This window comes from Prunus persica, chromosome G2 (assembly GCF_000346465.2).
Source record: "Prunus persica cultivar Lovell chromosome G2, Prunus_persica_NCBIv2, whole genome shotgun sequence".
Classification (NCBI taxonomy): Eukaryota; Viridiplantae; Streptophyta; class Magnoliopsida; order Rosales; family Rosaceae; genus Prunus; species Prunus persica.
Genome location: NC_034010.1, coordinates 16,171,070 through 16,235,916, shown reverse-complemented (window position 1 = coordinate 16,235,916; position 64,847 = coordinate 16,171,070). Strand labels below are relative to the sequence as shown.

The following is a 64,847-nucleotide window of genomic DNA, read 5'->3' as shown; positions in this document are numbered from 1 at the left end:
TCAGAGAAGTTCGTCTATGTGGGCCAGTATATTTTAGGTGGATGTATCCGTTTGAAAGATATATGAAAGTGCTGAAGGGGTATGTTCAGAATCGTACTCGTCCCGAAGGTTGCATTGCTGAGCGGTATATAGCTGAAGAAGCGGTAGAGTTTTGTACTCAGCATTTATCTGATGTTAGTACAGTTGGAGTGCCTTCAAGCCAAAAGATGGGAGTTTCAAAGCCATTATCAGGTTGCACAGTGAGCGTAGTTGATCAGGACCTGTTGAATCAAGCACATCTATATGTCTTGGAGAATACGGAGGAAGTCCTACCTTATATCGAGTACGTATGAGTTTTATTCTTTAAGTTTCCATTTAAAATTATTTCTTATGTTTATCTTATATATTTGGGACCGTAATGCTTGAATTTTTCGTGTCATGTAGGCAACATATGATCCACATCAAGACTGCTTATCCAAAATTTAGAAAGAGAACAAAGTGGCTGCAGGATAAGCACAATAGCACTTTCATTCAATGGCTACGCTTCAAGGTATATGTTGTTGAATAACGTATTTCTCTTTTAATTTTCTTCTTATTTATATGTTAGGATGAATTAAGATATGATTAATTTGCAGGTTCAAAGTGAAGTTGAGGAAGACAATCATGGCGTATCAGAAAATTTAAGGTGGCTAGCAGCTGGTCCAAACATGTCAGTGCCATTATATAGGAGCTATCTTATTAAAGGTATTAAATTCAATATCAAGGCACAAGATGATGTGCGGACAACTCAAAATAGTGGAGTTTATTTACTTGCACATACCATGCAAGTTGCTAGTGCCAAGGATAAAAACCCAATTCTCTCAAATATGGGTTTCTATGGTGTCATTCAAGAAATTTGGGACCTTGACTACCAAAAGTTTACAATCCCAGTCTTTAGGTGTGATTGGATAGATAGTTCTGGTCTTGTAGTCGACGAACTTGGATTTACCCTTGTAGATTTGAGTAAAATTGGACATAGGAATGACCAATTTGTTTTGGCTTCTCAAGTCAAACAAATATTTTTTGTTGACGACCCGATGCATCGTGGTTGGTCGGTAGTGTTATCAATGCCTAGTAGAGAATATAATGATGTTATTGGTGATGAAGTATTAGGTGATGTGATAATTGAGTGTGAGCCATTTACTAGAGGGATGCCAAATGTTGACACATTTGATGAACTGGTAGGTGAGTTAGGCGGTCAAAATATTCGAGATGGGTGTGAAGATATATGGATTGAATGATGCTTATGTAATTGGCAGTGTATGACATTAATTTTGTAATATATTGTAATATGATTTCTTCACTTTCTACGTTCAAATAAAACACGACGTTATTGTGAATCAGTTATTCAGCATATTTACCGACGTCTTAAAGCAACGTAACAATGAAGAACCACGACGCTATTGTGAAGCAATTATTCAGGATATCACGTCGGTGAAGGATAAAGAACCGCCATGTAATTCAAAATAACACGACTCCAATCCCATAATACCGACGTCTAAAAAACGAGATATGTAATCTGAACGTTAAAAAATACGACGTCATCATACATTTTCCACGTCGCAAGTTCTTTTATAAACGAAGAGGAACGAAATTAATTCCGACGGAAATTCATTATAACCGCCGTCTAATAACAATTAAACGACGTTATTTGTAATACGGCTCCCATCATAATCTACGCCGTCTATATGTTCTGTAATACGGCTCTCATTTATTTGGAACCGACGTTGTTTAGACGTTCAACGTCGTCTATATTATTAAGTGCGTCGTGAGTAATGAATACATATAAATACAACGTCGACTATATAAATGTATACGTCGTAAATAATGACACTGACAACTATTTCCACGTCATCTTTTTTAGATAAAATCGAAGTGGAAAATTTATTTCACGACGGTTTTTTGTAAATAAGAGACGTTGTAGAACTTTAGCAGACTAAACACGTCTGTTTTTATTGTTTTCCGACGTTGTTGTATTTAACAACGTCTAATATTTATGGTCGTTGTTTGTTTCTGAAAATAGGACGTATAAATTTTTTAATACGACTCTCATATATTTGTAACTGACGTTGTTTAGTTTTTCAACGTCTACTATAGAAACACATACGTCGTAAATAATGACACTGACAACTATTTCCACGTCATCTTTTATCGAAAAATCGAAGTGGAAAATTAATTGTACGACGGTTGTGTTTATATGTGCGACGTAGTAGGTATCAATAACGTCGTCTTCTAATGTATTTAAAGACGTCATATTTTTTATTGTCGTGAAAATTATATTTAACGTCGGCGTATTTTTATTGTCGTCGTTGTATGTCTATCTTGCGGCCTTGTTCTCTTAATATGTGTCATATTTTCCCTTTTTAACGACGGTCTTTTTAGAGAATTGGTCGTCTATTATCATCCTCGATTGCTTTTTTTAGATCTTTTTGCAGTACAAAGACGTCGTTTTGTATTTTTTGATGACGTTGTATTGTTTAACAACGACGGTTATTTAGCGTCGTGGTTTATGAGGGAAAAGATGACGGTGGATTCCACGACCATTGAAAAACCAAATACACGACGGTGATTTACCGTCGTCTTTTTGCTTTTTTGTAGTAGTGCACTCCAAGCCTCTGCTACTCCAGAGACCCCCTTGTAAGTGGCAACAAATCAAATGAACATACTTTTGCATTTGAGTCCATGGCTACATCAGGTACAACTGGTTATGCATTGAATGTTTCTTCCACCTCACCCACCAGTAATGTCCGGATTATTGATTCAGGCGCCTCTGATCATATGACATGTGATTCGAATAAAATCACATCTTTGTCTCCATCTTCATAGTCGGTATTATCCAATGCAGATGGTAGTTCCTCTACTGTTGTCGGGGAGGGTTCTTTATCCCTTACAGATTCGTTACACCTAGATTTAGTACTTGTTGTGCCGTCATTGGATTTTAATTTGCTATCTGTTGCGCAAATTACTCATGCTCTTTTTTGTACTGTAACGTTTTGGCCAAATTGTTGTATTTTTCAGGACATCCTCACAAGGAAGATAATTGTTTATGGTACTAGAAAGGGCAAGCTGTATTTTCTGGATTTGGCATCAAGTGGTGAGACTCGGATTTCTCAAGCCTTCAAGACTAGTGGAGATTCAACTGAGAAAAATCAGAATTTTATTTGGTTGTGGCATAAACAGTTAGGTCATGCCTCCTTTGGATATCTTAAAAAGTTGTTTCCTTCATGGTTTAGTGAACTTTCAGATTTTAATTTTAAGTGTGATGTTTGTGAACTAGCAAAAAGCCATCGAGTTTCCTTCCTTTTGAGTATGAATAAAAGTACGGTGCCTTTTACAATTGTTCATTCTGATGTTTGGGGTCCTGCTCCAATTTCTACTTCTTCTGGTGCTCGTTGGTTTGTTACCTTTATTGATGATTGCACACGTATGACTTGGATTTCTCTCTTACAAACCAAGGGGGAGGTGTGTACCACATTTCAACAGTTTTATAAGATGGTAGACACTCAGTTTCATGCAAAAATTAAGATCCTTCGTTCTGATAATGGGGGTGAATTTGTGAATTATGATCTTTGTCAGTTTTTAGAAGCTCATGGAATTGAACATCAACGAACATGTCCATATACTCCTCAACAAAATGGGGTAGCAGAGCGCAAAAATCGTCATTTGTTAGAAGTGGTTCGAGCTTCATTGTTTGATGCTCAAATGCCTCGTTCTTTTTAGGGAGAAGCAGTGTGTTCTACTGCGTATCTTATTAATCGGGTTCCCTCTAGTGTCTTGAACTTCCAAACACCATTACAAGCCCTTCGTCAGTTTTGTGCCCTTCATTCCACTCCCAATTTGGAGCCACGAGTTTTTGGATGTGTAACTTTCGTTCATCTTTATACACATCAGCGCAACAAGTTGGAGCCTCGAGCACTCAAGTGCGTGTTTATTGGCTATGCCCAACATCAAAAAGGGTATCGCTGCTATCATCCCCCTACTCAGAAGCTCTACATCACTATGGATGTGGTTTTTCGAGAAGAAGAAATGTATTTTTCTAAGGGAGTTCAGGCACAGGCGAGTCCAGATACTGTTGATAATCAGTTCGACCTGGAAAGATTCGTTACTTTGGAGTCGTTATGTAAGCCGACAGTTCAGGATGCACTAACCAACTCGTCAGATACCACTCCAGAAACTACGCACCACAGTCTTGATGACTGGTCACGGTTGGTCTCCTCACCGACAACTCAGTCACCCGGTCAGGGGGAGAAGAATGATGTATTGATGCCCGTTTCTGAAGTTTCTGTACCATTTAACCAATTATCTTTTGAGGTGTCTTCTGAACCTACAACCCAGGTAATATCCCAGAACATTGATGTTGAAGATTTATATTTAACTGATTTGTTTTCAGATGATCCATCTAATGAGATATATCTACAACCATACCAATTACCTGTTCGTAAGAATCGTGGTATCCCAAAGATTCAAATGAAGCGGATCCCAAAGCTAAAGTGAAGTACCCGATTAGCAACCATGTTTCCACTCATAAATTGTCCGCACCACATGCCATGTTGATCAAACAACTAAATTCTTTGTCTGCACCAAGCAGTGTAGAAGAGGCTTTGATGGATCCAAACTGGAAACAAGCAATGAATGATGAGATGCAAGCTCTTCAAAAGAATTCCACATGGAAACTTGTTCCTCTCCCAAGTGGCAAACGAACTGTGGGTTGTAGATGGATTTATACCATTAAGTTGAAGGCAGATGGATCGATCGAACGGTACAAAGCTCGATTAGTGGCAAAAGGGTATACTTAGAGATATGGAGTGGATTATCAGGAGACGTTTGCTCCAGTAGCAAAAATCAATACTGTACAAATCCTGATATCACTTGCTGCAAACTTGGATTGGCCATTACACCAATTCGATGTCAAAAATGCTTTTTTACATGGTGATTTAGAAGAAGAAGTTTATATAGATCCTCCGCCTGGATGTAACTTGAGTTCCAAATCGAAACACTATGTGTGCAAATTAAAGAAGTCTTTGTATGGTTTGAAACAGTCACCTCGAGCATGGTTTGGGCGGTTGACAAAGTCTATGAGGGCATTTGGATATAAACAAAGTAATTTTGATCATACTTTGTTCTTGAAGCATAAGGAAAATAAAATTAAAGCTTTGATAGTAAATGTTGATGATATGATCGCAACAGGTGATAATCCTGATGAAAGAAAAGCATTGCAAGAGCACTTATCTAAGGAGTTTGACATGAAAGATCTTGGTACACAAGTATTTTCTTGGGATAGAAGTATCTAGATCACAGCAAGGTATCTTCTTGTCTCAACGAAAATATGTTATGGATTTATTAACTGAAACAGGGATGTTGGGGTGTAAACCAGTTAATACGCCTATGGAGGAAAATCACAAGCTTAGTGAGTGTACTGATCATAAACCAACTAACAAGGAGCAATACCAGCGCCTAGTTGGGAGGTTAATTTATTTGTCACATACGAGACCGGACATTGCATATGCTGTGAGTGTTGTAAGCCAGTTTATGCACTCTCCAAGTGAAGTTCATAGAGATGCAGTGAATCGCATCTTGAGATATTTGAAATCAACTCCTGGTAAAAGGTTAATGTATTCAAAGCAAGGACATCTGGATGTAATTTGGTATACAGATGCAGATTGGGTTGGGTCCCAAACAGACAGACGATCCACTCAGGTTACTTTACTTTTGTAGGAGGTAACCTTGTTACTTGGCGTAGTAAGAAACAAAATGTTGTTGCAAGATCAAGTGCGGAGGCAGAATATAGAGGTATGACACATGGTGTTTGTGAGTTGTTATGGATTAAGCATGTTCTAACGGAGTTAGGTTTAAAGCCTAAAAAACCCATGAAATTATATTGCGATAATATTGCAGCCATTAATATTGCTCATAATCCAGTTCAACATGATCGAACTAAACATGTTGAAGTGGATAGGCATTTCATCAAAGAAAGATTAGAAGACAAGACGCTTCAGTTCCCGTTTGCAGAGTCAGAAGATCAGTTGGCAGATATCTTGACGAAAGCAGCTTCAAGCCGAGTATTTTAGGACACGCTGAGCTAGTTGGACCTTGGTGACATTTATACTCCAAATTGAGGGGGAGTGTTGGCGTGTGCGTGAGTTCAGGAAAGTGATTTCCTAATTAGGACTTTGTTTCCTAGTTTATTTTATTTCCTTGTTAAACCTGTAAAACCCTATGTAAACATATAAATAGCTCATTATGGAGATGAATAGAAAGTATCAGTTTTACTAAAACATATATTTCTACTTATGAAGGACCCGCCCTGAATTTCCCAAAACCCGAGGCGAATCCTGTGGAATTCCCGACATCACCCTGATGTCGGGCCCACTTACTAAAGACCGAGACTTTCTGCTGAAATTTCGGCAGAGTCTCCCCTATAAATTGGACATTTTCCAAAATTTCAACCTGCATAAAAACGCATTTAATATCCACAACTGGCAGCATGCACAATATAATTTTATGCAATTCACATAAATGGCCTTCGGCCTTCCAATAATTCTCAACTACCAAGCATGCTAACAAATTAATTCATGCCTTAAGCAAGGGAAACGATAAATTCAAAATATAAATTATGACTATTAAATTTCAACATACGAGGTTTTAGCCTCCTAACACAATCACATTTTCACCTCAATTTCAGGATCAACAACAAGGTCTGAATCAATCTCCATATAATGATATGACTAACATTTAGTCTGCAGCTGCACCTAATAACCTTAGGCTGCCTACGTACCCTCACTGAGGGATCAAGCCACACGTAGTTCTTCCATGAAACCTAATTCCACATATAGGCCATACTGTATTTCATTTCTCTGTATTTCACATTATCTCCCCATACGCCGGTATAACCAACGCCACGTATGGGGCCTGTCAACACGCCGGATAACCTACGCCACGTACGACCATATCATACAATCACAATATCTCTCCATATGCCGGTACAACCAACGCCACCTATGGCGTCTGTCTCAACGCCGGATAACCTACGCCACGCGAGGCCTGCACATCATATCACATATCTTCCCATACGCCGGTACAACCAACGCCACGTATGGGGTCTGTCGACACGCCGGATAACCTACGCCACGCGCGACCTCAACATAATATCACATAATCTCCCCATACGCCGGTACAACCAACGCCACGTATGGGGTCTGTCTCAATGCCAGATAACCTACGCCACGCGAGACCTGAACATCACATCACAATATCTCCCCATACACCGGTATTAATGCCACGTATGGGGTCTGTCGACATGCCGAATGACCTACGCCACGTGCGACCTCAACATATTATCACGTAATCTCCCCATACGCTGATACTACCAATACCATTTATGGGGACTATCCGCACGCCGGATAACCTAAGCCAGTGGGACCTAACTTTCACATGGTGGTACTTGTAGTGTAACCAAAATCCGGAGAGGTACCTAAGGTAGTGCGTATAGCACTTCAAACTGACATTCTAGACTCTTTTGTACCCTTATACAAACATATATATAATCTAATATTGTGTAGACCTCAACAATAGTCTAGCACCTGATAACCCCCCTGGGAAGGTGAGATTACTCCGGGAGACTCACGATCAACCAATGGTCAAACTACCCTAACCCTAGTCAAACGGGCCCACGGGGACCACGACCTCCAAATTCCGATCCGTAAGTTCCTATGAGTTCTACAAGGTATAGGACACTCGTCCTGCAAGTTTGGCTCACGATCGCACGATCTGACGGTTATTATAAAACATAAACTGTATATCCGGGGCTCCGATTCACAACCCGTGAATTCCTACATGGTCCTAGAAATACCTAGATTAACATATATTATATTCGAGACCATCCAAAGATCCCAACGGGCAATATGCGATCGTCCGTTCGATAGTCAAACGATGTTCGAATTGAGATCTGCGAAATCCTACGCACTCGTGACAACTTAAGGATCTCATCGAGACACAGTGCAACTCCACTACCCTCGCTCACGCGCCGCCACACGCGCCGGCAGCGTTGGGTGTCCAAAACAATTATGCATCGTCGGAAAATCTCAAAACCACGGCTCCAAACTCCTACCCTAGGTATAAAACCCTATTTGGAGCCACTTTTGTTCTTAGACCTACACCAAAAACTGACCGAAAATGGCCGGAATCGCGATCCCAAAACTGGCCGAATTTCAATTCGAGAATCGAATTGGCTACGCTAAGAATCGATCCAATCCTCCCCAACAGGCAGCTAGAGCATGAAAAGTAGGTGAGAAACCATACCTCGCTCGTCGGAATTGGTGGCCGGAGGAGGGAGATCGACGGCGAAAGCACGGCGGCTGGAGGCAGGAGCCGGCTGGGGCTAGAAGAGGACGACGCCCCAGTCATTTTGGTACCGGCCCCGTCCACAGTCGTGGCCGGTGGCCGGAGTTTCGAGGAGAGAGAGAGAGAGAGAAAGACCAACGGGGAGAGAGAGAGAGAGAGAGAGAGAGAGAGAGAGAGAGAGAGAGAGAGAGAGAGAGAGAGCTCGCGGGAGGGAGGGAGGGAGGGAGAGAGAGAGAGAGAGAAATCTGATTTTTATAAAAATCTCATTTCAAAATAATTACGATTATGCCACTGAGTTTCTTTTGACCATATCTCTCTCGTTAGAATTCCGATTCGAGTCCACTACGTGTCTATGAACTCGTCTCAGTACGACCTATCCAAAAATACTAGTCACTACCCCAAACTCTCTCCGGTTAAGAATATGACCAAAATGCCCTTATTTCAAGGGTAAATTTGTAATTTCCCTTAAATAATTTAAATAACTTAAATAAAGGGTTTAATTTGGAGTCGGGGTGTTACAACTTTTATACATATGTGTATATATATTATACCCATTTATGTGTTATAATATACATATACATTATATATTTATACTATATGTATATATTATAATATAAATATATACACGTATATTATTATTATTATAATATAGCGATATATATTATCTATATATATACATGTATTATACCCATGTATATATTATAATATATAGATACACCTATGTACACATATATTATATACATGTATATACGTATATATATATGTATATATATATACATATATATACGTATATATGTATACTATATATTATAATCAGTCCTGATCTCTTGGACTACAGGGGTCCAAGAGATTTGTGGTCACTTGCCGTTGGATGTAAATTCAACGGTTCACTCACTTTTGCACTCCTTTAAAAATAAAAAAAAATTTCAACCATTAATATCCAACGGCGGGTAACCACAATCTCTTAGAATCCTGTGGTCCAAGAGATCGGGACTAATATTATAATATATGTGTAATAATGTTTCATTTCTCCAAATAAATATTAAGGTTTATTTCTCATTTTCATTTTTTTTCCTTTTATTTTGATAAGGGAATGTTAGGGTTTGTTTCTCATTTTCCTTTTTAAAAATTTTTCACTAAAAACAGTTTTCAAAAATATTACCAAAAGGGTTTGGATATAACAATTTATTTAACAAAGTTTCATTTCTCTTTAGTCCATAAGGTTAGGATATAACAAGTACATATATTCAAACAAGCATAGTTGCCAAAATCTTTACACTAACATAAGTAAATTACAAAAAATTTCATTTACTATGTTTTACATAGCGAGTCAAAAGAAATTGCATTATTCATCATCTGAACTATAATAACTTTCGTTATCTTCACTATCGTCACTTTCGGTCTCCCATATCGTGAAAGATCACCGAGGTCAATTGTAATTGACTGAATCGGTATTTCGATTGAAGACACTCCTTGTATCTGAAACAGTTCTTGTATAACATTTGTATCTTGAAGTGTTTCCGCATCATTTTTCATCGAATATTCTAAACGTTGGTCAGCAACGTTGTCGACGTCGTTGTCAGTTGGGTCTAGTTCTGGTATGGCATACATGTTCCTCTGATCCATCTTCTGAACAACTTTCCAACCGCTCCCGCCTTTAGGGTCATCTAGATACACAATTTGTGTTGCCATGTTTGCCAAAATGTAAGGGTCGTTCTCAGACCAAGTTCTGTTAATGTTTACAGATAGTAAGCCATGGTTGATTTTAATACTTCCCTAGCTATTTGGGTTTGTATCAAATTATCGACACTTAAACATGATCACTTGGTATCGGTCTTTGTAAATCAATTGCACGACAGTTGTGAGTTTTCCATAGAAATCAATGTCCGTAGTTTCTCCATAGAAATCAATGTCCATACACAACTTGTCATCTCGTGCAGTTCCCAAAAACTTAACGCCGTTAACATGGCAACCCGTGAACAATTCAACGCGAATCAGGCCGAATGCCAAATTATATAATTCTTCACTGTAAGTGGGGGAATTCGATGATTTCAACTTATTCACCTAATATTATACAAACATATTCACATGTTAGTTTGAGAAAATTAAATACTACAATATTATGTCAAATACAAAGCATTTATAACTTACATATTCCAAAAACCATTGTGGAAACAATTCACGGTGTTTCTTAGCAACCAAATGTGATGCATGTTCTCGCTTCATCATCTCTTCATGCTCATCTAAGTATGCCATTATCTCATCACAATTATTCAGTACGAACCAATGCCCTACCTCCATGTCATTCATGGAAAACAACTCTCCTCGTGCAGGATCTCCAAAGGGTCGTGCGCTTTGGGCAAAAACATAAAGTTTCTCAATTCTCACACCTCCATCATTATTGCGTTGAGGACGATTGAAAGCCATCTCCACATCTTTTAAATACATTCCACAGAAAGTAAGCAACTCATATTGAACCCAAGCCTCTATAATTGATCTTTTAGGCTTCACCCTGTTGCGTACAGTTTTTTTCAGCTCTCCGAGAAGCCTGCCAAAAGAAAACACTACGCTACAAATTAGCAAGTGTGGGATAATGATGCATAAACAAATGATGAGGATTATATACCTTTCGATTGGATACATCTAGCGATAGTTGACAGACCCAGCAAGCAATGCTTCTTCTGGCAAGTGAACCATCACGTAGATCATACTTGTGAAGAAAGCTGGAGGGAATATCATCTCAAACTTGCATAGGACTTGAACAATGTCATGGCGCAACTGATTATGTCTGTCTTTCACAACGTTTTTGCCATCAGTTAGGAAAAACAATCTGGACAACAACATGATTGGTTTCACTACATCTTCCGGCAATAGGTGTCGAATACCCACAAGAAGTAGGCGTTGCATAAACACATGGCAGTTATGGCTATTTAGTAAAGCAAATTTACCCCCGTCAACATTTACACAATGTGCAATATTAAGAGCATACCCATCGGAAAACTTTACAAACGATACAAACTTTAGAAAATCTTTTTTGTCATTCAGTTTCATGGAAAAAAATGCAAGATCCCTTCTAGCTTTATCAATGTCCCTATTCATCCATAAACCCATTCGTATGCCCATTCTTTCCAAATCAAGACGAGCTTTAATCGTGTCCTTTGTCTTGCCCTCGATATCTAGAATCGTGCCCATCAATGTGTCAAAGACATTTTTCTCAACATGCATAATGTTGATATTGTGCCTCAATTTTAGTTTCGACCAATATGGGAGCTCAAAAACATAGGCTTGTGCATCCAGTTCAAATGTATAGAAGGTCTGGTCCGACTAATTATTTTCCCAAATGGAGCAAAATCCAAACAGTTAAGCTGTTCCAAGATCTCATCACTGGACCATTCTCTAGGTTTGAGGAGATGCTCTGTGTTCCCGTCGAACTTTTTATCCTTTTCCGGCTACTTGTGGTCCCATGGCAACCATTGCCGATGACCAAGGTAACAAATTTTCCAGCGTGCCAACCAGAAGTTGCATCTTCCTTGCATACAGGGCATGCCATATAACCCTTTGTGCTCCACCTAGAAACCATTGCATATGCTGGAAAATCATTAACAGTCCACATAACTGCTGCTCACAAAGTGAACATTTTCTCAGTGGATTTATTGTACGTGCGACACTATTTGTCTATAAATCCTTCAGCTCATCAACCAACGGCCTTAGGTAAACATTGATTGGCCTGCCAGGATCCGCAGTTATCAAAATAGTCATCATCATGTATTTTTTTTTCATGCATTTTCAAGGCGGCAAATTATATGAAAATACGAAAATCGGCCAAGTGTTGTGGTATTGGTTTAAAACCCCGTACGGATTGAATCCGTCAGTGGCAAGTCTCAATCTAACATTTCAAGGTTCAGCAGCAAACTTGGGGAATGTTCAATCGAATTCTTTCAATGCCTCCCTATCTACAGGATGCCGCATCACATCGTCGTCTACCCATTTTTCCTTATGTCATCTCATGTCTGTGGCAGTATGCGTCGACATATTCAATTGCTACAGCCTAGGTTTCAGGGGCAGATAACACATGACTTTTTGTGGGATCTTAGTCATTCTATTCTGAAATGTTTTGAACCTCGACTCATTGCATATAGGGCATGTATCCAATGTTTCATACTCTTTGTAGAATAACATGCAATTATTTTTGCAAGCGTGAATTTTTTCATAACCCAATCCAAGACCATTTAACACCTTTTGCGCTTGTCTATGGTCTTTCGGCAAATAATTTTCCGTCGGAAGTATTCTTTTGAAAAACCCCAAAAAGTAATCAAAATACAGGTTTGACATACGATACTTTATTTTTCCGTGCATTAGCTCCACAATGGCCGTGAGAACGGAAAACCTCTCGCATGCTGGGTATAACTCTTGGTTGGCATTTTTTAATAGTTGTTCATATTGTTCGAACTATGCACTATCCATTGAGGTAGGCACGTCATCTTCCCTTTTCTAATTGATGTTGGTCGATGCAAATGGAAAATCATCATTTATAATATCTATGACTTGTTCATTAGGATCCACAATAGGTTCAACATTGTCCACTCTTGTAGCATTTGAAGACGAAGCATTGCCTAATTGTCCCTCATGAAGGTTCCAAATGCTATATGTCTCAATCATTCTATCCCTTACTAAATGAAATCCAACATTTTCAACTGACTCCCACAACGTGTTGTTACACCTCCTACAAGGAAAATGGATTCTAGTTACGCCCGGGTTGTGTTTACGTGAAAACTCAATAAAATCCTCGATTCCATCCAAGTATTCGTCTGCACATCTCTTCAGGTTCTGTATCCACCTCATGCTTATAATTCCTGGAACCACAATCACAACAACTTCACACAACTCAATAAAATCCTTTATTCGGGAATGCATAGTCTTGTCACGTAATTTACGGCTACATGATATTAGATTTCGATGTGGATGAATTTTGACAGCATCTCGGTACAATTCTTGAGGTGTACCATAGGTATAAAATACCTATGTACCACCCGAAGAACATACAGAGATGACACCAAAATTTTCATAATCGAAACCTAATCATGTAGCCGTACATTACGTGACATGACTACGCATTCCCAAACTGTCTAAATAATGGAAAAATTCAAGAATTAATTGGACCGTAATCATGCTTTACGCATCCATGCACGAAATCCAACTAATCTCGAACGGGAAACTAAGTTTTACTAAAAATAAACAAAAAGTACGAAGTTAATTTCAATTAACTTCGTACATCACAACACAGTGAGCTACGTCATGCACAATTTAACAGCATAATATAAATATAATTTCATAAAAAAAATTATATAAACATAACAAACTAAGTTTAACATAATGTAATTAATTTTATATTTTTAAAATATATAAAATATCTTCTCAATTGTTCTCCACCAATCGCTAATTACAAATATCCCTAAAGAGAACGAAATTAATAGCGTTAATACGAATTTACATTAATACTTTTTAACTAACGACAAAAAATACTTACCCAACGAACGTACTGAATTCTCAGCAGAAGTAGAGGCAGAGGCAGAGCTTTTTTTTTGAAGTCTGCCTCTGCAATGGCAGAATCCAGGTTATATAGAGAAGGATTTTATGCGACGAAGTTATTTTCGTAGCGCAAAGTATTGTTGCACAAAAAAAAATTCGTCGCGCAACAACTCAATTTGGTCGCCCAAGTGTTCCATTTCGTCGCCCAACATACCGTTTTCGTCGCGCAAGCACGTGTTTTCTTCCTAACTTTTGTGCGACGAAACAATGTTTTCGTCCCACAAAATTTCGTCACGCAACTAATCAATCTCGTCGCGCATAGTTGTGCCGACATCAAACTTTACGCAACGACATAATTTTTCGTTGCCCAAGAAATTGGCACCAAATAAAAAAATCCCATGTTTTCTTACGTGACGACAACCTGTGTCGTCGCGCTAAGTATTCTTTTGCGACGACAATTGTCGTCACGCAAGTATTTGGAGCCAACTAAAATATCCAGCGTTTTTCGAGGTAACTTTACGCAGTGATAACATTTACTGTCGCGCTAGGTGTTCTTTCACGACAACACGTGTCGTTGCACAGGCTTTTGGGGCCAAATAAAATAAACCCGCGTTTTCCTTCCTAACTTTGCGCGATGATTTAGTGTTAGATCATGCTAAGGCTTCTTGCTCGACGAAAACATTCATTATGCAAGTTTTGAACTATAAAATTATTATCTGTGATATTTTGTGCTACGAATGACTCGTTTCGTCATGCAAGTATTTATTGTGCGACGAAATTATTATCGTCGTGCAAAATGTCATCGCGCAAATAGTAAAATGTAGTAGTGGATAGCTGTACATTTGGAATTTTTTAAGTATATATTCATAGATCATCGTTGCTTCAAGAAATTAGACAAATCGGAAACCGTTTCGACATCCAATTATGTCTCACAAAATCATTGATCATGGTGTTTCAAGAAAGTACTAAAATTTCAATAGTTTAAAACTAGGTTGGCATTTTAATGGGCACAGACCATGTTTTGGTGGATGCACCCCTGATTGATTAGGATAGTTGTACCTTTGGAATTACTATAGTGCCCTTTATAGGGAGATAGAGGATGTTCTTCTTGTCTTTTACAAGAAGCATGACAGATCCTGGTATTATTCATATTGGGAAGACAATAAGCAAATAATGCATGGGGGTGCTCCAACTTTTAATCATAGGTGATCTTCACCAATCTACATTAGCGCTAGTATAAGTTTGGGATTTAAAGACGATTCCCTTTTTAATTTCTCACCAGTCTCCCGAAATCTCATAGATGACCTAGTACTTGATTGGGTTATGTATAAATCTTTCTCTTATTGCTTTCGATTATTATGTCAATAATATAGGGTTTTGCTTTCAGAAAACAACAGATTAAAGAAAAAAGTGCATGTCGCTTATAAGTGACTTTATCTGTTTGTACAATATATACCTAATAAAACACAACCTTAGCATTGCAAAATCACGATTCCACACAGCTCCCGTACAACCTCAGCGACTACAATGGGGAGCAATATCTAGTTCTACATACCATAATACTTAGCTTCATGCACTATCTGTCTACTGGTTTTCTTCGGTTTCATTGGAAACTTTGCGAGAGAAGAATTTCCTTACACGCTGCAGCTTTTCTCGAACCTGATATTTAAATCTGAATTTCTTCACGGCATACCATTTTTCTTTGAGTGGGAATATTATGAATATGAAAATAGCAAAAGCTGAAGATACCCCAGTAATGAGAAATAAACCACGAAAAGTATGGAAGTTTAGAGTATTGGGATCACTCGTTGTGTTGTCAAACATGAGAATTGTTCTCTTATCAAACCAGACCTTCTCCATCTCCATAAGCTTTCCCTTTTCTCTCATTTGTTCAATTTGCATTGACATATCATGGACCAATTTCGAACCTTTAGGGAAAACCTACGTACACAAAAAAAGATGAACAACGATGTAATCAGCATGCCTACTTCCTGATTTTCTGCTTTTCTCCATATAGTTTTTATTTGCAATGCATATTTGTAATTAAATGGATGGACATAATCATAAAGCTCTTTTCACGTCAATTTTCCATCTAGCCACATTTAACATATTAGATTTTATTTAAGCTTAAGTACATGCACTTAATTGTCAGAATCAGAAATACGAGGATCAAATTGGAAAATCATAAAAAACTACGGAAACTATAAATGTTAATCTTGCTAGTTTCAGAGGAAATACAACTTATTATTAATGCATAACTTAATTTAAGGGAGGTTACTCACAAAGCCAAAACCATTGGTGCTAGATTCGGGTTTAATCATGGAGTAGCCAGTAGGATAGTGTGCAAGGAAGATCTTAATGAATGGAACCTCGTCAACGATAGCAGAGACACCACCATGCTTACTTCCGCTTGATAAAGCGAGAGCATATTCTTCAACCGAATTGTAGGGTTTAAGACCTTTGAAATTCAAGTTCTTTACCACTCCCTGGGTGAATGAACCTGATTGGTAACCTATATAGTCCCCTCTTGAGTTTAATCGTATTTGGTTAACTGTCATAATTGATGTCAGAGTTGCTGTGTAACTGGAAGTCAATATAAGCACAGCAAACACCCATATGATCACTACAAACTTTGCTAAATTGTTTGACAACTTCTGCCCTGCAACACAAAGACAAAATTTCATTTCCAGGTGATTTTAGCAAATCAACTCTAAACTAAATCAAGACTGATCGTCAACTACAGCATCTATATTCGTAATTTGAGTTCGTTCTTTCATCTGAAAGGATATAATTCATAATGCTACTCTTTCTCATATCTGTGTTAATTAATCAGAAAACAGAAGGGATATAATTAAGATGTGCAATGACGAATTAGCAGTAAGCTTGAATAATTGAAAGAAGTAGTGAGATATCGTGCACTTACTATGAGCAAACACAAGGGTTGAGAAGGTGATGGACATATTTTATATTATATATTTAACCTCATTCTTAGTATATTTTGGTTAATATTTTGGAAGAATTTTGATACTTTGAATTATATTTTCAATATAGGACTTTCGACTCTCTCTGGAGCAAAACATAATCAAATTGAGGAATTTTGGAGTAATTCCAGTTGGAGGACGTTCTTGAGTCACTTAGCTTGATCGTATCAAAATTTCAGATCTTTCTTCCAAGCGGTTATTTTCTGGCAATAAAATAAATGAGCAGTGCGCGGTGCTGGAATAGTGACGTGTTGGGCTTTTATTGCGTTTTTGAAGCCCAAGATGACCTCGGATGGGTTCGTGGCCTTCTAGAGAAGTGTTCAGAACATTTTTATCTTTAAAACAAGCTATCTTGGGCCAGATTTGGAGGAGATTTGGGGCCAAAACGTGGCTGGGCAGATTTTAGGCAAATTCTCCTATTCCAATTTGGACTTTATTTCCTAGTATTATTTTACTTTAATTAGTTTCCTTGTGGGGATAGAAAAGCTGTACATTGGCAGCTAGGTTTTAAGGGGTATTTAAGCTCTTTCTCACAAGGAATTGAAGGACGCCCCTTTCACTTTTGAACTTTGCATTGTGGAGAGCAATTGCTAGGGTTTTGGGTTTTCACAACTTTCAGGTGTTTTCGTTCTTTTCTTCTTAATGATATTTTCTTGGATTTCAATTATGAGTATGCGTAACTAAATTTCTTTTGCTAGGGTGAAGCCTTGAACCTTAGCATGAATATGTGATTTTTATTTAATTGCTTATGATGAGTGCATGCGTATTTTGAATTGTTAATCACTGTTTTAAACTATCTAATTGTCTTAATGCCTGATCACCATTAGGATCTTTAGAAAAGTAATTGGATGCAATTTTGGTCGGAAGGTTCCCTGAAATTGATGCTAGCTTCTTGTGATTAATAATTGTAATTTCACTTAAGATGAACACCACGTCTTAAGGGTTGCATGGTTTTTCAAAGGGTTTTCACAAAACTTAATGAGTCTTTCATGTTCAGATTTGATCCGAACGTCCGGACGGGTTGCATGTTGGATATACGTTCTGTGTTGGAGGTTCCAAGTAGAATATACATTAGGAAAACCTAACCTTCAAAGTGGCATGTGCAAATCATAAGTAATTGGTAAAAGTTCATAGGATTGCTAGGTGATGGTGAAACCCTAGTGTTTTTATAAATTGATATTCAAAACTCTTTCTCTCAATCGTATTTGTTTTTGTTTAATATTTGTTTTTTAGAATCCACCAAATTTATAATCATCTTTCTTGACTTTTTATTTTAAGTAGTAATTGGAATTTTTTTTTACATAAATTGCTAATTAGTCCTTGAGGAAAACGACCTTGCATGAGCATCTATACTACAATAGCCTTGTATTCTTGCAAGTATTTTATGTGATTTTTAACACTGTTTGCACAAGTACTAAAAATCCTATCAGAAGGCAAACCATAATATGGTTCCGATTTGCTGCGAAGGTGTGCCTTGGAATTCTGGGTTGACAGGACGCTCAATTACCCACACAATGAAACCGGTTAAGATAAAGAAACCCGCACTTGTGATCCACAGATCTGTCGAAAGAGGTTTCAAGAAAATCCACATGTCTTCATTTTCATTTGATACTAGCATCCCCACACCTAAGTCACTATATGGTATTGTGAAACCAACATTCTGAGATCTCACCGATGTGATCGTGGTATCCCCAACAACAGCATCGAATGTCTAGTTAATATACATTCCCCAATATGCAAAGTGTGTGGCAGGAAAACGAAAAATAAAAAATTAGATAGTTAAATCATTAAAATGTAATATAATGAGATGCAAATATATTTTTGCATTACTACATACAATCACAGATGTATTTATCCAAGACAATATTTATATTCCACCTGATATAAATTTTTAATTTCAAATTAAGCATACCTTGTTAAAAACTTGGTAGACAAGATCATTGTAAGTTACACTAGAAACCTCAAACGGAACGAACTCATAATTTACTTTATAGGGCAATTTGCTAATTGCAGCCTGGAATACGTCTATGCAGAAGCCTGTGAAATATGTTCGATTGGTTTGAATATCATGGTTCATATGCACAAGTTCGTTGAACCCTTTCTTCACTGGAACGCCAACTCTTAGTTTTATTTCAGAACTAGTACTCACTTGCATCTTTGAACCTCTTGGGATGGTTGATGATCCTCCAGGCCATATGATTGTTTCGAGATCGTTGGTGGAAAGTAAATTTCTTCTGTTATTAAGTGGGTAGGAATCTCTTGTGTGTTTTTCTTCACATGGCCAAAATCCAACCCTTCTGTCCCCTTTTCCTATGACATTCACAATCTCAAATGCACTTGAAACTAGCTTCCCATTTGCATATTGAATTTCTTCACCGCTTAAACCCTTAAACCTTGTTTGCAATATCTCTTGAAGAAGCAGAAGTCCATGTTTGGAGGATGTAATATTGTTTAAATTAACTAGGTTCAATCCTGTAGAAGTCGAGGTCCTCTCAACTGCTTCAGCTAGAGCCCAAGTTGCATCATATGCCCAAATTCCATCTGGGGTTACCGCACTTACTTCTATGTTAGGATCCTGCATGTAAAATATCCTCCTCAATCTTGAAGTAAGATTGTGGAGGCGGGTTGATGCTGGAGTATAAGACTTCAAACCGAGCACTCCTTGCGTTGACTCAATTACAGATGGGTCCATGGAAAAATGCAAGAAATTCATGCTAGTTGATGTCATGATCCAAGCATACCCTTCACTCAGTAGGCCTAACTTTTTTGCATTCAAGAAAAGGCGAGGAACAAGAAAATGTGATACATGCACCACAAATACCGTCGTCTTCAACTTTGTGAGGTTGCGGAGCTCTTCAATGATCTGTTCATCTGCTGAGGAGGCAGCAATGCAACTTTTATATACAATAGTCACATTTGCTTCTTCAATGGAGTTGATAAAAAATGGAATGATGTCTCTCCCATAATCTGTGTTCTCATATAGAAGGATGACATCCCTCCATTTGAACATTTCAAGAAGGCCATTGATTGCCGTAACTTGAGAAGTTTCATCTTGTGTAATCTCAACAAAGAAGGGATATTCGCCAGGAGCACCGAAAGGACTAGTACGAAGTCCAGAAAGTGACAATACAGGGACTTTAGCTTCTTCTCCTAACTCTGCCAATAGGTTTGCTTCCATTCTTGTTTGTGCACCAATTATTGCTTCCACTTTGATCTTATCCAAAAGATTTAGAGCTGCATTTGGTTGAAGATCGCAACTAGAGTTTAAGATAAAATTATATAATGATAGTTTGTTATAATTTTTTTTATTATAATCATTATAACAAAGTCTAGAAAGAAAATTAAAAGACTAAAATATTAATATGTGGCTTACCAGCTGATAGAGCATGTAGAGCTTTTCCTTTGGAATCTCTGGTGTGCAGAATTACTCTTGTGCTGTAGTTATTATGCAGATGGTAGAAATCAGACAGGGCTGTTGAAATGCAGCTGAGAATAATCTTTCCTTCCCTTGACCCCATATCAAGAATCACACCAACATGAACCTCTTCCACAACAATATTGGGACTGCCATCAATTTCAGCACACAAGAGACCTACAAGGCTAAACAAGGTCACAAAGGACAGGCAAAGGATGGTTTGCTTCTTCCCTTGAAACTCCATATACACAAGAGACCAACTTAATTTCTGCTTCTCTATTGTTTGGTATAACACCTGATCAGTATCAGCCTGCATATATATAATGCTATATGTTAATTAATTAGCGCTAGATCGCCCGAGAACATTAATTTATATTAGTGAAATAAATTGCTGTCTAAGGAGGAAAACTATCACTATCAAGATACCGTTTACTTCTCTTTAATTAGTGGGAGGGCTGTGGACTGCAAGCTATAAGAAATTTCAGTTATTTGGAACTTCCAGAAAGCAATGTGTATAGGTTGACCAAGACTTTGTGAATGGTGATATAGCTAGAATATGACAGGTGACAAATTCAAAGTGAATATTCTTTCAAGCGTGTTGCATTCGTTATGATAATTTAAGGAACTTGTTATAAAAAATTTATTTTTATGTTTTTTTGGTCAACAAGGAACTTGTTATAATAATATTAATATAAAGCGTGTACGATTACAAGTTTTTAAAAGCCTCGGCCTTGACTTACACCCTGAAGAGTAGCAGCAAATTCACAACAGAATGTTATTACCTTTGGCAGCAAGTAAATTTTCATTTAAGACTTAAGGTCGCCAATCCTCTGATTCAAGGAAGGCTTCATGATTCAAACTCTCTGGAGCATTTTCAGCCTGAGCAGTGCTTGTCTTATGTGAGCGTGAACCAGTATCTCAGTAAATTTCGTTTCTCATAGTCGACACTAACAAAGTGAAGGTTGATTCTCGCCGAGTTGATTTGCAATGCCACGCGTCTCATAAACGTAATCTATTATTAGATTGCCTGAAAAAGAGAGAGCATGTAAGCTAAGGGGCTTTGACCGAACCAATAAGCTCCAAGATTGATAAATTTCTGAAGTACAACAACATTTCAGCATTTCGACATATGTCAATCTGTAAAAGATATTTAAAATCGAGCAAAAGAAAAAGAAAAGTATCATTGCTCATTTCTCTTACATTAATTATGAATGAGAAACTGATGAGATTCATTATTTATCATAAACAGATGCTCAACTTTAGAAATCTATTTGAAATTGACATTATATGAGCAATCAAGATTTGAGTTATCAACAACTTTATAATAAACAAGATCTGATAAATAAAAAATTTGAGTTAAACATTGTCTTGGCAGGGAAACTAGTACAAATAAAAAAGGCTTGAGACAGAGCACTTACTGTGAGCAAACACAATGGTTGAGAAGGAGAACCATAATTCTGTACCGATTTGCTGCGATGGAGAGCCCTGGAATTCTAGGTTGATAGGATGCTCAATTACTCACATGATGAAACCCGTTAGGATAAAGAAACCCAGCACTTGTTATCCAAAGACTGGCTGAAAGAGGTTTCTAGAAAATCCACTTGTTTTCCTTTTGATTTGGTACTAACATCCCCACACCCAAGTCAGTAAATGGTATTGTAAAATCAACTTGTAAAGATCTGGTAGGCGTGATTGTTGTATCTCCAACTGCAGCATCAAAATTCTAGTTTAGTCATGCACACCCGATATGCGATATGGAAAACCAATAGTTAGAAATTGGTATTAACTTTGAGAAGTACTAGTAGACAGATTGGACCATTAATCATATAATATATATTGAGCTTTAAAAAGCTTTGAACTTCTTAGTGGCAGCACATAATAAGTTCAGCTCAAAGCCTTTGCAAGAACGCATACTATTAATATGATCAATTTATTAACTAGTGTATCTATATCGACCAGGTAAGTTTTTGCTAGAATGTGCGGTCCAAGTTCACAATTTGGAAACATAAGCATTCATTTGGCAATGCAAGAGAACATTACTCTGATATTTATATACACGAGCTAACATTTAATCTATTGTATTTCTGAATCAACATACCTTGAGATAGACCTGGTGAATAAGGTCATCATAAGTTGACTTATATATGGAATAAACACATAGGCTACTTTATATGGCAAACCGCTTATTGCAGCTTTGAAAACATCAATACAGAAACCAGTGACAGTTGGTTTCTTGGTTAGAGAGTCATAGTGCACGTCCACAAGATCCTTGAACCCTGAGGTGACTGGAACTCCAACTCTTAGTACTTTTATTTCATCCGATTGTATCTTTGAACCTCTAACAATGGTTTGATTCTCCAGGCCATATGATAGTTTTCAAATCCTTGGTTGAAAGTAAGTTTCTTCCATTATCAGGAGAGTATTTCTCTGCAGAAGTCCGAAATCCAACCCCTCTCTGCCCTTTTCCTATCACGTTTACCATCTCAAAGGCACATGAATTCAATTTCCCATTTATATATTGAGTTTCACCGCTTAAACCTTTAAACCTACTTTCCAATATCTGCCAAAGAAGCATAACTCCATGTTTTGAGGATCGAATATTGTTCAAATCATCCAGTAGGTCCAATTCAATGTTTTCCTGGCTTGTTTGCGAAATCCTTGCCCTCTCTACTGCTTCTGCTAGCACCCAAGTTGCATCTATGCCCAGATTTCTTCTGCAGTTAACTCTCTTATTTCAATATTGGGATCCTCCATGAAAAATTTCCTCCTCAATCTTGTAGTAAGATTTTGGAGGCTGGCTGATGCTGGAATATAAGACTTCAAACCCAACACTCCTTGCATTGATGACTCAATCACAGACAAGTCCTTGGAATGCAAGAAATTGATGTTACTTGATGTCAGAATCCATGCATATATATACCCTTCACTCATCATTCCTACCTTTTTCGCATTTAGAAAAAGGCGAGGGCATAAGCTAATGGGACGTATGCACCAAAAGTACTGTAGTCTTCAATGTTACTTTTATATGCAATATTCACATTTGCTTCTTGAAAGGAATTAATTAAAGATGGAAAGATGTCTCTCCCATAATCTATGTAGTTTTTTCATATAGAAGGATAACATCCCTCCATTTGAAAGTTTCAATAAGGGCACTGATGGCCTTAACTTGATGAAAAGTTTCTTCCTGTGTATCTCCATAAAGAAAGGGTATTTTCCAAGAGGAAGAGGAGGACTAGATTCAGAAAGAGACATTACAGGGACTTTCGCTTCTTCTCCTAATTCTGCCAAGGATAGAGATTAATAAGTATTATTATTATTTTATTCCAAAAGTTATGAGGATTCATATATCATCCAAGAGTCAGATTTAATTATAGAAATCCATTATCAGAGTCACATTTAAATTAAAAACTGTTGTTTTGATTTCCTTCTTTGCAGCTATATATTCCCAGGGAGGAGCCAAATGTGAAGTGAGTAATAATTGTTTGAAGGGCCATTATATATATTAATATTCCTTTTTCTTTTTAAAAAAAAAATTTCTTATGCATATAGGTTGGGTAATTTCGCATATGGACTGGTGCACTTGATAAAAGGTCATGGAATATGGCAGGTTCTTCCTCTGAGAGGGAACCTCGTATCGACTGGTGCACTTGATTCTCAAGGCAGCAATTTAATGAACTTTGGGTAATTTCGCATTTTTCCCTTGTATGAACTTTGGGTAATTTCGTATTTTTCCCTTTATTTTTTATATATCCACAACTATATGATTTCAAATTTATGTTCTCCCTAAATCAAAAAGCTATCTTATGGCTTGATGAGACCATTTGGATGTAGTTCTTTACCAACTGGTATTCCATAGGAAGCAACAGGCATATAAAGCCCTTTTTGGTCTTGTCTATTCTCTTGATCACCAAGGATTAAAGGATTAAATTGTATCCGTGATTTTTACATTATTTTCCTACCAAGGATTATTGTGCCATTCACAGCCGTGTGGATAATAATCAATGCAAAAATTGACATATTTCATTCTTTTTCACACATACAACCAAATTGGAAAGCACATATAAGGATAACTAAGGGTTCAATTCAGATCCTCTTAGACTCTAATACCTCGATAATTTGTTGGAGCTAGCAGAAATCGAGTTACCATCCATACTCAAATAAGTTCATTATCCCGGATTTGTACCTCACCTCTTGATGAGTGCAATACAGAGAGGCGGGATATAATTTCTCCATTACGTCTTTATAAGGAAGGAGTGTAGAATGACTTTTTTAGAGTGCCAATAACAACTCCCTAAAAAAAATAGAACACATACCCAAATGTGCATTAAGCAAACTGCATGTTACTCCCACTACAACTTTAGCATTATGACACTACACATGCAGTGTTATACTAGAATCCTCCAAAGGAAGGAGCGAAATCAATTTATATAATTAGTAAAGGACATCATGTACAATAGACTAACTTATTCAGTTCCCACTGGATGCTAAATTGGACAGGAATACATCCTTAAACGCTGCAGTTGTCGTCCAATCAATTGCAGTTGCTTTCTAATCAGATTTCTAAATGTTGTGGAGAAAATTAAGAACAAGAAAAGAGCAAAAGCTGAAGAAATCCCAGTAACGAGGAACAAACCGCGAAAGCTGTAGAGGTCAAGAGTACTGGGATCTGTCGTAGTAGCTTCCTCAGACATAAGAGTTGTTTTTCTAAGAGACCAGGTCTTTTCCATCTCTATAAGCTTTCCTTCTTCTCTCATATGTTCTATTTGCCTTGACACGTCGTGAACCAATTTCGAACCTTTAGGGAAAACCTGAATATGAAAGACGTATAAATATCAAATTAATATATAAGCTTACAAAAGTATAACTTTTTTTCTTGTTTCCTTTTATTTATTAAAATTGATAGTTATTCAAGACTCCTAGGACATCGGTCTATCTTTTAGGTTTATGAACAAACACAGTGTTTGCCTTTCCTATACATAAACTAATTATGATGATATATGATTTCAATTTATATCACTTTTAGCAGGAACCATCTTAAGCTTAAACCCTATAATTTTACGGTTCGGATCATTAAACCTCATTGCGGAGTGACGTGTTTCTTATTGTAACTTTAACCAAAACAAAGATACAAAGGGTCCCCCTATAAGCTCCCTCTATGTTCCAGAATGCATGCAACTTTTAGTGGAGAGATTACTCACAAAGGCAAAACCATTGGTGGTAGATCTGGTTTTAATCATGGAGTAGTCTGCAGAATACTTTGCAAGGAAGATGTTGATGTATGGAACCTCATCGATTATAGCCGAAACGCCACCATGCTTGCTTCCTTTTGATAAAGCATTGGCATATTCTTCAACTGAACGGTATGGCTTAATCCCTTTGAAATTCAAGTTCATTATCACTCCTAAGGAACCTGACTGGTAACCTATATAGCTCCCTACTGAGTTCAACTGTATTTGTTTAACTGTCATCATTGATGCTAAAGTTGCAGTGTAACTGGAAGTCAATATAAGCACAACAAAAACCCATATGATCACTACAAACTTGGCCAAGTTGTTTAACAACTTCTCCCCTGCAACAAAAAACAAAGAGATCTTAAAAAATATTGAGTTGATAACAATTGCTTTAGCAGGAAAATCTGTACAATAGTGATTGGAAGAAGTGAGATAAGAGTACTTACTATGAGCAAAAACAAGGGTTGAGAAGGAGAACCAGAATATCGTTCCGATTTGTTGCCATCGTGTGCCTTGGAATTCTTCGTTGACAGGACGCTCAATTAACCATACGACAAAACCCGTTAGGATGAAGAAACCTGCACTTGTTATCCAAAGACCAGTTGAGAGAGGTTTCAAGAAAATCCACATGTTGTCCTTCTCATTTGGTACTAGCATGCCCACACCTAAGTCAGTGTATGGTATTGTGAAATCAACATATTGAGACCTGTTCGATGTGATCGTCGTATCTCCCACAACAGCATCATAATTCTAGTGTGTCGTGCCCCCAGTAGGTGACAAAGAAACCCAGGAACTAATTAAAAATCTGTATAATAGACTGAGAAGTAATAGAGAAAACAAAAAATTCTTTACTGTTATCTAATCAACCATACCTTGAGATAGACTTGGTAAACAAGATCATTGTAAGCCCCAGCCATAACTCCATTTGCATTCTCAAATGGAAAAAATTCATAATGTACTTTATACGGCAGAGCTTTAATTGCAGTTTCGAATACATCTATAGAGATGCCAGTGACATATGTTCTATTTGTTTGAAGATCATGCTCCACACCCACAAGTTCCTTGAACCCTACTTTTACTGGAACACCAATTCTGAGTTTTATTTCACTACTCAATTGCCTCTTGGATCTTCCAGGCCAATTGATTGTTTCCAAATTGTCGGTGAAGAGTAAATTTCTCCTATTACTAAGCGGCATGCATGACTCTTTTGTGGTTTTTTCTTCTTTGCAAGGCCAAAATCCAACAGTTCTCTCCTCTTTCCCTACCACATTTACAATCTCAAATCCACCTGAAGTTAGTTTCCCATCTGGATATTGAACTTCACCACTTAAACCTTTAAATCCCGTTTGTAATATTTCTCTAAGCAACACAACTCCATGTTTGGAGAATGATTTAGTATAATTTTTACTCCTTGTCCTTTCAACTGCTTCTGCTAGAACCCAAGTTGCATCGTATGCCCAAATTCCATAAGGACTTAACTCGGTTACCTCCATATTGGGATACTCAATGTAAAATTTCCTCCTCAATCTTGAAGTAAGATTTTGGAGGCCGGTTGATGCCGGAATATGAGACTTCAAACCCAACACTCCTTCCATTGACTCAATCACATTAGAATCCATGGAATGCAAGAAATTCATGCTACTTGATGTCATAAACCAAACGTACCCGTCACTCATCATTCCTAACTTTTTTGCATTTAAGAAAAGACGAGGCACAAGTAAATGTGAAATATGGACGAGAAATACCTTAGTCTTCAATTCCATTAACTTATGGAGTTCTTCAATGATTTGTTCATTTGTTGAGGATGCAGCAATGGAACTTGTATGTACAATACACACATTTGTCTCTTGGAAGGAATTGACCACAGCTGGAATGATGTTTTTCCCATAATCTGTGTTCTCATCATATACAAGAGTAACATCCTTCCATTTGAAAATATCAAAAATGGCGCTGATTGCCATAGCTAGAGAAGTTTGATCCGGTATGATCCCAATACGGAAGGGGTATTTATTGTCGTTGAGAGGAGGAGGACTAGGTTCAGAGAGAGACATCACAGGGACTTTAGCTGCTTCTCCCAAATCTGCCAAAAGGTGTGCTTCCATGCTTGTTTGTGCACCAATTAATGCTTCCACTTTGATGTCATTCAAAAGATTAAGAGCTGTATTGGGTAACAAGTAAACCACAACTTTAATAGATATGAATCACAATCGCTTTTCCATATACATTCTGATCTATTAAAACTTTAGATACATTAGTCATATATGATTAAGAATAATCCCAGAGGCACCAACTCTTGTTCAATTAACACTATGATCAGGCCTCTAAAAGGTGGTAAAGAAGAAAATTTTGGTGCAAGTTTGTAAATCAAGTAGCCAAGAGCATATACCTCTCTACATTTAAGGCAAACTTAGTGTAACAATATAATCGGCATTGCCTTATTTCTTGAAATAAATAAAGTTTGGAATGGGCGTACATATATATAAATAAATAAGATACTTCCACATAAGCTGGCACACAAAAGTTCAGGAAAAATTTGATGACTAAAATTTATCAGACTATCGCTTTCCATGGAATTCAAATCTACCAAAAAAAAAAACGTACTATATTGAATTAATTTGAACCACCAGAGTTGTTAAAGAATAAATACTTGAACCAAAAAGTCCTACAGAAACAAGCCAATGTAACCAAAAATAAATAATAAATAAAATCCAATTAAGAAAGCAAATTAGATATATATATATATATATATATGAAACTTGTTATATAAAGAATGGCTCACCAGCTGATAGAGCATGTAGAGGTTCTCCTTTGGAATCCCTGCTGTGGAGAACTACTCTTGTGCTGTAGTTTTTGTGCAGCTGGTAGAAGTCAGAGACAGCGGCCGAAATGCAGCTCAGAACAATCCTTCCCTCCCTTGATTTCATATCAAGAATCACTCCCACATGAATCTCTTCCACAACAAGAGGACTATCATAACGCATTTTTTCAATTTCAGCAGACAAACAACTGATAAGAACACAGAAGGTAAAAAGTGAGAGGACGGCATATTTCTTCCCTGGATCAAAAAAATCCATATGTATATGACCAGCTTAATATAATGTGCTTCTCCTTGGTTGGTTGGCAATGTCACCTCTGCATCGCCTTGCTTAATAAATATATGTGCCTCAGAATACCCACGACGTAACTAAAGAAATGCAAGGAAGCAAGGTCAGAAGGTTGACCAAGCAAGTTTATGTAAATATAATATGATAAGGAGACCAAGTCATGACAGACTTTGCAAGCATTTTCAGCTGGCATCCATGCAAATGCAATGATTGATATCGAAAGTGAAATTTATAGTCAGCCCAAAAGTGAAATTTTGCAAGTACGTACGTAGGGAAAACAGTAGAGTGAGCCTCCAAATTACCATATTCATCTCTGACCGAAACTATATTACCATATTTGTGAAGTCGAAGTTGTATAACTTGCGTTATTGTATTGAAACGCGTTTTGAAGCCAAATTTTGAATTATTGTTGTTTCCTTGGTAAAGTAGGACTACGGTTAAGTGTAGCCTGAACTACTTGTCAGCTTGTAATTAGTAGGTTATTTTGAGTGTTAGACACCTTTGGTTATAGCAATCAAAAGAGACGAGCAAGAATTCTATAGTGAGGGCGTTATATATGGCCTTTAGGTGGTGTCCTATTTCTTAATCGTTGGATCAAATTGATTAGTTTAATCTAACGGTTAAGAGATAGAACATCACCTAAGAGCCATATATAAGGCCCTCACTATAGAATAACTCAAGAGACGAGAGAGATTGATGAGCGGGCCCAGCCCACAGGTTATGCTGGTTGGGTGATGGCACAAGGCCCCCCAAAATTAGGGGCCTCCTAAAATTTTTGAAAAGAAAAAAACACAAAAGAGAGACCCTTAACTTATCCAGACTTCGTTCTTTAAAAAGAAAACGGGCCTTTGGATAAAAGAAAACAAAAAAATGAGCCTCTTTGTTTTCAATTGCTTAACCCAATCTGTGAATTGATTTTTTTTTAATTGCCTTTTGTTTTTAACGTGTTTTGCTTTTCTAAAGATCTCTTCCTTATCGCATAAAAATTACAAATTAAAGATAATAAAAAAGTGTTCTTCGTTAGTCTTTCGAACTTCCCTTTGCAATTCGACCAAGGATGGTGTGATTTTGCTAAGTGTTCACTCATTTTGATTTTAATCCTGTGATGGTAGGGTAAAGTTCCCTATTGGCTTGACAACCATTAGTGATCAACAAGTCAACTTTCTTTTGTGCATGAGAGTGCCACTGCTAGCAGTTTGAAACCCTAGCAAACTTCTAAAAAATAGATAACTTGCGCCCTAAGTTACTGATTCTTAAACAAGCAATTGTGAATTTGGGTGAGGAATATCTCCGAAGTAAGTTCTTTCTTGCCTCAGACTAGTGAGGACTTCAAAAAATTTCATAGTACAAAATTGGTAGTTTTGGCCAGAATATATTTTTTTTTTAAAAAAGAAGAGAAACTGTTTAGGTAAAACTGCCTATTACAGGACTCAAAAAGCGAAATGTCAACTCCGAAAAAGACAACAGAATGTTGGACTTCAATTTCTGCCTGGGTATCTACTTCTGAACTGGGCTGGATTGGATGTGTCTACGCTGAATTGGATTGTCATCACCTTCAACTGATGAGTTTCAGCTGGAAATTGATACCAACGTTTGAGTTTGGCAGAGTTTTAATTTATTTCGAGCCATGAAAGGCTTGTTGAACAGGCAGAATTGATGCCTCTTTAGTCTGAATAAGGACAGAAGTGGCTGGATTGATGGTCACTGAGCTGGAGCAGCGCTATGGTGCTTGTTCTGCTTGACCGAGGCTTTTTGTAAATTTGTTGAGGTTTTCATATTTGTAAAAACCTGGACTCTACTTGACTTGGCTTTGTGTTGAACCAAATTTATAACGAGAAAAATCTCGCTTTGTAAAACTGTTTCCCTAAACTGAGCTAAAACCAGAGATTTGAATTCTAGCTAATTTGTTTCTTGTGGATCAAAGAGCTTTGGTTGCTTTAGGGTCTAAAAGCTTTTGAGATCAGTTGATCTTTTTGAGTTTGTCAGTTGTGACTTTGAGAGTTTTTGTCTTGATTGATTTTTTTGGCTGTGTTTTGATCTGTTCACCTCCTCTCATATTTATAGGAAATGCTGGAGTGAGGTTCTTAATTTTTAATAATGGGCAGCAGATCTTTAAAAGATCTTTCTTTTTAAATGCCACAAAAAGGGAAGTTAGTATTTTGGCAGAGAAGAACCATCAACAATTAGCTTTCATGGAGGTCTTTTCCTTGCTTTTTCTGAAAGAAAAAACCAACTCTCTTTGTTCCCTGTTTGTTCTTTGTAAAAAAGAACACAGTCTGTGATGATAGTCAGTTTGCTTTTTCTAGTGAACAACCTCCTTGCTCCTTACTTATCTCTTGAAAACGTAGTCTACTTATCTCTTGGAAAGGCCAACTGCTTTGGTGCAGAGTTTCTCTGTATATAAAAAAGGGATTTGATCTTCTTTCTTTGGCTACAAAAATGGAGAAGTCCTCCTGTAAGACCTACCTTCATTAACCCCCTATCAACTCCTCTGTGATAGTTGAAAATTTTGACTTTTTCAAAGTTAGAAAGTCACGTGGGAGTTCTTTTGAGAAAAAGTTCTGCTAAGCTGCCCTTTTAAGGGTAAAGATCAAATGGTGTGAATTTTTCAGAAGCTGGGCTTTTATCCAAAGCTGTGTGTGTTAGTTTTTTAATTGCCAATAAAGATATTTTTTTTCTTTTCAAATCATGGCTATATTTGTAATTTGTTCAAAAAGGTCTGGGGTTGTTCAGCATCTTGGTTTTTTGACTTCCAATTCCTTTAGATAACAAGCCCAAATATTTTGTTTATGGGCCTCTCGACAAAAATGGGCATGCGTGCAGAATTTTGGCCCAAACACTAAGTTAGATATTGTATACAAAACTTGGAATTTAAATGCACGATTGCAAGAGCCTAGAAAAAAAAGGTGAATCCCTATTTATGGCTTATAAGTTTTTTTTTTATTTTTTATTTTTTATTTTTTACTTGTATACATAGGGGCATCAACATCTCTCTTTGCATGGGACCTCCAAAATCAAAAGGCTAGCCTTGTCGCACACACACACACACAAAGAAAAGATAGATAGAAGAGAGAGGCTATAGAGATGGAGGAGGGAGGAGGGAGAAGAGAGTCACTGTTTCATGTTTGTTTGGTGTCTAGGACTGCATTAGATTTGATAACTAACTTGATTTATGGTGTGTTTACTAATCAGGAATTGATTTCCGTGTATGGAGGATTCCTATGTTTACTTCACATCAAGAAATTAAAAGTAAGTAGGACCTACACAAAATTATAATTGAATTCCTATTTTGGAGGAATTCAATTCTTGGGTGGGATGTGGTATTTTAATTCCTAGAGAAATAACCCATTAGTAATTCTTTTTTTTTACCCATTATATCCTCACACAATTTTAAAAATTCCAACTTTGCCATCTACTTTAACCCAACAACGAGGACATTTTAGTAATTAGCACTACTCCTACCCCAATTCCATATGATTTAGTAAACGACTTAATAGGAATCTATAATCCAACTCTCCTCAACCCATATGGTTTAGTAAACAACTTCAATAGGAATCCAAAATCTTATTTTCCTCAATCAAACTCCTCATCAATTCAATTCCTTCTACGATGTGTTTACTAATCAGGAGTTGGAATTCTCATCAGAAATTGAATTCCACTTGTAGATGATTCATGCGTTTACTTCACATCAAGGAATTGAAAAGTAAATGGGGCCCACACAAAATTAGGAATTAAATTCCTGATTTTGAAGGAATTCAATTCTTGGGTAGGATGTTGTATTCTAATTCCTAGAGAACTAACCTATTAGGAATTCATTTTTTTTACCAATTATATTCTCACTTAATTTTCAAAATTTCTGACAGGACCAGCTCCGGAATTCCCCGGAGACCGAAGCGGACCCCATCTTTATTCCGACATCATCCCGATGTCGGGCCCATTTATTAAGAAATCGAGATTTTCTACCAAAATTTTGGCAGAGTCTCCCCTGTAATTTAAGCAATCCCAACAAAAATTACTCAACCTGCAACATACATAAAATAAAAATAATCCCAACCAGCTGCATGCTTTCACAAATCTACAAGTTATACTAGAGTGGCCTCCGGCCTCACAAGTAAAATCTACCATGGGCAATACAGAGCATCTACTGAATTTAGATTACAAGAACAGTTGAGTAGAAGAAATTACTCAGTTCCTAACTAGAAAGATGCACAGTTTGAGCTTCGTACACCACTTGCACGCTTCCTGGAGCGACTACTGGCTGGGGGGCGCAAAACAGAAAACATGTGAGTGGACAAAAACCAGATTTGCAGTTAAAAACAATATAGTAACCCCACCATGTAAAAATAATGCTCAAGTCATGCAGGTTCACAATCCAATAATTAATTACTCAAAATATGATTCATTAAAACTCCTCTAAAAACACCAGTTATCTCCTTCAAAAAAATAATCTCATTCTCTCAATCTTACAACTCCTGTCAAACTACTAAACAAACTATAATTCCTTACACACTCAACTATACGTATACATATAAATATACATATATATATAAATATAACTATCAAAAGTTATACGATATACTTATCACACCACCTAGGTACCGGAGAAACAATCCAACTGGGGGATCGTTTGACTAGTCCACAGGATTTTCAGGTGTTATCCTGCGTCTAGGGATAAGCGGTCCAACCGGGGGACGAAACTCCAAAGCTCCCACACCGGAACATCCAACGCCATGTGTAGCTCCCAAACTATGTCCTACGCGCACAGACTGGATCATCACACACCGGAACATCCAACGCCATGGTGATGACCTTAAACTCTATACAAAGTCTTTCCATACGCCGGAACATCCAACGCCGCATATGGAAAGTGTCTCACACACCAGAACATCCAACGCCTCGAGTGAGACTGGTAACTGGGGAAGGTACTTACATAGTGTAATCAGACCACTTCTCTCAAAAATCAAATTCTTCCACAACACCCTCCAACAACCCAAGTATCTCGTCTATAGAGAATATATAAATCTACTTCCCCACAACCCATAAAAAAATGCACTCTCCAAAACCCACAATGCCAAACTCACAATATATTGCCAAGTGCTATACAACCATCATAATCAACTCATGAATATAATATATATTCCATAAGCCATTAAAACATTATGCAAAAATCTTTCATCAATTAAAACCATTCATATGATTGAAAACAAGGTCCACTCACAAGTATTCCCACGCTGCCTGACCACGTGAGGGTCCTGCCTGTTGAGTACGTGCAGTCGAAACACCTATTTCGAGATACGAATCGTTAAATAATATAAAATTACGTTGAAGCGGAAATCACAAATTAAATGCTTAAATCCCCAAGTTCCCCATACGTGCATGTTGAAGAAGGTATCCTAAGATCCTATTACAGGTTTAGGAATCGTTCACGATTTTACGGTTATCGCTAACCCGCATACTTTGCATTATTGAATCGGAACATCCGGGGCTCCGATTCATAATTCGTGAAGCCCCTTACGGTCCTAGGAATACCTAGAACAACATATTTTAATTCGGGAAAGATCTAACAGTCGAAACCTATCGAACTCGGATAACGCACAATATGCGAAAATCCGTTCGATAGTCAAACGACATCCGAATTGAGATCCGCGAATTCCTATGCGCTTGTGACAACCTAAGGATCTCATCGGGTTAATTTACAGCTTCACCAGCACCGCCACACGCACCGGGAGCGCGTGGGTGTGTAGAGTAATTCCGGTGACGGAAAAACTCCACACCCGAGCTCACCCTTCCTACCCTAGCTTCTACTCGAGGTCAAGATCACTTCATTCAACTACGGGAAGGTCCAATTCGGGCGGCAACTGGCTGGAATTTCATTTTGAAATCCGGCCAAAACCTAGATTTTCAAAATCAATTCCTACCCAGCAAATCAATCCAAACCTATACAACCATCAGCTAGAACTCGAAAAATGGATGAGAAACCATACCTCACCCGTCTGCAATAGTGGTCGGAGGAGAGAGAACGAGTGACTGAAATTTCAGACGAAAACCGGCCTAAAATTCGTATTTTTCGACGACGTGGCGGCGGCTGACGGCTAGAGGTGGGTCGGGGAACGTCGGCGAGGTCTGGCCGGATGTTTTGGGTCCGGTCTCGCTGCTGGCCGTGGCCTGTGACGGTGGCCGTGCGTTTTGCAGTCGAAAGAGGAGGAGGGATGACGCGGGAGATAGAGAATCGGGAGAAAGAGAGAGAGTGAGGTAAAACTAGAAAAAATCTGATTTTTACTCTAACCCTTTTCAAAATATTTACAGTTTTGCCACTGATACTGTTTTGCCCGTAACTTTTTCGTTACAATTCCGATCCAAGCCTACCGCATGTCTACGAATTCGTCTCAGTGCCACCTACTCAGAAATACCATCCGCGGTCCCACAATCCTTCCGATTAAGAAAGTGACCAATTTACCCCTACCCCAAGGGTAAATTCGTAATTTATTCTAAATAGGTTAAAATAGACATTTAATTTGGAGTCAGGGTGTTACAATTCCAAATTTACTATATACTTTAATCAAACAACGAGGACATTTTAATAATTAGTACCACTCTTACCCCAATTCCATTTGGTTTAATAAACAACTTCAATTGGAATCCGGAATCTAACTCCCCTCAATTCATATGGTTTAGTAAACAAATTCAATAAGAATACGGAATCTAATTATCCTCAATCCAACTCCTCCTCAATTCAATTCCTCATAATCCAATTACGGATTAGTAAACATGCCATTAGAGTATATTGAAGTAGGAAATACGGTGAAAGATTTTTCATTTTGGGGGATGATTGAAAGGGATAAGTTATGGTTCAAAAATGTAAGAATAAGTTATAATGTGTCGATATCCTGCCATTTTATGACAACTAAATGGAATAAATTTTCTTCATAATTAATCTAAATACACTTGCTAAAAGTAAAATTAAATAGGATTATTTGTATTTGGGCCTTCCGAATCCAAAATCTCCCTCCCTTATCTATCAATCCAGATGGGCTCTAAAAGGTTCGAACCCCCATAAAAGTGTGTGTAAGAAATCCCCTTTTTTTTTAGTCTAGACTCTCTTTTGTATTTAAAATATAAAAAAGTGACTTATCCAATACTAAACACAATTTTATAACTTAAGGTACAGGTATGTTACATGAAGATGACCTCATCAGATCACCACCAAATTAAGAAACCACGTCGTAACTCTTATCAACAGCTCTCCTTACAAAATACACACTAGAGTATCCTAACCTAGAACCAGACTTCACTAATTCTGAAGTCATTAGTCATAAATGTTTTCTTTCCCACTTTCCTTCTCGCCTCCCATCCCGTTCTCTCCGCTCCACTACCTGCCTGGACTTGCTCCCTCTTGAACCATGCCTCTGACCTGACCCAAATCCACCAGGCTGTCCATCAAATGCTGAAACTGAGTCTGGATCTCCAACACTACCCGTATCACCTGAGTCTTTGCTTCCATCCAGATTTTCTTCATAACCACTGCCACCATCATCCAGACGATCACGAGATTGTAAAATGGTAGGCTGGCCGGAAAATTGCCGGGACCCAGACAGAACCACAGTTGGCATGGTCCCCATGGAAGAACTGGTAGTAGAAGTTTCAAGCTGCAAATTTCCAGAACTTGATCTCGTGCTACCTTCACTACCTGCTCTTCCATTTTCTCTTTCACGATACCTTTCCCGTGGCCGACTGCAAAATGAATATACCAAACTGAGTCTAAACCAAAAGTAATTGCAGCATATAATTATAGATGCAGCAAAACAAGTATGCTCAACAATAATCCATGATTCATATTTAATTTACATTTGTTGTGGCATGCCCCTGCACCCTTATATCCACTAAAAAATAAATATTTTAGTCTACACTATCTATCCATGAACAAAACTTCAGAATAATTAAGCAGTTCCCACAAATCACATAAAAGATCACCTGCTGTAGGTAGAGGAAAAGTCACGTCGTGATGGTCGTACTCCTGCTTCAGCCTGTTCCAATTCACGCTGAAGCTCCCTCTGCCAAAGGAAAAGGTTCAAGATATTAGTATGCAACTCTTCTTCGCTGAAGTATTACATATAACATTTTTTTAACCCAGAAACAAGAGACTGCAGAAAATGCATCCTCTTAAAGGCCCATGACTTACAGATACAGTATTTCCACCTTTTCAGTTCCATTCAGGTTTCCAGAATGACAGTAAATATGATAAACTTGAATGGTATGACTTTGTTCCCCAGCAAGTTAATAAATTTGTCAAAGAATGATACTTTATCAGAGGACTTGGGATGGCAGAAAACTGGAATGACCAAATACTTTGCCAACAAAAAACAAAAAAGAGAAGATGAATTCTCATTTCCTTCCAAGTGATGACTTCAAAATATCTACTTGATTCATTCTCGTGGGAGAGATGGAGGAATGCTAGCATTAATATAAAACTCTACATGTATAGATCAGTAGGTAGAGGGAAAGAGGAAGGGGAAAATCATGATTGCCAATGGATATTGGCATTACAGAAAGCAGTTAGTCCCAAGTCCTCCTGGCCTTCACGGTCCTTATAGTCAAATTAATATAAGACATGCAACAAGAATACAAGGGGAAGGTGTAGTTTCAAAGTCAATATAATATTTAGTCTCAAAGACTGAACCATGGTCTGACAAATTCTTCACCCAAATTTGCCATAATCAGCCAATTACCAGCATTTCCAATGTCAATTATTTGAAACTTAGCAGATCCAGATAGTATGGAAATGGTTTTCATCGCAGATCAAGACAGTACTGAAAAGGGCTTTTACCTGGGCTTGTCTTTCCTTCTCCATCTCAAGGTTTTGTCGCAGCTCCCTGGTTTTTGCACGCTCAAGTTCTAGCAATCTCTGTCTCTCGATATCCTTTTCAACTTCAGCTGCTCTCTCCCTGGTACATTAGTCCATATGTTAGTTGTGGACCAACAAATATCTAATCAGTACAATATAAAACAAGATGAGCCACTGAGGAAGCAACACCTATCAAGTTCTTGAAGTAGCTCAGCTTCTCGTAAAGCTACCTCTTCAAAAGATTTCTGGCGGGCACGTCTCATAAGAAGTTTTTTCTGCCTGCGGGCGACTATGTCTTCATGGAGCTTGGACTTTTCTCTGATAGCAAAGGAAGATCACAAAAACTGAATTTGAAGTCTACAAAAATACCAAGCTAAAGGAAACTGGAAACCTTCCCACAAAATAGGCACAAAAGTTGAAGAATTTAACATGTATAAGATTATTTATTTTGTCTAGCTGATGCATGTAAGATTTGATTATTTTAAATTTGGGTGCTCATCAGCCATCAAAGATTAGGTGCCTTCAAAATAAGATCCTATGGCAAATTGGACTCAGAACATCTTAACAACCAACGTTTGAGCTAGTGCATCCTTTAGTAAGATAAGAACCTCATTCTTTTCAACATAAAAACGCCTGGGAGAAGTACTACTTGACAGTGTGACACAATTTATTGCAATTCAATATAAGGAAGGATGCAAGCCTGATTACTGACTGCTGATATTCTGAAGCTCATCTAGTGTTGTCTAGCAGTTAGTTTTATTACAGGTTAATACCAATTAAAACTAGGGATGGAAAAATTTAACACAAGAGGTAAAACTGCAGACTTCCTGGAATGAGCAAAGTTGTATGCGTTACCAGCCTATAGCAATTTCAAAGTAAAAAAAACAAAAATTTTAATAAGAACTTGAAAGTAATATTCAGAGGTATTTATAGACGTGAAAGAGGGTGTCACCAGTACATGCGTGGTAAGTGGTAAAAATATTTTTACAAGGAATGAATATACCATTAATATTTTTATCACTTACAAGGAATGAATGCAATCCTTGATTTGCTTAAGGCGTGCATCATCTTCCACAGGAGCTGAAAAACAAAGTGTTAAGTTTACCATTTCCACAAACAAATTTTAACATGACCATTCCCCAACGGCCAACAGCTGTAATGAGAAATATAAGGAAAGAAAGCTTTACAGCTTAGAGAAAGAATCTGATGTCCATCTTTGGTTGGTGATTCATGTAATGCATGTTCTTTCTGAAGGATATCCCATTCTAATTCAGCCTCCTCTAGTTCCTATGACATATTCAGTTAATACAAAGACATGTACAAGTTGGGAATGTAACGAAAAGCAACAATTGTAATTCCGGCTTACCATAACCTCTTGGTCAATTTTGTTTGAGAAAATATCAAAGTACGACTTTGCAGAAGTTAAACTGGCAAGGACCTGTTACAAATCAATAATTATATATTAGCTTCTAGGAGATGGAAAGGCAGTATAAGTCAACAACTAATCTAGGAAATCCATGGAAAAAGCAAGGGATATAAAAAAAATTTAGTCGATGGACGTGATGTAGATCAATTTCATCTCTTATCCTAATCCCTCCTTTTGTAACATTTATAGGACACAGACGAATAGTTATCCTGTTTTTCTTATTTTGGGAACATAAGAATTCATATCTGTTTCAAGTGTCTACAGCAATATCAAAGTAATAGAAAGTTCTAAGATGTTTTTTTTTAATCTTTCAATATGTTAAGTAAACATTGGATGGATGCCTGTTCAGATAGCATTTGAGATGTATAGATACCATGACAGTTATGACTGTTAAGTATCAAATTAGGCTTTTTAAAGCTCCAATAATTTTATAAATAAATAAGACCTAAAATTGATTCAAAAGCAAAATATTCATAGCAGAAAATTGAGAAACAATCTGTTTAACAACACATGCTACAAGATCAAATATGCCACCAACACATATAAATATTGTATTGACGTCGGAATGCAACCCTTTTTATAACAGAAGCAATGACCTCTAGCAAGCAATCCTAGCTTCATTCGGAAAATATAAATAAATAACATAACTTTTTGGTTACAATGTATAATGTGAGTCCAAGTTAATTTATCTGAATTTGTGCAACATGCAGTTCAATAACAACTTTATGACCATCTAAGAAGAAATTTACCCCAGAGGATTGTAAATGTGTGGTGTTCATCTTGGTATAAAATTATACATGATTGAACTTACTTCCTCTACCTTAAATTTTTTGGATGGTGTGATCAAGCAAAGATTTTTCAATGCAAACAAAATTACAATAACATCAATAAAATCACTCTCTGCAATCAAATTAAATTTTACCATATCATCTCTAAAATGTTCCTCACCTGAAGAACGGACTCGCGAGTACTTTCAAAATCTGGGTCAGATTGTTTTGAAGAGGTTGAAGTTAGCACTTCTCTCAGGACCTTACATGTAAAATGTGGTTCAATTAATAAGTAATATAATTTTAAATTGCTGATTAAAACAATTAAAAAGAAAGAAAACCAGTTCCAAGGAAAATGTTTGGCATATACTCCAATATCTTTGACATATTATGCCATGACAACAATAAACAATAATTTTCTTGTTACCTACCTCTTTAGCTTCATCCCCTTCACTTTTCAATCTACACAAGACTTGGCAAGCCCTTTTCTCGACATCCCCAGACCTTCCATCTAGAAAAGGAACAATGGGAAAAATTAAAAATTAAAAAAAACAAAAAAGGAAAGACAAAACATTCACTCCCAACATCTCCAGAATAATTCAATAAAATTAGAGAAATATAACAAGTGGATACCAGGCTTTGACGATGCCAGAGTCTCAATATTCTTCCAAACATTCTGAGGAATCAGAGAGATATCTTCATCCGGGCAGTATAGACAAGCACCAGCAATCAGTGCTAATGAAAGCCTCAGCAATTGGCCCTCACAATTTGGACGGGCAAGCTCTCCCAAGCCAAGAACACTATCCGCTGCGGCGAGAAAAGACTGCAGCAGACGTCGCTCAGCAAATGGGATACAATCTACAAGAAGTGTCATTGCCCGAGTCCTCACAAGTAATGATGCATCAGATGAAGCAAGGACAACCACCAGATTCCATGTGCTTGAAACCAAATGAGAAATAATCGACTCGGGAACAGATGTAACAAATCCAGGTGAAACTAAATTTTTGTAGAACATGGAAGATTGAAGGGCAGTTCCTCCACTCAAATCTTGGCCAACAAGTTTTCCTAAGAGCTTAAGGGCTATAGATCGTTGCTCAGGTTCAGGATGACCCAGCATTGTACAGAACAAATTAGCAAGAGGAACCTCACATTCCTTGAGGGAATGGACACCCTTGGTAAGCAAAATCAATAGCCATTTATCACTCTGCAAGCGCCAAGCAATTTTTGGTGCATTGCAAGAACTACTTTTTATTGCAGAGCAGATGGAGCCAATCACACTATTAAGGCCAAACTTAGGGGGCACAGCAAGTACACAATCAAGCACAACAGAAGCAACTTCCCAGCATCTGTTTTCTTGAAGGGTCAGAATGGTCTCAGAAATTACTTCTAAACCAGTCCTCCAATGATCAGGGAACTGGTCAACTGATGTAGATGGGAAAGAAATTTCAGCATCATTTTCTTGAGCGTCATTAACTCTTTGTGCAATTGATGCCAAGAATCTTGAGTACATAAAACACTCTGTTGATGTAATAGTCATCTTCTTAGATAGTTGATGATGAAGATTCCAACATAGCTCAGTCGTCGAGTAAAGCTTACCAATAAGAACCTCCAAGTGTTTTGAGAATTCTTCTATTTCCTCAGGAAATAAATGATAAACCTTTTTATTCACAATATCAGCACCAACATTGTTACCTTCTAACTTCTCGGAGGCCTTATCTTGACTTGAACTACGGTAGACATCACTGAGGAACCATGAATGTGACTCCAGTCCACTTTCATTTTGTCCCTCAGTGGGCAGCTCCAATGGGATGGCACCAAAGAACTGCAAAGTCTGAACTAACAGAAGTTTGCAACTCTCCATAACACTCTGGAATGCACAAAGGTAATTGTGGAAAGAAGAAGTTGGCTCAAAGGCAGTAAAATCGGCCCAAAAAACTAAGGACTGCAGCATTTCCCTCCTCCTCTGAGCAGATAAATCAGGAAAGACAGACGCCAAAATGAAAATTGTCAATCCTCTGTTGTATACTTTTTCAGTAGAATTATCTTGGTTAGCACCCTGTCTGATGTTAGTGAAAAGCTCATCAAAGCATAATGACTCAAAATTAACACATGAATCATCTACCAATGACCTTTCCTCATCAGACACCTTACACAAAGAATATGAAATGATTGGTTTCAACAAAGACAATACAGAATCAAGAAATGACACATCGCAGTAAGATGCCCTACAAAGACATGCTAGCACTTGCACCACTCTAGGTATCTCAGGCACCATTGCTTCCATGTGCTCGGTTACAATGGCTTCAAGTGTATAGAGGATGATTGCTTTGGCATTCTTTGAAACATAGCCTTTCAAATGGTCAGAACTATTTCCAGCAGAAAGCTGCTCTGTATGTAGAAATGGCCATGAACACAAATCAGAGAACCAACACAAAATATCAGGCACCATACTGGAAGGAAGAGACCTCAACTGCAACCCAACAGCCTCCAAAATGGTTTCTCCAAAAGCTTCAAATTGCTTTTTCATATTAGGAAAGAACTTAAAGAGATCAGGGTAAATGACACGAAAAGATTGGTCCTGATGCTGCTGATCAGCAACTTCAAATCCTTTAATGGATGCAGAAACAATTTCGCCCCCTGATTCTTCATATTTTCGACTCACAACATTATCTACAACAGAAAGTTCGTCTGCAAATGTAGACAATAGAGATGTCAGCTGTGGTAGATCAGAAGCAAGTAAAAGCTGGTCCTTCATGTACTGTCTTGCATTACGAGATACTGCCATCCAACCAAGAAATCGAACAAGAGGGGATGTGCATCTAGAAAAAGTTGAAATCCTCTGCATCCAGGCTGAAGGTGGAATCAGATTTCCATAACGGAAACCATTTTTATTGATTGCAAAGCCCGTTTCCTCATCGCCACCGCTTGAAGAAATTACCAATCTTTGAAGCAGTATCCACCGTCGTTGTATCCCATGTATTGTTTCCGGCTCCAACTGCAGATTATTTTCTTTGAACTGATAATACAGGGATGTTAGCATCCCATTTAAGTACTCAGCGGATCCTAATGCAATGTCAATCACGTGTTCTGGAGCACAGTATAGCTTAGTCGCTGAATTCAACAAGAATATCATACACTGCATAAGAATTTCATGCATCGAGTGCTGCTCCCTTCGCAATCGTTGAATCAGAAAGCAGCACAACAAAGCTTGATTTTGTCGAACCAAGGTGATGGCATCCGCAGATTGTACATCAAGCGGAGACAACCTAATGACTTGTTCATCAAATCCTACGGTGTAGTACGGACTAAGTCCTCCATCTGAAACCTTTTCTCGATACTCTCTGTCCAACTCCGCAGCCTCGAGCAGAATTTGAAGAACAATTTTGTCTCTTTTCCTTTCAAGAAGAGATATTGTTTCTAGGTCATTCTTAGACTTTCCAGAGACCATTCGCGCCCCAATTTCATGATTTTGTGGAGTCCTAATCCCACTGACGTTTATCTCCTTCATTAACTTTGGATTTCCTCTAAAAGACATCATAAAAAATGGATTGACATAGCACTCTGCAGCCAAGAGCAAAGCATCTATGGCAGCATCATGACTCTCAATGGTAATCTCATTCTGTGAATGCAAATCTAAGGCCAATCGCCGAAATTCAGAAGCCCTGAGCTCGCAGTCTTGATAGGTTATAAGTTGGAAATAATCTGCTTGCAAGTTGAAATATTCCGCAGAGAAACCAGCATCTAGTTTTAAGTCAATTTGAAACCTGTGTGGAAAATGTTTCCCGACCAGATGTTTTGGTTCAGAGCCAGAATCCCCGTGGTTAGAGACAGAGCTGTTCTCGTTGGGACAACTGGATATACTTGTCAATACAATGTTATGCAGTTCTGGAGGTGCAAAAAGAAGACTGGCGTCTTCCGAAATGTCAATTTTTACGGCTGTTTCAGAAACATCTATCTTCCCGTCAAATTCATCCTGGCTGTTTGATTTTGAAGCTACCCCATGGTGAGAAGCTGAAGAATGAGATAAACCAGATAAAGATTCAGGTTCCAGTGGTCTAGGGACTGGAGATGTTCGAAGGTCAATTTCAGGAGGTAGCTGCATGTGAGGTTCCAATATCGAGAGTAGCACACTGCATCAAGAATTGTATATCCATCAACAATCCAATATAGCCAACAAAAATTGTCATAGGCGAAAACACAAAATGTTAATTTGAAATATAAAAGTCAATAAACAAAGTGGTATGTAGGAAACAACAGGATAACATTCACTTGTGCATTGTGAACTGTGAACTGTCGTAACAGTAAATAGAAGATTATTCATGCATTGTGAACTGTGGTAACAATAAATTGAAGATTATTCATCTTTTCTTCAGAGCCATATGGTATTTCATATACATTTGAGCAACATGAATTTGAATAAAGTAAGAGTTGAGCAGGCAAAGCCAAGTAGTCAAAATAGCATTTATAATCAATTTTTTATACAAATATCCCCCACTCCCTTTTAAAACTAGTTATTATAAATTTTCCTTAAGACATTACCTAGGAGCAACTGATCCACGCCTCCATTCAGATTCCAGTGAAGGAAGAACTGCAGGTTTCTGCACTGCCGTGCGAATTACATTGAGGGCAATAACACAATTCTCTTCCTGCTTTTCTGGATGTGCAGAAGACAGATCTCCAAAGGCTATTATTCCCTTCAATCTTCCTACAGCAGGATCAAGGAAAGGCTCTAGCATCTCCACAAGAAAGAGTATCCTATGCTTAACTTCCTGAAAACAGAAAAAAGTACACAAAAAAGAAGTTACCTTTTTTTATTTAAAATAAAAAAAATAAAAAAATAAAAAAAAATAAAAAAGAAACATAGCCATTATAGAAAGATTCTTTTAACTCAATAAAAGTAAGCTTATGTAGCGGTTATAAATCTCAAGAATACCAAAAGGGATAATTGACAATGACATTACAAAAAGCTAACACTAACTATCCAAACAGAAACATTTGAGCCCTCTACCTATCCAAGACACTAACATACAAACCAAAACAATGAAGCAGATAAACTTTTAAATTACCAATCATGATGACAAGAAAACCAAACAGAATGCAATACCTTATACTTTCCTAGCATATCATCCATGTGACCAGAGAGAGCCAGAACAATGTATTTTAAGGCAGCACGAGCACGAGGCAGCGAGTGGCGAGCACCCTAAAACAAGAGCAATGACACAGTTTTTATATAATGAAAACAAAAGCTAGCTGTCAGAAAATGCATAACATTCAAAGTTCATGTAAACCTAGTACTCTATCCTGGATAAAGCTTTATTATTTATTTGAACCCAAAAAATATCTCATGTGCAAAAACAAGAAACTTTAACAGCTGACTCAGTTGTCACTTCATCAAAGTTTGATCGTATGCATATATGACTCAAACTATCTTCCTTACCTTTGACAATCTGAGATGATACATGAGAGCATTATAACATTAATATTTTTTGTTCATATAATTGAAAAGCATACCTGAATTACACCCAAAAGATCCTCTAGAAGCTCTACAGCCAGATCAACCTGTATTCAAACCAAAAAGAGGAAGTTCGAATAGAAGTGTAAACACACGGGAGTACTAAACCACACTATGAGAAAGTTACAGCAAAAGAAATCCGCCTCAGACAAACCTTTGCAATCACTTGACTTAGCCAAGGTGCTAGCACGCCACAACAGAGATCAATCAAAACACATGCAGCCTTAGCCTGCAAGACAAAACAGGCAAACACAGTTTGTTCCCAAGTGAGAACAATATAATTCTTGAAAAATAAAGCTTCGAGCAATAGAGTATGGGTTTGTGCTTATTAGAAGTTATATGTATGGAATATATACCGCTATGAGTGTAAGTATCCACGAAATATCAAACATTCTCACAAATAAATTTAACTTATTTCCATTTATATATGCCTTGAACCAACCAACGTCGTCCTTTTCTACATCAACAGAATATTATTTTTCATCCAATTGGTCATATTCTTAAATGCAAAGAATGTTTCTCTCATTCACACATAAAAAATTTTAAAAAAAGTATTAGAAATAGAGATGAATAGGCGAGGATAGCATTCTAAGCAGGCTAATAATAATGAGCAAAGTCACTAACATGTGATGGTGAATATGATGATAAATAGCCAGCACAAGCATGAAGCAGCGGACGGTATAATGGTGAACACGATGTTGCTACAATCTGCAGTAATAACACCATGGTCAGAATAATATGATCTACTGGTCAAAATACAATATCAAATTTACCAAGCCAAAACGAATAATTTTCATTAACATTAACCACAACCTGGGAGAGGGCTTCTTGAACAATTGGTTGTTTCCATTGAGAGAAACTATCATCAACAATGTCAGACGGACGGCTAACAGAGGGACGAAGTGCTATAAAACCCAAAGAATAACATGTGAAACAAATTGATCAACCAGAAATCACCCCAGAATTCTCAGTAAAATTCAGAAATCAGATCAACGAAATCCAAATTTCCAATTTAATGCAAAAAATAACTTAGAAAACCATTATGTGTAATACTAGAAAACTTAAAATTTGAAAGCAAACAAAGAAAAAAACAGTCCCCAGAAGAAGTGGAAACAAACTAGACCAAGTCCATTGGTCAACGAACCTAAAGCTTAAACATAAAAAACAAAAGTAGAAAATAATTACCACTTCAGACCAAGAAGAAAACATTAAAAAATAAACACATATATATGTCTGTATTATTGTCTGATTAAGTATAAAATTACTTATTGCAAAGCAACATTCAGAAGGCACACATTAGGGTTTAACCAGAAAGACAGAATTCTGGTTTCTAAAACTTTTAAGAATGAGTGGAACTTCAAATTATTAGGACATCTATATGACATGACAATAACTAGGAAGAGCGATTAGGTGGGACAATCAACCTGGCAGTAATGCTTGAACTAGCGGTAACGCAGACCAGAAGTCAGAAGTCCTATCTGCTAATTTGCTGCAGAGCTGAGGCTGAGAAACATCACAGGTTAAATTGTAAGTGGATAGATAAGAATAGCAACCAACAAAAAACAGACATCAGAATAACGGAGGATGCTTATTGAGTTTAATATTACTATTGCTGTAATCAACCTGTGACGCACAAGCATAAAGAACATGTAAAATCCCTTCCTCCACTGCTCCTATATCCAAGATGTTAAGATAGCTTGAGTCCCAGTGATCACCAGGCAACTGGAACTCTTCTCCAAACAAGTTTGAGTAATCAACTAAAGGTGCCGGATTAGTTATTTCTGATTTTACTGCTTCATCTCCATATGTCACTTCACCAGGAGGTGTTGATCCTTCATGTGCCACAGGCTCTATAAGCTTATGCAGAACTCTAGCAGCCTGAGATCAAAAGCATAAAAGTGTCCAATCATGCAGTAAAATTAAAACCTTGCTAAATGACCATCAAAAGGAAAAAGTGAGGAGACCCATTAATTACCATTCTGCAAACAATTCCTAAATCAGAATCTTTATATGCCTTCCTCAACAGCACAAAAATTGCATCTGCACGGAATACTATAGAACTGGATGTTGACAGGACGAAAGGTGAAGTGCCGCGTGATCTTCGTGGCTGCATACAATAGAAGGAGCAAGCTATAAATCATCTAAGACCATAAATAATGAAAAGTTCATGTAATATCAATCCTCTATACAGGCCACCGTTCTACAGTCCAGAGAGGGGAACATTGGAATAAAGGTATGCATGTGAAGTCAAAGGCAAAAAGAAAAGAAGACAATGATGAAGGGAAAATTAAAAAAAAAGAGCACAAAAGAGACCTCAAAGTTAGAAGACACGGTTAAGGCTGATGACAGCTGACTATGTTTAGAAACTTCAGAGTCTGAGATATTGCCTGAAGACTTTGCAGCTGTCCTGCAGTATCAATACAAGACAACATTATAGTAAGTACATTGGCATAGCTGAGTGACCTAAATGTGTAATAGAGTGCAAAAAGATGAGAGATCTACATAAGCAATGATGACTGAAATGCCAAAAATTATAGAACAAAGTCAAATTTACGGCTAACAGCAAACTTAACAAAATGTTTCAAATGTGTCATTCCCAAAAGTGATCGTTGTCCATATAGACACCTGATGTGCAAAATGTTTAATGCAGCTTTTAGATGACTTAATTAGTAAGGACTTCGATTCTTGAACCATTGGAAATCAATTATTTGATGGGAACATGCTTTACTAAACATTGGAACAGGAAAAAGGAGAAAAGTGCTTCGTTATTGCACCTTAACACTGGCCAGTAATTCTTGGGCCTGAAAGAAATACATGAATTTCCAATGATTTTAGCTCATTTTTAGAGTTAAGTACAGGATAAGGTTTATGACCTCTACATGAACTAACGGACCAAGCAGAAGGCAGCCCCCAATCTCATAAAGCTATATTGGCATTTAACCTGCCAAAGACCCCCATTCGGGTAATGCTAGAGTAGCATTTAGCCTGCCGAACTAATATATGTACAACATATTCGAAAAGATGCCAATATGCGCTTTTTCAGGAAACTCTTTCAAATCAGTGTCAGACCTTCAAAGCCAAGACTTCGCATAATTAACAAACTCCAATCCTTCAATTCACCTTATCAACCAAAACTAACCAAACAAAAGCGCTTGAACTACTAGTACTAGATTTTATTTTAGTACAATAACAGCACCCAACAAAATTTCTTTGATTACCAGTCAAACCTCCAAACAACAATCTTCTAATTACATCAACTGATATCCTTACCCTAAAGGGTCTAAACTTCCTACACTTCTTTCCCATATAATCCCTGCATACTTGACCCCCAAAAATAAAAATATCCCTGCACATCTGCCTAAAATAACCTTTTCACAGAATGCCACTTAAAACCCTACTTCCTACAACCAACCCTCAAACGTGTCATCAATTATTTTTCCCTTAAGAACCTTTTAACACCCGCTGTCACCTCGATTTTGCATCAAGGTGAAAGAGGAAATCAAGGTAGATGTATATATTCCATAAAACATGATAAAGGAGCAGTAACAGATAATACAATCAGGAAAGAGAGAAACAGGATTAAAAGGTTTGAAACTGAAAAAAATTTGTTCTTCAAATCAATTCTCATTCCAAAAGTCAAACATGCACCTCTTATAAGCTCAAAATAGAATAAAACCAAGGTACTCCGGAATATTTCTATAGTTATCGTTAAATTACGAAAAGAGAATACTCTAGATAGCAAGCATATAAGAAAATCTTTACCACAGAATACTCTAAATAATGACTTTGTGCTCACAAAAATTAAGCAATTGAGTTGCAAAGGCATGAAGATAGAGTACATACATCATCTGTAACAACATGCAAGCAAAGACCATTGCAAGCTGGATTTGAGAGATAGCATGCATGAAAGACATTAAGCAGGTACATACCTTTCATTCCCAAGATTAAGTATGGGATAAAAAGGACCGGCAAGCATAGCAAGAAAACGTAAATTAGGTTCAGCAGCATCCAAGAAGCTATTAAGGTCTGCCTGCACCATTTGCAAGAAAGGAGTGTAATAGAAAATAGAAGAAAATCAGATAAGGGTAACAGACAAAGAAAAATAGGGGACTTATGCAGAAAGAAAAGAAATTACATACAAATCTGAGACAAATGAATATACCTCAAGTTGGGGAAGGAACACAAGCAACCGACTTGTCATGTCTTTAAGCAACTACAAACTAGTAGGCATCAGAAGGCAGAGAGATATAAAAATACAAAAACAGGGTACACAGTAAACATTATAGATAGCAAAATTGGATCCACCTGAAGATGCAAATCATGGGCATCTTGTTTGTGAGATATAATGGATGGCAACAAGTGGTTAACAACTGGTTGAAACTCTGGTTCCAGGCCAGTCACTGAAACCCCGATAAGCTGAAACAGTAGAAATATAAGAAACCTTAGTGCCAATAAATCTGAGATCAGATGTGATTCATTAATCACATGATGGGATCGTTATTAGGCAGGACATAATTGAAGAGAAATAATATATTTATATATCTATATACATGTATATATATTCAAAACTGCAGAAAAGTTAGGAGTTTCAAACGATTGGGAATGGACTTGTTATTTCATTGGAGAGGTAGCTATAACAAAAGGACAAATGGTGTGGCATGGGGGGCAAAAATTCAAAGCTTGATAAATGAAATTTATCGCAAGCAAGCACATATGGATTTATTCATATTTCATATGCTAAGGCGGATCAAATCAATAATGTCGCAGATATAATTCCCATATCATACCTGTATGAAGAAAATAGCTATGGGATTTCCCCTCAAACAAGATATTCGCACATAGCGACAGGGAGTATAGTTCATGGGATAGATCATGTCGCGTCGCGGTGCTTCACAACGTGGGCGAACTTTTACAAATGTCTCTGGCTGTTCAAAAAACGAAATAAAGTAAAAACCCCAGAGCAAACAACTTGGTAGAAAATTCATCTAAAACATGCAGAACTGAAGCTTGAAGCTATATCAGCAGTTCACATTACCCTTAAATCATATACAATCAACTATGTTAAGATACCACAGATGCTAAAGTGGATTCAAAGCAAACAACTTTCATGAGTCGAGTTAGACAAAGAAATGAAATTTCCCATACTCAAAACACAAACAAACAAACAAAAAAAAAGCAGTTGACTAACCTTGTAGCGTAAGCCAACTGAAATTTCCCATTCGAGCACAGACTTGTTGTAAATTCGTATGTGCGATAACAAGCAAGGTTCCTACCAAACCCAGAAGACAAAATTTAAACTAAAACAAAATTAAGTGAATCATAAAATTGGCAGGATTAGAGTTAGGGTTAGAGTAGAAAGGGAGGGAGGGAGAGGAGTTACGTTGAGCTCGAGAAGAATCCACTCCTTGGTGTTGGTAGCGGTGGACCAGTGGGAGCGGAGGTCGGCGTCGAGCACGTGGCCCGCCTTCTGGGATGGCGACTCACGTGACATTGCCTTCACTTTGTATTCCAGAGGTTTCACCCTCGCCTCAAACTCTATATCCATCTTCCCTCTTTCTCTTTCACTGTGTTTCTAGTTTTGAAGAACTGACGAGGGGCTACTGAGTCTGAAGGAGCTATAGAGAAGAAGAGTGTTTTCTTTGTTCTAAAATCGTGGTTGGGAAGCTCCTGCGGATGGTCGTCGTCGTTCGCGTCCTCGTCCTCGTGGAGGAGAAATGAGTTGGTGTTGCTATTTTCTGTCTTGTTTTCTTTTCTTTTAATATTTTTGTATTGGGAGAGGGGGCTTCCTCAATTCAGATTTCAATGATTCTGAAGGAAGGTTCCGCTGTATTCAGCTGAGTTGGATTCTAAACCCTCCAATCAGAATTTTTAAGTAATCTAAAACATTTAGTGTTTTCAATTTAGATTTCTATAATATTTTTAAAGACTTTAAATATCCGGATGTATTCAATTTAGGAGGGTGTATTCAATTAGCATTCTAGAGCGTTTAAACAGATTTTGTTTAAGTGCCAATTTTCATAGAACTCGATGAAACTTTAGAATTCGTATTGAATTTAATAGACTTTCAGAAGACTTCTATATAATTTTTTAATAAATTTTCTTTAGATTTGTATGGCTTTTATTCCAAACTTCTATAATTTCTTTAGCTGATATGGTTCCTTGTTCTTTATAGCCGTAATGAGAAAAACAAACAGGAAAAGATCAGCTGATTGCTAGAGGAAAAAAATGAAGCATGATAAAGGCCTTGAAAAAAAACAAAAGACGTGCTCAAGTAGGCCTCCATCTTCTATAGAAACTTTGAGCCTGTGACCATCCTTGTTTTCTTTGCTTTGAGATCTCATCAAAGCCATGACTTTATTAACTCCTCCCTATCAATGTCTCTGTTAATAATACACGTAACAAGTTAGCTTTTTATTAGAATCAGCTACACATTAAAAGATTTTTACTTATAACTTGACCAGAGAAGACGATAAAGAATGTAAACCCACCCGTTGTTGTCAATGTATCTAATGGTGATCCAATTTCAAGAGATGTTCTGATACTTGATTTGTACCAACATGAAATAAAATTTTAAACAACATGAAATAAAAGCCAAATTCATAACATCTTTTCCTTCAACAACATGAAATAAAATTATGTTTAACGAAAGCAAAATTCATAAGAAATATAGTGACAAATGTATTACAGATTTGGCGTCCAAACTCCGATTGGGACATATGATACCTTTCTGAAAAAGGAACGATGCCACGAGTCAAAAATATGTTAGATTTTGGGCTTTTGAGGTCATTTAGGCTTCCAAAACAACATTTAAAAGTTGTAGTTAATTTTCAATTTTTTTTGTAAAAACTTTTTATCTATATTTGTCTCAGTTTTTTTGTTCGATTATAGAAAGGTTGTCAATTACTATATTTCAATTTCCTATCCAATGATTCAATGAACAATTCTTATAAAGTCGTATATAGATATTTCAGAAGAAAAACAAGTATAAACCCTAGTAACAAGCATAAACCCTAGTAACAAAGCATAAACCCTAGTAACAAGCATAAACCCTAACCCCAAACTATACCCTAATAATAAGAAAAACACGATGAAGAAAAATCATGGAAAAAGAAAATCCAACGAGGTATTGATTAAAGAAAAAATAGGGAGCATGCCTTCATAGATGGAGGAAGGAAGTTGTTCGTCTTCTGTTGCAAAGAGAAAAGCTAGGACGAGAGAAAAACATCAGATGAAATACTTGGGAGGGAGGTTGGATTTATTATGGTCTTTGTTATCAGTGGCGGATGCAGGAATTGCCACTCATGGGGTCATAGTGTAAACTACCCAATAATTTTTTAAGATGAAAAAAATATATTGAAAATGAAACGATAGTTCTTTCACTCATAATTAATGTCAAAAACAATATTACAAGTTACAATTGTCCACGACGATGTTTCATATTTTGAAAACGTAGCATTAGAGCTTTATTTTCAATACAAGCAAAAACATCTTTCTCAATGTTGAAGGGGAAATAGTGCTGGTGGAGGTCTTGGGGAGATTGGGGTTAAGGTTGTTGTTGAGGAGGAATATGAAAAATGGGATTTTAAAGGTCTATTTTCGGGTCTGTGCTATTAAGAAAAAAAAAAAAAAAAAAAGGCTGCAACTTCTTAACAAATGGGTCCAACTGACTATCCCTAGAGAATTTATAACCTCAGGGTAGTGTTAAGATCAGCATGGATCCTATTGGTAACCTCTGAGTGATGTTGAGATCAGCATGGATCCAATTGACTACCCCTAGAGGATTGGTAACCTCAAGATAGTTTTGTGATCGACATGTATCCTATTGATTGCTCTCAGAGGATTGATAACCTCTGGGTGATGTTGAGATCGGCATGGATCATGTTGATTGCCCCCAGAGGATTGGTATTCTCTGGGTGATGTTGAGATCAGCACGGGATAGTGTTGCGATCGGCATGTATCTTATTGATTGCTCCCAGAGGATTGATAACCTCTGGGTGATATTGACATCGGCATGGAACTTGTTGATTGCCCCCAGAGGATTGGTAATCTACGGGTGATGTTGAGATCAGCATGGATCCAATTGACTGCCCCAACAGGATTGGTAACCTCGGGGTAGTGTTGCGATCGGCATGGACATCGATGATAAGTTTAAACACAGCTCAGTTTATAACAAATTTAAGCCAAGTGCATGAATCGACATTTAAATGGGAAGTGCGGATTTTATTTAATAAATATAAGTGGAATCATGGACAAGTAGATTAATCTAAACACAATATTTCTTTAGGTGAGGTGTATTCCAAGGGCGTGACATATACTGACTAGTCTTAACTTGTAAGCGCCCTTTCTGTATGCTTCTATGACCTCGAACGGTCCTTCCCATGAGTGACCAAACTTGTCTGTGTTTAGATTTTTAGTGTTTTCCATTACTCTCCTGAGGACCCACTCACCAACTGTAAACCTTCTCGAGTAGATCCGCTTGTTAAAGTAATTAACGACCTGGTTCTGATAGTTTGCTAGTGTTAACGTTGCAACCTCTCGATGTTCCTCAATCAAATCGAGGTTACGAGCAATCTGTTAGTCGTTATCCTTACTATCCACCACCATTGTTTGGATTGTGGGCAATCCGATCTCAGTTGGGATAACAGCTTCACTTCCGAAGGCTAAGGAAAAAGGATTTCCCCCACTGGCTTTCGCTATGTGGTTCAGTACGCCAATAACTCATTTAGGAGTTCCTTGAACCATTTGCCCTTACATTGCTCAAGTTTCTTCTTAAGGCAATCGAATATAGTTTAATTTGTTTTTTTCCACTTGATTGTTTCCTTGGGGATAGCTGTGGGACGAAAACTGTTGAATGATCATTTTCTCCATTCAATATTTCCTGAACTTCTGATTGTTGAATTGAGTCCCATTATCTGAAATGATGGCTATAGGCATCCCAAACCTGCAAATTATGTTACGCTAGACGAACTTTATCACATCGGTCTGGGCTACTGTCCCATATGCCTCGACCTCCACCCACTTGGTAAAGTAGTATGTGGCCAAGAAAACATATTTTTGCCCCTAGGCACAGTAGGCGCAGTTGGTAATGGTCCTACGATATCCATTCCCCATTAGGCGAATGGCCATGGTCCTACGATCAGACTAAGTTCTTCTGCAGGTTGCCTAATCATAGACGCATGTTTCTAGCACTTATCACATTTCCGCACAAATTGCTTGGCCTCTCGAGCCATGTAAGGCCAAAAGTAGCCTTGTGTTATCGCCTTGTGTGCCAAGCTCCTCCCTCCATAATGATTGCCACAATTTCCCTCGTGTACATCTTTCAGAATCCACTTTGCTTTGGATGGGTTTAGGCAGCATAGATAAGGACCTGAAAAAGACTTCTTGAAGATGACGTTTTCTATGAGTGCGTACCTGGCAGCTTTCATCCGAAGTTTTCTCGTTTCAACCGGATGTGTGGGTTGCGTTCCTACCGTTAGATAATTTACTATTGGCATCATCCACGTCACCTCTGAGTTGACTTGCATAACCCGAGGTTTAGCAACATCTAGATTGGGGCTTTCCAAATATTCTACAGATAGGACCCTTGTTAAATCCTTTTCTGAAGCTGAGGCTGATGCTACAAATGCCAACCGATCTGCCCATTCATTCAGCTCTCTCGAAATCTGCTTTAGTTCGAATTTTTTGAATTGTTAAGATAGACGCTTTGACAGTTGTTGATACGCCTCCATACCTTCATTTTTGGTCGCATATTCCTCATTTGCTTGATTGACTATAAGTTGGGAGTCACTGTACACCTTCAAATTATATATTTTTAGTAGTCTGGCAATTTTCAATCCCAATACCAAGGCTTTATATTCAGCAACGCTGTTTGAGGCAGGGAAATCCAATCTAATAAAGTATTATAGCTCTATTCCTTCCAACGAAGAAAGGACAATCCCAACCCTGGCCCCTGCCCGGTTGGATGAGCCATCTACATATAACTCCCACGGTGTTTCCTCGCTACACCCTACTTTTGCCGTATCACTTTGTTTCTCATGCATTCCTTCTATGGGATAACATTTGACGAGAAAATCAACAATTACCTGTCCTTTTTTAGATGTTCTTGGTTGTTACTTAATATCCAATGCTCCTAACTCGATTGTCCATTGTGTGACTCTTCCAAACAGATTTGGCTTGAAAAAGATTGCTCTAATAGGTTGGTTTGTGAGCACTATAATGGTATGAGCCTTAAAATATTATCGAAGCTTCCTTTTAGCTACTACCAATGTTAAGACAAGTTTTTCTGTCGGAGTGTATCTCTTTTCAGCGTCAATCAGCCTCTTGCTGACATAGAAAACAGGTTGTTAGAGGTAATTCTCTTCTTGAAACAATGATGCGCTTACTGCCTCTTTGGTTAGCACGAGGTACATATACAACATCTCTCTAGGTTTTGGTATAGTTAGGATCGAGGGACTTGTCAAGTATCATTTCAGTTGATCAAAAGCTTCCACTTGCTCTGGCCCCCATACCTTATTTTTTGTATTCCAAATCGCCCAGAAGAAGGGTTTGCACCAGCCAGACAAACGTGAGATGAACCGGCTTAATGCCGCTATCCGCCCTGTTAGCACTTGTACTTTTCTTGGAGTCTTCGGGCTTGGCATGTTCCGTAACACCTCCACCTTCTCTGGGTTTGGCTCAATACCCTGCCTATTCACAATGTGTCCCAAAAATTGACCGGATGAGACACTGAAAGCACATTTGGTTGGGTTCAGCCTCATCCAATATCTCGCCTCAGCATATCAAAGGTTTCCTGAAGATGACTTAGGTGCTAGGTTTTCACGTTACTTTTGACAAACATGTCATCGATATAAGCTTCCATTGTCTTCCCAACTTGGTCCTTGAATATCTGATTCACCAACCGTTGATACATTGAGCCTGCATTCTTCAAACCAAATGGCATCACCGTGTAACAATAGAAGCCACACTCGGTAATGAAAGTTGTTTTTTTCTTGATATTCGACTACCATTGGAATGTGGTTGTACCATGAGTAAGCGTCAAGAAAAGTTAAAAGTTCATACCCGGCTGTGGCGTTCACCATCTGATCGATTTTAGGCAGAGAGTAACAGTCTTTCGAGCAAGCTTTGTTTAGATTGATGTAATTAACATAAACTCACCATTTTCCTTTCTTCTTAGCCACAACCACCACATTAGAGATCCATGTCGAGCACCAGACGTTGCAAATGAACCCAACTTCCAAAATTCTATCCACTTCGTCCCTAATGATTTGATTTCTCTCTGGCGCGAACCTCTTTGCTTATACTGGTCCCCACGTTTAGGCAGTGATACGCGACACTTGGATCAATTCCAGGCCTATAAACATATGACCATGCGAACACATCCTTGTTATTCATCAAGAACACGATGAGATGCTCCCTTTCGACATTGGATAGGAGGGAGCCACCAATACTTTTCTATTGGGGTCAGAAGGATCCAATATCTCCTCCCTTAGTGGTTCAATTGTATGGGGCTTTGGATCGTCTTCCTGCTTTGTTGGTGGGTCCTCCATTAATTGCTATAATTGCTGGTTCGGTTGTGGCTGCGCTTTGGCTGTATTCTTGAGGTCGGTCGCTGTGTTGTAACACCTTTTGGCTTCAAGTTGAACCCCTTTGATATCGATAATACCAAGACCATCGTCAATCAAACATCTTATCACTTGGCATCTAGTTAATGCCTCCCCATCCATTTTATTGATCCAATCTCTTCCCATGATCACATTGTAGGCACTCGGAGCGTCCATCGCCACGAAAGTCACTAAAAGAGTTTTTCCAGCGACTATGACGGGTAATGTCACGTCTTCTATTGCTCATGCCTTGCTGCCCTCAAATGCAAAGAACGGTGTAGGATTGGGCCTGATCCCGTTTTCATCCAATTTCATTATTTTAAAAGTGTTCCAAAACATTACCTCTGCGCTGCTTCCGCCGTCGATCCTAACCCTCTTGACTTTCGAGTTTCCAATTTGAAGAGTTATGACCAGTGCGTCGTTGTGGGGAAATTGGATTCCTTCGGGGTCTCATTGGGTGAATGAGATGATCCCTACCTTTTCCAATGATTGGGCCGATTCTGGTGCTGAAGCAATTCCACAACACACATCTTATCTTTTCAGCATGTATTTTCTCGGTTCGGGCTCGAGCCAACTGACCCTCTGGCGGTTGAGACCAGCCATGGATAGCATTGATTTCCAACAATCCCTCTTCAACAAAGATGTTGTTGGTTACTGGTTCAGCCGTGCGCTCCCCTTCAGCTTATCTTCTGGTTAGGCCCGATATTGCGAAAGCATCCCTTTTTTTTAGCATCACTTCAACTTAGTATTTGAGATTCCGACAGTCGTTGGTATTGTGGTCAAAGTCATTATGGTGTGCACAAGTTTTGCTTCGGTCTCGTTTCTCTGGGGGTTCACGTAATGTCGGAGTTGTTCAAAAAATTCCTTTGCTCATGTTTTCGTGGAAAAGTTTAGCCAGACTGATAGTAAGTTTGGTTGGGGGAGAATTGGTCCTAACTTGACTGTGGAGACTTCCATTTGGGAAATTTGTCCATGGCCCTTGGATCATCTCACACGAGTGTTTTGGTGTTTAAATGGTTGCAGCGGTGCACCTTGACAGAGCAAGCTCCTCCTCCTCTAGTCTGATGATTCCATCGACTCGAGTCAGAACCTCCCTCATGTCGAGGAGTGGTGTTTTGACCAAGGACTTGTGCATTTTTGTTCCCAGCGTCACTCCCTCGTGGAATGCTAGTGACGCAGTGTGAGAATCATAAGTCTCTAGAATAGACATTTCCTCCATGAATCGCTTCATATAATCTTTGAGACTCTCACATGCCTTCTGCTTTGTGTTGAACAATGTCGTGATGTCTTTCTTTCTTCTTTGATTGCATACATATTGGGATATGAAAGCCTCGCAAAGCTCAGTGAATATGCCGATAGACTTTGGCTTCAATTGCCTGAACCACGTCAAGGCCGACCCAGATAGGCTAGATGGGAATAATTTGCACAACAACACTTCGTCTTCGCTTTCGATTTGTTGCTGAAAGTGATAGATGTGCTCGATGGGGTCAACTACCCCTTCGAATGACTTGTATTTGGGTTGAGTAAACTTTGCAGGCTTCTTAGCCTTCAGAATATCATTGGTGAAAGGTGATTTGCAGATTCCTTTGGCAGCCTCAACAGCAGTTCGGCATGTGTCTGTGGTTTGTACCCTTTCACAATCTTTTCAATTTGTCTTCGCAACTCGCTGTCTTTGGACATTTTCAATTCCCTCTTCTAGTCCTGGTGGTCTTCATGGTCATTGTGCTGACCATCGAAGTGGACACTTTCTGTGGGACTTCCGTCAGATAACTCTATCATCTCTTTCCTTTTGCTCTTCTTGGGGCCTTCCAGATGTGATGTATGGTTGCCCTTAGACTTCTCTAAAGCTCCGGCTGCCATCTTCTTCGTTTCACACAACTCCTTTATTATCTTCTTAAACTGGATGGCTGCGAGGTTGGGTTTTGCTTCCTCGGAATTTGATCTGACATCTGCAGATCAAGGATTAGATCGGGCTAGAGCGTCTTTTGCTGATTCAACCATTGATTGATTTTGCGAGAGTTCCCACAGATGGCGCCAACTATTGGAGCAGAAATTCTTATAATAAGAATGTCTTTCATAGGTTCTCGGACTTACTCCGCACATAAGATAAATAAAACTTCAAGCAACACTTCTTCGAAATCATATGAGAGAGAGATGGGTATCTGCAAAAGATACTCTAATGCTCTAATGAGTCGTTTTTTAAACAATTCTAAAACTTATTATTTTGAGTAAATTTCACTTCATGACCCGCAAGTTTCTCAAAATTATGACTTTGCTACTTAAAGTTTTTTTTCGTATCAACTTTGTACCCAAAGTTCGGTTTTTCTACAATTTTCATATATCCATCAGTTATCCTGTCAAATGCTCTGCTAAATGATGACGTGGCAATCAATAGTCCTGCTTAGATTCACTTATATTGTGCCACGTGGAATAAAAAAACAAGCTAACTATTAAAAATGGAAAAACAAATTAAATAATTTTTTTTTTCTCCAGCATTAGCACCATCTCCCGCTCCCAAGCCACAATCCACCATCTCCATGTCGAGATCTCCAGCACTAGCACCCATCTCCCACTCCCAAGCCACAACCCAGTGCCTGCGAAATCAGATCCGCACCATTACCACTACCCACTCTGTTTTTTTTTTTGTTTTTTTTTTTTTAAATAAAAAAATTATCATAATAGAAGAAGAAAACAGGAGATTGGTAAGAATGATAAGGGTTCTGAAGATCAGGTAGTACTCTAATGTCCTCAGAGGGTGACTTCATTAGTGGTTGAATTTGGGAAATAAATGTTGAATTTGGGGAGGAAAAGAAGAGGTTGGTTGGCTGAGAATTTTTGTGGATGGGATGTGCAGCGAGGGAGAAGGCGCAAGGCATGGGTGATTTGGTTCGCTGGGGGTGGTGGGAATAGTGGGTATGGGTTGCTTGGGTTTGCTTCGCCAGGGTGGTGGTTGGGGTGGGTTTTTCTAGCTGTGAGGTTTGGTCGTTTGGGGTTGTCAACCCTTCACGGAGGCCCGCAAGCTCTAGTCGACGACGTCCGTTCCGTTCGGTGGGAGAAGAAAGATAGCGGGTGACTGTCGTAGAGAGAGAAATTTGATTTTTGTAATTATTGTTTTGCTTAACAAAAATTTGAAAAAAAACCAAAAAACATGACTAAATCGAAGAGAGAAAGTATGGGAGATGGGGCTGCGCTTGGGTTCATCCGAAGAGAGAGAGACGGTGAGGAGATGGCGATGTGCATTGAGGAGATGGGGTGCTAGGGTTTGGGGAAGAAGGTGGGGGCGGCTGAGAATGGTTTTTTATTTTTATTTTAAGTTTATTTATTTATATTTTGTATTTGTTTTAAAATTTTAAAATTTATTTAATTATTGATCCACGTGGCACAAATTGAGTAGGTCAAAGTCATGTCATCAATTTTAAACTTATTAACTGTAACATCATGGGTTAACCGAAAACATGATGAAAATATCATACTGATAGTAAAAATAAACGTTGAGAATAAAAATGAGAAGAAGAAAACTTTGTGTAGTAAAGTCAGAATTTCGAGAAACTTACGGGTAGTAAAGTAAAATTTACCCTATTATTTTTCCTCACTTGCAAATTACGGTACAAATACAAACGTAACTCATTACAATCATCAAAAAAGAAAGGATCTGAAAACTTGTTAAATTGTGAATTACTTGCAAAGAGAAATGACTCGTTTGAATTAAAGAGCCAAGTATCTTTTCCCAAAAAAATAAAATAATAAAAAATAAAATTGGCAACTTCCTTTTTAACTTAAATAGGCAATATGAAAAGAAAGAGTAATTCAACTATAAGATGCTTTGTAATTAGAATGTCTTTTTCTGTAGTAATTCTATAAGAGTGTTTTTACTTTTAATCCATAACCAATAAAACAGAGGAGCTTAAGTTCCTAAAAAATGATGTTGTTTGATGCAAGGAATATCACTTTCCATTCAAAAGGGTCGTTATGATGAACATTTTTATGGGTGCAAATTACAAACTACCTTAAACAAAACTCATCAGCTATATTCTGCTTGCAAGTTGCAACTGCCTTTCAAAATTGGTCTTCTTTGTCCTAACAACCTCTTACACATTAACTCCTCAAAACAAGGCTTAACAAATCATAATCTTAACGCACAAGCAATTTCCACCCACCAAGCCACAACAAATATTCCCATCACTATCCAAAACCCTTTCCTTCTTAAACATTTCTTACAGAGAAATATTGCATTGGCAGAACATATATATGTGTGTGTGTTTGTAGATAAAAGAGCATATACATATATAGATTGTGGAGAGAGAGTCATGCAAAAAAGTGAGGGCGCCAATAAAAAAAAAAACCAAAAAAAGACAATTTAGCAATTGTTAAAATTAGGACATAACAGTATCAATCCAATCCAAGAACCTCTAAACCCTTCTTCTCCCTCAAACCCCATAACCCTTGCTTCTATCTTTTGATCAAGTGCCCTCTCCCTCCCTTGCAACTTCGGTTTCTAATTCAAAGAATTAGAAATCAAGATTTGGGGGCAAGAAATCATGGTTGGGCAGTCAAGAAAATGGATGATACTTGTAGCAGCAACATGGATACAAGCATTTACAGGGACAAACTTTGATTTCTCATCCTATTCTTCTGACTTGAAATCTGTTCTTGGGATATCTCAAGTGCAGCTCAACTATCTCTCCGTGGCCTCAGATATGGGGAAGGCATTGGGTTGGTGTTCTGGCGTTTCTCTCATGTATTTTCCTTTGTGGGCTGTCATGTTCATGGCTGCCTTCATGGGTTTGTTTGGTTATGGCCTCCAATGGTTTGTCATTCAAAGACTCATCACTCTTCCTTATGTTCTGGTTAGTTCTCTTCATTTTTTGTCATATATTTTTCTGGGCTTTTTGCATACATGATAATGTGTTTTTCTTGAAATTTCATTTTTTTTTATTTTGTTGAACTGGGTTTTTTCATTCTTCTTCTTCTATTTTTAATTTTTAAATCTTTAATTTTTGTCTTTTCTTGGGAAGTTAAGGGAAAATTGACCTAAATTTGGTGAACTTCTAACCTCCACATAGAACTCCCACAACCGCAAGTATCAACGTTGATGCATTGGTTTCCTTTAGTCTCCTAACAAATTCAACTATAGAAAGAGACAGTTAGCAATAGTTAGTGAAACAAACACATCCATCATTCAATCTACCAGCTTCTTAAGAAAAAACTTCAAACCATTTAATAAGGTTGTGGACCCATTGAAGACTTATAGTCTCCATGCACATATGAACACTAGTCTCTTTGCACGCGCTTCCACGTCTGCAAGAGGCTTTTTTTTTCATAAAAAAAATTTATTTTAGAATTAAAAAAGATAATGAATGGTTGTGTTCCATAAAAATAGGATCCATTATCTTATTTTTCTTTTAATTTTACTTTTTTAATATGAAAAAGTGTAAACTTATCATATTATCCTCATTTAATTAATAATTTCAATTCTTAATGTTTGCATTAATCAAGGGTATTTTTTTGGTATTTTGAATATTCTACTATTCTCTGCCTTTTGCTTTGTATATATAGATAAACAAATTATCTATAAACCTTGTACCAAACACACTAACTAGAAAGAAAGTGTAAGATAATTAATCAACTTTCTTTTTTCTATATTTTAAAAAGATCAATTCATTAAGAAGAATTAATGATGTAAAAAGAAAGGAATTTTTTTCGATGTCGTAAGGGTGTTATTTGTTTTAGAAGAAAGAAAAAGCTAGCAAAGCTAAATTTAGTGCCACTTATATTATATTTATATCCAAAATATATAAAAAGACAACGTTAGAGTAAAGCTTGTCCTATTGTTTTCTCATCAAGAAGGTGATTACGGTTAATTTTTCTTTTTCGGTTCGGCAGGTATTCATTCTATGCTTGTTGGCTGGATGCAGCATCTGCTGGTTCAACACAGTCTGCTATGTTCTATGCATCAAACACTTCCAAGCGAACCGGGCACTTGCATTGTCCCTCACAGTCAGTTTCAATGGGGTAAGTGCAGCCCTCTACACCCTCATTGCCAATGCAATAAACCCAAATGATGACACCATCTACCTCTTCCTCAATGCTCTAGTACCTCTCTTCACATCCAGTGTTGCTCTCATCCCCGTACTCCGCCAACCACCGATTCAGTCACTTCCTGCTGATGCCACTCGCCGTGACTCCATCATTTTTCTTTGCCTAAACATCCTAGCTGTGATCACAGGCCTATATCTACTCCTCCTCAACTCCCTATCCTCTCATGTATCGAAAGCTCGGATGCTCTTAGTTGGTGCTCTTTTTCTCCTGATCCTACCTTTGTGTCTGCCTGGCATTGCATATGGTCGTGAATGGGCTCGTAGGAACTTCCCCTCAAGGTTCCCTTCGGACAACTCATCTACCTTCAATTTGGTTGACCCTGATGATCTTGAGCTCCATAAAGTACTCATTGCAGGAAGTGAAAGCACTAATGCCACAAGTGCCACAAATGCTAATTCGCTTGGGATGACAGACACGGAAGGCTTTTTCAGGTGTTTCAAATGTTTTGGGAAGGTGATGGAGAAAGGCAGGTTGACAGTGCTAGGTGAAGAGCACTCAGCTAAACTGCTTGTACGCCGCCGGGATTTTTGGCTATACTATGCTGCATATTTTTGTGGGGGAACAATTGGGTTGGTCTATAGCAACAATCTCGGTCAGATTTCACAATCACTTGGATACAGTTCCCTGACTAGTTCCCTAGTCACATTATACTCTTCATGCTCCTTCTTTGGTCGTTTGCTCTCAGCTGCCCCGGATTTCCTGCGTGAGTATGTATCTAGAAAACTAATGCTTTTAACAATTGGAGAATGAGAAAAGCCATATGGTATAAAAGCTAACCTGCCTCTTGTAATGCAGTAAGATCTATTTTGCAAGAACTGGATGGCTTGCAGTTGCTCTGGTGCCAACACCAATTGCCTTCTTTTTGCTTGCTGCATCAGGCAGTGAGGCAATGCTGCGTGCAGGAACAGGCTTGATTGGGATAAGCTCTGGCTTTGTGTTTTCTGCAGCTGTTTCAGTTACATCAGAGCTTTTTGGGCCAAACAGCGCTGGCGTAAACCATAACATCCTTATCACCAACATCCCAATTGGCTCACTCCTATATGGCCTTCTTGCAGCTCTGGTGTATGATTCCAATGAAGGAAGCTCAATAATCGGGGTGAGCTTGTTAAAGGATGCAACATTGTGCATGGGTAGGTCATGCTATAGGCAGACATTCATATGGTGGGGCTGTATTTCAATAGTAGGGTTAGCTTCAAGCTTATTCCTATTCCTACGGACCAGGACTGCTTACAACCGCTTTGAGAGGAACAGAAATCGGACACAAGTCATGCAATCCTACTCACAGTCCTCCTCACAATCCTCCTCACAGTCCTCCTCTTAGTCTCAAGTTCACATATTTCACATATTATAATAGTAACTTCTGGAAAAGCTTAGATGTATGAGATTTGAATGAGAGTTAAAAACATGACAACATAGATACAAGTGATGAGTATATGCTTGTTTCTCTGACTAGGAAGATAACCAGATTACATGTAACATAGAACTTAAGATGTCAGAAAGAAAAGATTAGAAAGTTCTGTAGATGGCTTCTTACTTTCTTTTGGGGTATGACTTTCTCATTTTAATCCAAGTGTAGAAAATAGATCTGCTTGCACAGCTTTCCATCATCATACTAAAAACTGAAACTGTTTACTACTATCTTATCCAAGACCATCAGGGATTAAAGTCCGTTTGGTTCAAGGAGTCAATAGCACAAGTAGTGAAGTGGTTAAAAGAATAGATACTTCAAAGTAAATTTACAAAAATATGTGAATAACGAACAGGAATGCAAGAACCAGGCATGTGATCTAGTACATCAACTACCCTAATCCTAACCCTAACCCTTTTCCATATTCCCTTACTACCTGGGCTAGCCCCAAACCTTATGAACCGATTCAACTTTTACTATCTAAACTACTCCAATGAACAGGAGTTCAAACAGACAGATTGTTTTTGTTCTCTTAAGCTCCTACTCATTACATTTAAGATTTAACTAATGTTCAA

General features: G+C 37.9%; 4 protein-coding genes and 1 pseudogene across 7 annotated transcripts in view; 1 reads left to right on the top strand and 4 right to left on the bottom strand.

The window, feature by feature from the left end:
* LOC18786302 (glutamate receptor 1.3) lies at positions 15,354-20,548 on the bottom strand. The gene is made up of 6 exons (XM_020557953.1): positions 20,242-20,548; positions 18,781-20,102; positions 18,306-18,579; positions 16,811-16,840; positions 16,170-16,546; positions 15,354-15,828 (listed from the first exon to the last, which is right to left on the bottom strand). The coding sequence occupies exons 1-6, from the start codon at positions 20,525-20,527 to the stop codon at positions 15,472-15,474; spliced, it is 2,646 nt and encodes an 881-aa protein (XP_020413542.1). The 5' UTR covers positions 20,528-20,548; the 3' UTR covers positions 15,354-15,471.
* Positions 21,664-24,153, bottom strand: LOC109947374 (annotated as a pseudogene).
* On the bottom strand, positions 24,669-28,630 carry LOC18787112 (glutamate receptor 1.3). Its single transcript, XM_007219691.2, has 5 exons — positions 28,294-28,630; positions 26,387-27,672; positions 25,961-26,264; positions 25,482-25,852; positions 24,669-25,091 (listed from the first exon to the last, which is right to left on the bottom strand). Exons 1-5 carry the CDS (start codon positions 28,586-28,588, stop codon positions 24,768-24,770), a joined length of 2,580 nt encoding a protein of 859 aa, XP_007219753.2. The 5' UTR covers positions 28,589-28,630; the 3' UTR covers positions 24,669-24,767.
* Positions 35,697-51,000, bottom strand: LOC18785433. Of its 4 annotated transcripts, XM_007220510.2 has the most exons (26): positions 50,546-51,000; positions 50,354-50,434; positions 49,953-50,090; positions 49,471-49,581; positions 49,328-49,378; positions 49,095-49,195; positions 47,479-47,572; positions 47,141-47,272; positions 46,789-47,043; positions 46,590-46,668; positions 45,979-46,070; positions 45,790-45,873; positions 45,320-45,394; positions 45,165-45,212; positions 44,758-44,853; positions 44,193-44,422; positions 40,287-43,783; positions 40,085-40,164; positions 39,835-39,915; positions 38,827-38,898; positions 38,648-38,747; positions 38,486-38,540; positions 37,650-37,778; positions 37,443-37,560; positions 36,590-36,669; positions 35,697-36,349 (listed from the first exon to the last, which is right to left on the bottom strand). In XM_007220510.2, the coding sequence occupies exons 1-26, from the start codon at positions 50,708-50,710 to the stop codon at positions 35,929-35,931; spliced, it is 6,465 nt and encodes a 2,154-aa protein (XP_007220572.1). In that variant the 5' UTR covers positions 50,711-51,000; the 3' UTR covers positions 35,697-35,928. The 4 variants fall into 4 exon arrangements, with proteins under 4 accessions (XP_007220572.1, XP_020412625.1, XP_020412626.1 ...); XM_020557036.1 differs by lacking the exons at positions 49,953-50,090; positions 50,354-50,434; positions 50,546-51,000 and having other exon boundaries at positions 49,328-49,385; positions 49,471-49,562; XM_020557037.1 differs by lacking the exons at positions 49,953-50,090; positions 50,354-50,434; positions 50,546-51,000 and having other exon boundaries at positions 49,328-49,368; positions 49,471-49,513.
* The window catches only part of LOC18785135 (protein NUCLEAR FUSION DEFECTIVE 4), a 4,688-nt gene continuing 194 nt past the window's right edge, over positions 60,354-64,847 (top strand). Inside the window, exons 1-3 of the mRNA XM_020558278.1 lie at positions 60,354-61,612; positions 62,649-63,571; positions 63,660-64,847. The exon at positions 63,660-64,847 is cut by the window's right edge and continues 194 nt beyond it. Coding sequence (XP_020413867.1) covers positions 61,304-61,612; positions 62,649-63,571; positions 63,660-64,185 — 1,758 coding nt within the window. The 5' untranslated portion in view covers positions 60,354-61,303 and the 3' untranslated portion in view covers positions 64,186-64,847. The remainder of the gene's footprint in view (positions 61,613-62,648; positions 63,572-63,659) is intronic.

Bases quoted from the DNA above. Each gene is read 5' to 3' on its own strand.
- LOC18786302 (XM_020557953.1), bottom strand. From the start codon at position 20,527: ATGGAGTTTCAAGGGAAGAAGCAAACCATCCTTTGCCTGTCCTTTGTG. The intron at 20,103-20,241 runs GTAAGCCACATA...AACCAAATGCAG, and splicing joins TCTACATGCTCTATCAGCTG to CTCTAAATCTTTTGGATAAG. The intron at 16,841-18,305 runs TTGCCTTCTGAT...AAAATATGTCCA, and splicing joins AATCGGAACCATATTATGGT to TCACCTTCTCAACCCTTGTG.
- LOC18787112 (XM_007219691.2), bottom strand. From the start codon at position 28,588: ATGGATTTTTTTGATCCAGGGAAGAAATATGCCGTCCTCTCACTTTTT. The intron at 26,265-26,386 runs GTATGGTTGATT...ACGACACACTAG, and splicing joins TTTACCAAGTCTATCTCAAG to AATTATGATGCTGTTGTGGG. The intron at 25,092-25,481 runs GTGAGTAATCTC...TTTCATATTCAG, and splicing joins CCACCAATGGTTTTGCCTTT to GTTTTCCCTAAAGGTTCGAA.
- LOC18785433 (XM_007220510.2), bottom strand. From the start codon at position 50,710: ATGGATATAGAGTTTGAGGCGAGGGTGAAACCTCTGGAATACAAAGTG. The intron at 49,196-49,327 runs GTATATTCATTT...CAAATGGTGCAG, and splicing joins TGTTCCTTCCCCAACTTGAG to GCAGACCTTAATAGCTTCTT. The intron at 37,779-38,485 runs GTAAGTGATAAA...CTTTGCTATCAG, and splicing joins AAGGATTGCATTCATTCCTT to AGAAAAGTCCAAGCTCCATG.